Below are 60,948 nucleotides of genomic sequence, written 5' to 3' on the forward strand. Positions count from 1 at the left end.
TATTACGATGCTGTTCTCCGAGTGTAGCTTTGCTCATTACATTGTACAAACATGGGATGACTGTTTGCTGTGAGATCATGGGACAACTGCAAAATTACACCAACATTCTGGCCTGTTCCACCCAAACTTGGTGGCAGGAGATACTCAAAAACAGCTAGCAAGGTGACAGACATGAGAATACAGACAACAGGCATAAAGTACGGGTGTGAAGGAATAGGAATTTCTGCCATTTCCGAATTGTTTTTGGGTGAAATTGTATATTGTGGGTTGCAAAACAATTGTTTCTTGGGGTTAATGGTTTTCTTGCTCAGGAAGATCAAAAGTTCACTGGAGGTTGTTTTGCACAGCAGGGTCAAAGGTTCAGCCTTTAGCCTACAACATTGCAGAACTGATGTGAAGCAGTTACAAATATTTATCAATGAGAAAAAAGGGCCATGCTGCCCCCCCTCTTCTCCCTGTGCACCTGTTGCACACACACACACACACACACACACACACACACCAGTTCTGCTCTGGAGGTTTGGAGGAATGCCCAGAACAGATTTGGGGGTGTGGGGACACTCAGGGAGAGGATAGGGAAAGGAGGTCCCATGACACAGGTCAAAGTCCTTGCACTAACAGGCCAATTTGGCTGGATACAACCTGATGCCTGAAAGACTAAGGATGAACCAAGGATGCACTGCATCCACTTTCCTCTTGCCATTTGCCTCTGAAATAGGCTATGAAAGCTGTAGGCCGATAGGTAAAGCCTAGGCAGAAAAGCTGGGGAGGGAGAGAGCAAGCAACTTCTACAGTAACAACTGGCAATGACTCCTTTTGTCATTTAACTACCCAGGTGCCCTGTGCCTTTTCCTTCTTGACCTGCAAATTATTTCTGTTCATGACCCTAAATACTACCTCTTCTTCCCTTGACAGAGATGACCTACCAAGGGCTTCTTTTTCTAAAATAATAGGGTATCCTGACCTCCTTCACCCACTGGCACTTCCAAAGGCTGCGTCTCATTCCCCAGTTCTCCTTAAACCTCATGCAATGCAACATCAAAGTTCCTCCCCAGCTGTGCCAGCTATTGCTTTTCTGCCTTCAGATCCAAATCTACCCCCAGCTGCTTCCCCAACTTTTAAAAACTTTTTTTTTTTGAAGTGTAGCTACTTCTGTGTTCCTTTCCATAACCGGCTTTCCAAAATTATTTGGGACTTAAGAGTCCGTTTGTACTAAATTCTCAAAGGCGTCCTCCATCTTTTAATCCTTTGAGACTCCTCTGTCCCTCTACCTCAATGCGTTTTATGTCACACTTAGAACGTAAATGATTATGCTTCAAAGTTCTTGTAACACCCCCCCCAAAAAAGTTCAACCATTATAAGTATCAATAAATGTTTGAATTGTCGGTTTGTTGACAGCCCCTCTCTACGGTGCCTTCTGATCATGGTTTTCCTATCAGATAGCAGTTGTGGTGTGTGTATTGCATTTATGGAAGTTTGCCGGTGGTGCAATGGACCCATCTTACGGATAGGTAAAACTGAGTGGCTGCTACACAGAAATGACACCGCAGAGCTCAAAGTATGAAAGAGGGAGAGACAAAAACTATCAAGAACCTTCTGCAACTGAGCTATCGCCTCTCTTTCCCACTGGGCCACTGTCAGGATGCTGTCAGTGGCTCCCAGATGGTTACCCAGGGCGGTATAAAGACAAAGAAAAGTTTTTTACAGCCCTTTTTTATTTCAATATTACAGAGAGATGCTGTAGAACCCAGCCTCTTGGATAATGGCGTTGTCCTGAGTAAATCTCCACCCCACCCCCATCTCTCCCATGTCCTCATTCGTCATTCTCATCATCTCCTCTATGGGTGCTGCTACATGTCCTGTCTTTGAGCTCTTTGCTCTCCTACTTTTAAGGCTCGCCAGGTTCTGGGAGATGGAGGGTCTGGAATGCTTTCTAATGACAATGTGTCAGCCAGCTGCTCTGGCTCTCCCATGATTTCCCAACTTTCCCCCTCATCTGCCTCTGAGCTGCGACCTCCCTCAAACCCCTGTTGTAAATCTATAGTGTCTTCCTCTTCCTCCTCATTGAAAGGGTGAGGGCTTGGGAAGTGGTCTCCACCATTCCTCTTCTGCCCAGTCCCTGACAGTCACCTACCACCAACCAGTGGGAAGAATTCTAGAAGAGCAAAGCAGGCAGGCAGGCAAGGCATTAGATACCTGCTTCTCTTACAGTCCACTGCCCTATACCGCTACTGGGCTACCTGCCACCAGCTGCCCCATGGGAAGGATTTTGATGCCTATTTAGATGTCAATATTGGCTTCGAAGTCTATTTTAGTGCAAGCTACACTGGAAGGATTTAGATCTTGAAAGGTGGAGAATAACTATTTGTTGTAGGGGGTAGATGTAGATACGAAATGTATATTATTGAAGCTCCATTGGTAGAGCAGGAGACACTTAATCTGAGGGTGATGAGTTTGAGTCCCATGTTGGGCAAAGATTCCTGCATTGCAAGAGGTTGAACTAAATGACTCTTGTGGTCCCTTCCAACTCTACAATTCTGTGATTCTGTTATCAATCCTTGCCGCCACAGCCACATGCCCCAAGAAATGTCCAAACATGTCCAAACCAAGGCTTAGTTGAAACTTTGGCTCAGCCTTGGAACCTGATTCTGAATGTCAGGGTTGACCAACCTGAAGTAATATTAAAAAAGAGAGAACACCTGAACATAGTCTCGTAATCTAGGGAACCAGGTTCGCGTCTCCGCTCCTCCACATGCAGCTGCTGGGTGACCTTGGGCCAGTCACACTTCTTTGAAGTCTCTAAGCCCCACTCACCTCACAGAGTGTTTGTTGTGGGGGAGGAAGGGAAAGGAGATTGTTAGCCGCTTTGAGACTCCTGAAGGGGAGTGAAAGGCAGGATATCAAATCCAAACATGTGCAAAGTGAATTTTCCTCATAAATGGGTAACGGCGAGTGCTTATTACAGTGGTATCTCGGGTTACATACGCTTCAGGCTACATACGCGTCAGGTTACATACTCCGCTAACCCAGAAATATTGCTTCAGGTTAAGAACTTTGCTTCAGGATGAAAACACAAATTGTGCTCTGGCGGCGCGGCAGCAGCAGGAGGCCCCATTAGCTAAAGTGGTGCTTCGGGTTAAGAACAGTTTCAGGTTAAGAACAGACCTCCGGAATGAATTAAGTACTTAACCTGAGGTACCACTGTACGTATTTGAGACAGAGCTGGCAGGGAGATTGTCCTTAAAATAAATTATTACACATCAGGAGGCTTGGGAAAGTGAAAACTGAGGGATTTGCCATTGGTTCAAACCAAGTAAAATGTAAAAGAAGAGAGTGGGATCCTTGAAAGGTGCGACTGCAGTCTCTGAAATTCACTTTCCTACCCAGAATTTAGTGGTTGCGTATTTCTCTGTAGTCTATGAACATTCGCCAGTTATTTTCCATTTCTATTCAACGATGTTTCATTTCTGTATTTTTACCTTGCCTGAGATTTCACTGTTGGATATACGGCAATATCTGATAAGCAACAAGCAATGGCATCATTATGCTGCAGTATTTGATAGATGACACAAGATAGTCTCATAGCATCTTAAAGACTAATAGATATATATTTTTGCATAAGATTTCACAGACTAAAGCCCATGTCATCAGATCAGTAATACTCTGTGTGACAGGTACATGTGTATAAAGGGGGAAAGCTTGGTGTTAAATGGCAATGAAACGTGAAAAGTACAGCCTGTGACAATTCAATTAGAATTTAAATGCATGCAAACTCAGCATAGTGAGTCTTCACAAGAACAGTAAATTGTGATAATGCAATCACGCCTTTGCATTGCTGAGCAACTTAACTCCGGTAGTTATTTCAAATTCTAGTATCTAATATTGAAATAAAGTTGACAGCTGAAGGTATTTCATAATTATGAAGATAAAATGCTTCATTTGCAATCTGAACGAACCTGGATTTTCAGCAGTGGTGTAAAAAACGTTCAACAATTTCGGTGGTTTCCTAAAGAAACTCAGCAATTTTGGGCTCTTCCTAAAAAAACACTCAACAACTTTTGGGGTGATGTATCAAATGCAGAACACATGGAGATGATCATGTGATTAGAAAGCTGACACTCTAAAAAGTCCTGCAAGCTGCCAAATTCAGGCTGATACAAGCTACGATCTTTGTGTGTGAAAGCACCCGGGGCGTTTTGGTTTGGGCTTTTTTGCAAGCCCCGGGGGAAAGAAGAGAGAAAAAGACTGAAGTGTCAGGGAAACAAATTAAGTTATAGCCTGGAAGGCATAGATGTTTCTCCAAGATTTGTTTGTGGAAACTACTGCCATCTTGTGGAAAATGTCCATCATTACAGGCACCCCCTTTGTCTCTTGAGAAATGATGGAAGAATTCATTTAATTCCTGCCGAGTACATTGCGTTCAGCTTTGAAAGGTGAGCAGTGAGGCTGATGTAATTCCTGGCAGGGTTGTACTGAGGGGCAAGGCTCAACAAACTCTTCCCAGCAGAGCAATGATCTGAGAAAGAGCTACCCGTTTTGCCTTCTGCTCCCTTGGATCTGAAGGTGGTGTTGCACAAAACACTTGAAAAGCATGTAGGACAGGAGATTGTTATTCGTTTGGGAAAGAGTGCAAAAGATAAAGCATTCATTATATATCATAGAATCATAGAATTGTGGAGTTGGAAGGGGCCACAAGGGTCATCTAGTCCAACCCCCTGCAATGGGGGAATCTTTTGCCCAACGTGGGGATCCAACCCACCACCCTGATATTAAGAGCCTCGTGCTCTACCGACTGAGCTATATTAGGCAATAAAGGTTTCAGAAAACGGCAGCACAAAACAGCTCTTTCCCCTTAAGCAGAGGGATGTAAGAAGGAATCGTTTCCCATCCCACCCGGTATGCCTCATCTATGGCCCTGTTTCCATTTCGATGCAGTTCACCTTCCACCAAAAATGACATTATTTGCTCACCGTCCACTGCGGTGAAATTACACGACTTACATAGCATGCATAATTAATTTTCAAAAATGATGTAAGCTACATACCTCTCCTGGTATGCCCCACGGAGGACCTTAAGGTCCATATATAGCAACACCCTAGAGGTCCCGGGCCCTAAGGAAGTTAGATTAGCCTCAGCCAGAGCCAGGGCCTTCTCAACACTGGCTCCGGCCTGGTGGAATGCTCTGTCTCATGAGACCAGGGCCCTGTGGGATCTGATTTCTTTCCGCAGGGCCTGTAAGACAGAGTTGTTCCACCTGGCCTTTGGCTTAGAATCAGTTTGATTCCCTCCCCCCCTTTCTTTTTCCCTTTCTCCTCCTGTGAAGAGGCTGCACCCTAATGTTTTAATGTTGTATCTCAATCTTTTAAATTGTATTTTAATCAACTTGTTTTTATTATTGGTTGTTAGCCGCCCTGAGCCCGGTCTTGACTGGGGAGGGCGGGGTATAAATAAAAATTTATTATTATTATTATTGCCATTGCGTTGTTTCATCCCTTTCATTTCAACGCAAATAGGGGGCGAAGAAGGTCATCCATTGCGTAGCGTTTGTGGACTGAAAGCAACAACAACAACAACAGTGAATACCAATCGTATTTGCTGGATTGGATTATTTTCTGGATGTGAGAAACACTGGCCGTTCCTGCTCCTGCTTCTTGACCTATCCCTTTAAATTCCACCGCCTGAAGCAGCCTGCTTCTCCAGCTACACAGTACTATGCAAACCTACTGGAAAATCCATTTGTCTTCACATGTTCTCTTTCAACAAGAGAATTGGTGCTGTGGCGGTTTACTGCCCACAGAGATCTTTTCCCGCTCCAAACAACCAAAGCAGGGGCAGACCTGAAGGCAAGACTCAGAATCTGTTGAGACATATGGTTTGTACTTTCCAAGAAAACATAAGCCCTTGCCATCACCCACGCAAACAAGGAACGTCGCATAGCACTGCCAATTGTTCACACCAAGTACCCTCCTTAGTATGAGCATATGAGCAGAGCTTCTAAATTACGATTTTTAGAACAATAAGGATTTACGAGCTATACTTGCATATGGGAACCAGCAGGTAATAAAGGTGGATCAGTCCACCGGGACCTTATCTGGTCTTTTCTTTGGCCTATCTTGTGTCACTCATATAAAATATACCTGTGGCTCTATGGGTTGTATCCAAATGAGTTCTCAGAAAGGTTTTTAATCCATGAGAGGCCTCCGCTAATGGAAAGTGGGAGGTGATTTCTGCCGGTTCTTGTGGCAGCTGAAAATCTGCACTGGAGGATGGGAAGTTCAATAGAAAACAAGTGAGGTCCCAGCCAAAGAAGAATGGCAGCTTAAAATGATGGAATACGCACAGCTTGCAGATTTAACATATAGAATAAGAGCACAAGAAGGATATACGTTTAAAGAAGACTGGAAAATGTTTACTGATTATATGGGTGAAAATTGTGTACGTTTAAAAACGCTGGTAGCATTAAGATAAATTCAAGAGTGTAAACAAGTTTTGATAGTGCAATAATGGATTCCTGAATGGTTTAGTTCATGTAAAATATGCAAAGATGTATGGTATGCAAAATGAGAAAAAGAGAAGAAGTGAAGTCATTGATTTAAGGTTGCCTAATTGAATATTTTGAAATGTAAAGTTATATATATATATATATATATATATATATATATATATATATATGAGAAGTTCCTCCCAAGTAGTGTGAGATACAGCCATTAGAAGCAACAATTATTAGATTTATACAAGTGGGAGTGTTCCTTTTTGAGGGTTCTAGACCAGGCATAGGCAAACTCGGCCCTCCAGATGTTTTGGGACTACAAATCCCATCATCCCTAGCTAACAGGACCAGTGGTCAGGGACGATGGGCCTATGCCTCTTCTGGACACTCCGTTCCATTCACCCCTCCAGTTTTCTTTTCCACCTCACACAATAGCCAGGCAGAATTCTGTGGCCACTGAGCATGCTCAGGCCTCACAGACTCCTGGTGTTGAAAAGGTCACTGAGTCCAACCCTTGTTCCAGCATCCCTGATGGGTGGCCATTCAGCCTCTGCTTAAAAACCACTAGTGAAAGAACAGCCCACCACTTTCCAAGGCAAACTGCTCCATTGTAAAAAAAAAAAAAAAAAAAAAAAGCTCATGCCATCTGGGAGTTCTCACGTTCAGTCTTAATCCTTTTTCTTGCCGTTTGAAGCCACTGGGTGGTATCTGATTAACTCATTGTGCAAGGATGTATGCTCATGTATACATTCCCTCCACCTCCTCCATGCACTCTTGCTCCCGCCATCTGTTCTGGGATGTTCTCCCCAACCCTGCAGAACAGATTTAGGAAGGGTATGGAGGGGCACACACAGGAAGAGGATAGCGGGAAGTTCTACTGTACAAGGGTAAATATTTCTGCAGACTGAACAACTTACGTATCTCTACATTGGATACAGCCTCTGAAACAACCAGAAACAAATTTGCTCCATTATCCGCATGACAACCTTTCAAGACAATTCAGAAAATTCACACGTATAGTTTTTAAAACCAATGGAACATGCATGCAGAAACAACAGCTGCTGTTCTTCTGTACAGGCACTTTTGATCTTTAACTCACAGATACATTCCCAAGAGTCGCTTTATGATTTGTCCTGCAACTGGCCTTGGAGATGGCTCTCTGTAGGTGTTCACAGGGTTAGGTTTGTGCTGAGGGAAGAAATAATAAGAATCGGCAGATAGCTCAGGGTGACGTAAGAATTAGGAAATGAAGAATTAGGAAGTTAAGTTTATTTGGGAAACATCCCAGGGACCGCTGTACTTTACTGCTTTTAAAAGCCAAAGCAAGAAAGGTCACTTAATTCCTTTTGCTTCTCTCTTGGAGGCAGCTGGGTTGAACCACCCACCTTTAGCAAATTATAAAGCCACTCCAGAGAACTTCTGCCTGGGTCTTATTTCATACCTTCCAACTTTTAAATGAAAATAGGGATGTCGTCTTCTTCTTCTTCTTCTTCTTCTTCTTCTTCTTCTTCTTCTTCTTCTTCACCACCCATCTGACTGGGTTTCCCCAGCGACTCTGGGCGGCTTCCAGCATATATAAAAACCATAGCATTAAACATTTAAAAACTTTGCTATACAGGGTCTATTCAGGTGTCTTCTCAAGGTTGTATAGTTACTTATTTCCTTGGCTCAGCAGTTGCATAAGTCCATACCCTCCAACATTTCTCCGATGAAAACAGTGACATCCTAAAGAAAAACAGGATATTCCAGGGTCAAATAAAAAACTGGGATGGCTTCTGTAAATCTGGGATTGTCCTTGGAAAATATGGACACTTGGAGGGTCTGGTACGCTTCTCACAACTTATAAGGAAATCTCACCCAAAGGCTTGCAATATAATCAAGTTGTGTTGGACGTAGGTCTGAAAGCTTCATTGCTCATGAATATTAGAAAAGGGATTGAGTTTCACTGACTGCAGGAACCTTCTGAACAGCCAATAAATAATCAAGTCCATATAAAAATAACAGAGGGAGGGGGAGAGATTGAGTGAGACCAAGGAAGATGTGATTTCCTTAGGATGTAGCACCATCTATTGGACATGCTGACATGGCCATGATACAGGCCTCGTTTCTCAGAAAGACATTTTGAGTAAAACGTGGAGAGCATTTCCCCATTATTACAAAATCTGTACAAGTTAGCAAACTCACCCTAATTTCAGACTTGAAGATTTTTTAAGAAAGTGAGTATATGAGCCATTCATACAATACAAGGTGGAGGAATTGTCAAACGCAGCAGAAGAAAACGTGTTTTTTTTTAAAAAAAATCATTGGTAGGAAGCAGAATAGGAGGCCGCAGAAGGCAAGTTCCCCTGACTCCTCCAGACAGCCTTGGCCAAAAAAAGATGGCGGTTCCCATTGGCCAATATGGCCAAATTACAAAGGCAGGGCCACCAAGCTGCTGAGGGGAGCCAAGCCACTAACTGAAAACCCTCAACAATCTCACGTTTAAATGTAAGGCAACCTACCCAAAATTTCTTAGACCCCCCACGTTGCCCCAACTGTGATTCTGGAACAAAAGTCTGGGCGTTATTCAGCTCAATACTAGGAAGCAAATTTGTTAGGATGCCCTCCGAAGTGTCAGCCTGCTGGGTATTTTATTCCATCAGTATATTCCCCACCCCCCAGAATTTTTTGTACATTTATGCCAGTAGCAGAAACAGAAGGTTTATTGAGAACTTGGTGGATTGCTGTACTTGGTTTGTATGCAGGATTAGGCATGTTAGCTCACCAGTAATGCAGGCTTTGGGGTGGCATGGCATGCAGGAAGTCATGTGTAAAATTGCCACTGACTCTGGAAGATACAGGGTGCGTTTATACGTTTCTGATATTTTTACAGCAAATCTTTCTCCAATCACCAATTGCTGTGGTCAGGCAGATGGAGGCTACCAAATGTAGCTGTTCAGGAGACTAACATTCCAAGAGTGACATTATTTGGCTTGGATGTAATGAATGGACATAGACATACTTAGAGCTGCAGTCTTGCACTGTAGTCCTATACAAGTTCAATGGAAGTTGCTGCCTGGTAAGTGTGTATAGGACTGCAGCCTCTGGAGCAGAGGACCCCATATTTACTTACTACTTCCACTACCCTACTAATGATCTGTCTTGTAACTATCATTATCATGTAGCACCACAAGTTTCTAAATGACTCATTGGTGTGGGAGAGAAGGCAACACATCTATTAAGTAAACATTACTTCATTTCCATGGCGTCTGAGCTTCTATCAATGTTTTATTGACATTTTAATTACCAGCATAAGCATAATGCACACCCTATGTTTTTACAGCTTTCTAATTCGCACCATTAGCAGTGTCCCAATGCATTCATAATTTTACAAAAATAGAGTGGTGGCAGGCGGGGGGAGAGAGAGAACAGACAGGGAGGGCAATGTCTGCACCTCTGCTCTCAGAGCTAGAAAATCTCTAGGGTCTTTAGACTCCTTCTCCCATCAGCCCCCCCCCCCAGCCTGGCCAATGGAGAGTGGGCTACAGGTTCCCTGCCCTTGACCTAAAGGCTGTTTCACACATACATCCCCTATGGACTTGCAGTGTCTGCTGAAGGTCTTGCCTCTAGATCAAATACCCGAAACAGAACCTTCAAATCAAATCAAACACAATGCTTTTGATGCATTTATGATTACGCCAACCTTGCACAGCTTGTTAAGGAGAAACAGAGCTAAGTGTCATAAACTTGCTGAAGGCACCTTGCCCCCAAAATCCTAATGACCACTCCCAGGAGCTTCGTTTGGGTATTAAATAGAATTGGGGACAAAATAGTGTAGCACCCCCAACTGCCAGGGGACAGAAAAACACTCCCCCAATGCTACCTTCTGGACTCAGTCCCAGATCCAGATCAGGACCAGATCCACTATAGCACAGTGCCCCCCCCCCAATTCCCATTCCAGGAAGACACCATAGTTGATGGGATCAAACGACTCAGAGAGATCAAGAAGCACCAAGACATGCATTTATTTTGCTGGCAAGTCAGCATCAATTGCCTAATAATTCTTCAGAGAAACACACATTCTCTCTCTCTGCGCCTGGTTGAGGATTTGTTGTTGTTTAGTCGTTTAGTCATGTCTGACTCTTTGTGACCCCATGGACCAGAGCACGCCAGGCACTCCTGTCTTCCACTGCCTCCCGCAGCTTGGTCAAACTCATGCTGGTAGCTTCGAGAACACTGTCCAACCATCTCGTCCTCTGTCGTCCCCTTCTCCTTGTCCCCTCCATCTTTTCCCAACATCAGGGTCTTTTCCAGGGAGTCTTCTCTTCTCATGAGGTGGCCAAAGTATTGGAGCCTCAGCTTCAGGATCTGTCCTTCCAGTGAGCACTCAGGGCTGATTTCCTTCAGAATGGATAGGCTTGATCTTCTTGCAGTCCATGGGACTCTCAAGACTCTCCTCCAGCACCATATTTGAAAAGCATCAATTCTTCGGCAATCAGCCTTCTTTATGGTCCAGCTCTCACTTCCATACATGAGGATGGAGGTTGAGGATAGGGAGTATTTAAAGTACTTATTATATCATCCCATTCCTAGTGAAGCACACAAGGGCAGCATTTCTCCCCCCCCAAAAAAAAACCTCCAACATTTTTCTAAATCTTCTCTCACATCTGCTCTTATGCAGAAGATAAAATACAAAACCATGGTGTCAGTCAAGACCACTGGAAAGACTAGACAAAAAGAGGAGGTGGGCTAGACAGAGAGCAACTATTTTATCAGCATTGATTTGAATTCATTGTTTTGGTTGCAGACCTTTGCAATTTGGCTGTGTTATTAAAAGGATGTAATTATGTAGCAAAAAACCCCAATCCAAAATCCACCTTTATAATCTATAGTTTTTAAAATGACACCTGTTAACCTAGTAACTTGAAACTTGGCATACACAATGTACCTGATGAAATCTATACTGTAAATATAACAGACTGATCCCAGTAAAATTGCAAAAGATACCGCCTATTAATTTTTTTTGAAAACTAACACATTTCCCATTTTCCCCCTCCAGTTTTTGAACAAGTATATCATACATTTCTTTCCAATTTTGGCAAAAACTGCTGATGTACTTTATTCCAGTTTACCAAGGAAGACAATCTTTCATTGGTTTGGTGAGCCTTTGAGCGGTGGTTATTATGGTTTTCCTGCCTCCATTAAAGCCTATGTGGCAGTAGCTACTGGTAAAATAAGATTGCATGGAATTTAAATTTTGAAGCAAGAATTCTGCCAGTACTACAATGCTTGAAGAGAGAGCCACCTATCCGATGCTACGTGCAGTGCCTACCCTACCAGTTACTGATATAAGAAATGAACATATGTGGGTTCTAAAAAGTACCAAATCTACTTCCACCTCTGTAGCTGGTTCGGTATGCCGCTTGGAGCTCCTTTTTAGAAAGGGCATATGCTAAATGTAGCAAATCAATATTTTCTATAGAGGTAGAAAGTACAGAGTACAGAGGCATTGGAGTAGTATAGAGGCATTTCCATCAAGCAGAAAACTTGCTTTTGCCTGAGGGTTGAGCCAAAGATAATGTACACACCTTCAAAATGTTCTACATAAAAAAAGAAACAAATGTAAGAGCCCAGATCTTGTTTTGCTTCTAACATTACACAGCATAAACTCTTTATTTTTTTTTATATAAATGTTTATTAAGGTTTTACAAATCAAAAGATTCATCATTTCAAATGTATCATTACCATAAATGAGGTTCACATAGAAAACAGAAACAACAAAAAAAAAACAAAAATATATAGCAAAAAACAAGAAAAATAGGGGAAAAAAAGAAAAATCCACTTTCTTAGATTTATAAAATTCCATACCCCTCTGTCTTGACCTCCTCACATCCCCCTTTTTTGTGTTCCTCTTTATTCCAATCAAATTCAGCAAGTTCAAAACCTTATTTAAACCATGCTTAATTTTATATTCTTCTGAATATTATGTCCCAATTTTTCATTATTTTAGCCCATACCTCATCTTATATACAATGACATAATAATGTTCTGTTCATAACCCCTTGTCCTTTTTAACATTCTTCTTTTCATTCACATTTAACCAAATCACACAAACCCTGTAACCTTCACTTCCCACATCATATTAACACTCAAACATTTTGCAGTATTTTTGTAAATAGTCCTTAAACTTTTTCCAGTCCTGTTCGATCAGTTCTTCTCCCTGATCACGAATTCTGCCAGTCATTTCAGCCATCTCCATGTAGTCGATCACTTGCATCTGCCATTCCTCCACGGTGGGTAGATCTTGTGTCTTCCAGTATTTGGCAAGAAGTATTCTTGCTGCTGTTGTTGCATACATAAAAAATGTTCTATCTTTCTTTGGCACCCGTTGGCCACAGCATAAACTCTTTAAGGGGTTCTTGATCTAAGACTGAGCCCTTATATGAACCTTCTGCCTTGGCATTATTTTCCTTTCCTTTCCTTTTTTCAGGCCTTTTGTTAATCACAGAAACGAGCTGCCCTTGTCTCAACCTAGTTTTATCGGCTGAATCATCATTTCACCCTGAAAGCTCCACCGAGACATCAGACACAAAGCCGATTTATTTCTAACCCGATCTTAATTTTGTTCAGAAATGTTGCCAAAGGCTTACTTGAAAATTATCTTTAATCTGCATGGGGACTAAAAAGGAAGAAATTTTGTACTTTTCGCAGAGACAGTAAAAGCTATGCTCATGCTATTAAAATGCACTGCAAAATGTATGGTATGGAGCTAAAACTGGAAAGAATGAGTTCTGAAAAAGCAAACATGGCTTTGTGAACAATGCAATAATTGAAAACCCAGTAACTTAAGCACGCCAAAAATTCAAGTAGATAAATAGGTACCGCTCTGGCAGGAAGGTAAATGGCGTTTCCATGCACTGCTCTGGTTTCGCCAGAAGCGGCTCAGTCATGCTGGCCACGTGACCCGGAAAAACTGTCTGTGGACAAACATTGGCTCCCTCGGCCAGTAAAGTGAGATGAGCACTGCAACCCCAGAGTCGTCTGCGACTGGACTTAACTATCAGAGGTCCTTTACCTTTTTAACTTTTGACAAGATTTCTTTGTGAGAGTTATTTTTAGTATCTGGATATTTTATTCAGTTTGCCAAAGCATGTGCAGGGAGATTTGTTTTCCGTTATGCACAGCATTAATTGCACGCAGTACTGTTTCTATTCCGCTGCAGTCCAACTTCCACCAAAAACTACATTATTCATCTTGCTGTCCACTGCTGCAAAATTACATAAATTATGTTGTCATTAACTTATTCAAGTCCATCAACCCCATTCATTTCAGTGTAAAGGAAACTCAATGAAAATAGGTGGCGGGGCATAATTACATATCATTTGTAGGCTGAAAGCAACAACAGCAAAGACAAATCATATTTACTGGATTGATCTTTGGAACAAATAAGAGAACATCTTCTCTTTCTCACTCTCTCGGAATTGGAAGAGGCTGTGTGGGTGTTGGACTGGTGTGCAGGCAAGTAATTGAAGGAGAACCATGGCTCAGTAGTACAGCATAGAAAGAGATTCCTGGTTCACTGTCTAGCATCTTAGATAGGGCTGGGAGGGACCCCTGCCCAATATCTTGGAAACCCATGGCCAGACAGTGTCAGCAATACTTGGTTAAATGGACCAAAGATCTTCTTCAGTATACGGCATCTTCCTGTGTCCTAGAAACACTTCAAGACAGAAAGCTTGTTAAGTCACAAGATTTAGGCCAAATTAAACACTCAGGCCCCACATGGCCATTAAAATTGCTTTTGCATAGCAACAGTCTAGCAAGGAGGGAGAGGAATGTTATTTGCAAGTTTTACCAACAGCCTGGAGAGTCTCCTTTCCAATGCCAACACACACTGTCATGCATAAAGGGTTTTCATCATCAGCTTCCGTTGAAAGTGGTAACATATCGAAGAGCCTTGAGTAACACATCAATCAACCAGCCAAGAAAAAGCGATCCATTTGGCCATCTCCCTGTTTCTTACTAGCAGATCAAAACATTTCAATTTAGGAAGGCCTTTGCAAAGGTGTTAAATACTGCTGCTGGTTTTGGATTACATATTGGATGCTGCTAATTTGTCCTTTTTATAAAGTAACTTTTATAGCTTTATTTATCTATTTGGTTTTGGGAATGGGGGTTTTGTAGGGTTTTTTGTAATTTAGGATTTTTAACGCTACCTCGAGCACTTTGGAGCAGAAAGAGTAATGGCATGGAGTGCCATTCTAGTCATATTTACTCATAAGTAATCTAACTGTTGGACGCGGGTGGTGCTGTGGGTTAAACCACAGAGCCTAGGACTTGCCAGTCAGAAGGTCGGCGGTTCGAATCCTCACGACGTGGTGAGCTCCCATTGCTCGGTCCCTGCTCCTGCCAACCTAGCAGTTCAAAAGCATGTCAAAGTGCAAGTAGATAAATAGGTACCACTCTGGCGGGGAGGTAAACGGCGTTTCCGTGCGCTGCTCTGGTTCTCCAGAAGCAGCTTAGTCATGCTGGCCACATGACCCGGAAGCTGTACGCCGGCTCCTTCAGCCAATAAAGCGAGATGAGCGCCGCAACCCCAGGGTCGGCCACGACTGGACCTAATGGTCAGGGGTACCTTTACCTTTACTTTACGTAATCTAACTGTATTTGATTGGACCCAGCTAAGAGTTGATAGGATCACGTAATAGAGTCACTTCAATTCTTGTTGTTAGATATAACCCCCTCCCCAAATTCCTAACCTTTATTAAGCTATTCTTTCCAAGAAGGGAGTAATATAACTTTCCAGTTTCAATCCATTAAAAATATTGCAGCTGCAGATAGGATGTTTTCTTTATGATAGGTGGCATATAGTTCAGCAGCATCAGTACTGGATTCTAAGGGAACTTAATATTTCAATATTTTTGTTATTATTCTAATAATCATCTTCTGGTATTTGGGGAACTGGGCCCAAACTAACAAAATAAATTTCAACAGGAAAAATGTAAGCTTCTACACTTAGACAGGAAGAACCAGCTGCACAAATATAAGATGGGGGGGATGCCTGACTTGCCAGTAGTACATATCAAAAGCATCTAGAGTTCTTAGTAGACCACAAGCTTAACATGAGTCAACAGTGTGATGCAGCAGCAAAAAATGCTAACGCTCTACTAGGCTGCATCAACAGAAGTATAGTGCCCATATCAAGGAAAGTCAGTCCTGCTCTGTTCTGCTTTGGTCAGGCCACACCCAGAGTACTGTGTCCAGTTCTGGGCACCAAAATTTAAGAAGGATATTGACATGCTGGAATGTGTGCAGAGGGTTACTCCAAGATAATCAAGGGTCTGGAAAACAAGCCTTATGAGGAATGGTTGAGGGAGTTGGGTATGTTTAGCCTGGTAAGGAGGAGACTGAGAGATGTAATAGCCATCATCAAATATCTCAAGGGCTGTCACATGGATGATGGAGCAAGGTTGTTTTCTCCTGATCTGAAGGCTAGGACCCAAACCAATGGATTCAACTTACAAGGAAGGAGAGTCTGACTAAACATCAGGAAGAAGTTTCTGATGTCAAGAGCTGTTCGACAGTGCAACAGTCTCCCTCGGGAGCTTGTGAGTTCTCCTTCCTTGGAGGTTTTTAGCAGAGGGTGGATGGACATCTGTCATAGGTGCTTCAGCTGAGAGTGCAGGGGGTTGAATTAGATGGCCCTTAGGGTCCCTTCTTGCTCTGCAATTCTATGATACTATGTAGACCTCGTGGCAATATGTTCTGTTTTTTGCATATTTTTTGAATATAATTAACTTAATACACCAATAATTACAGGAGTCAGATGCCACTGTATCACTGAAACAACGTTCTCTTACATTTGTGTTCAGCAACGATTTGTGGTCCTTTCCCTATCATTTCTCCTGCACGTCCATGTTTTGTGTTGTTCCCTATGCCCTGAGCCCTCCTTATCATGTATTATTTTACTTGTTCCTGTTCACTATCATACTTTAGCAAGAGGTAATATATCCTAGATAATTGATGTTTGCCTTTCTTTATGATTGTATTTTCAATCTCCCTTATAAATCTTAATACTATATTTCAGATTTGGAAATATCCGTACCAACGTATCTTATCATTCTGTATTGCTTCTTTGACCACTGAAAATTGAATCCTTGTTGAATTGTTGTGTGCAGGCACAGAAACAGTGCACCAGGTCAAGCATGATCTATTTTTTCCATGCGGCTGCGTCCCTAGAGTTGCTCATGTTACTCTGTATAAAGGAACTGACAAACATCCAATCTATCCTGGGTGCTTGCATATGTGTCTGTAAGGAAGCTTGAAATGATATTTCATCTTCTTAAGCAATTTAGGAAGAATTTTCAGGATTTGGATGTCAAACAAATTTTTGGGTGATATCGTTCCTAGGCAATGAAAAGCAATACCAGAACTCATTACATAAAGATAGAAAATATCTATGGGTTACCCTTTTGTACATATATTGTTTACTCTTTAAAGGTTTTATGATGGGGGGGGGAGAGACAGAGATTACTTTTAATCACCTTTTAAACCTCATTTGAAAGAGTACTCTTTTAAAACATTCTCGCTAAACTTACAAGAATCCGTGGTGGGATTTGTTGTTTGCATTTTTCCATGTTCTGTGCAATTTCTTTGCAAGGGCAGATGAAAAGCATAATCTATAATGTCTCTGAAGTAGTGGGGAAATTGCTTGCGCTTCAGTGGCAATCAGGATGCAGAATCAAATAAATTATAGGCACTGATTGGAGACATGGCAAACCACTTTAGAAATCTGCACTTTGCAGTGAATTTTAATGGTCCTGTTCGACTCCCTGCTGCATCAAACCAAAGACCCATCTAGTCCAGCATTCTGTTCCCACAATGGCCAACCACAATGCCATATAGTGACATAAGATGCTGATTTCTAATGAGTCAAACCATTGGCCCATCTAGCTCAGTACTGTCTACACTGACCAGCAGCACCTCCTCTGAGCTTCAGGCAGGGTTCTTTAATCTGGGGATTCCAGGAATTGAAGCTGAGACCTTCTACAAGCAATAGAGATTATCTACCAATATGCTGTCCAGCTTGTGTTCCACTGCAACTGTCATTCAGAGGCAATACATATGCCATCAATGACTGGTAGCCACTGATAGCCTTATCCTCTGTAGCTTTGCTTTCAGACTGTACAGCAGGGTCTTTTGGAAGTGAATGAATATACAGACAGGGAACAGACATGACACAGCTGAGACTGCTTTGCAGACATCTGATTTGTGGGGAGCAGGTCTGGTGGCCACCTTTGTCAGGGTTGTAGGTTTGAGCCCCACGTTGGGCGAAATATTCCTGTACAGCAGGGGATTGAACTAGATGGCCCTCATGGTTCCTTTTCAACTCTACAATTCTTTGAATCCTGGCAGGACAGAATGAGCAGAAAGCCAGCAGGTAAAGTTTTCCCCATTCTACATGCCCTTTCCAGATGAAAATACAGCTATTTCAAATCTAGTTGGTAGAACCTTAAGTGCAACTTTCACCGTCCTGACATGATTTGGGCTCAAACTATCAGCTTGGATTTCTCTTGAACTGAGGCAAGCTCATTCAAATCTGAAAACAGCTGTGTTGCGTCAAAAACATTGCTTCCTCCACCCTCATTGATCATGTAATATTTCAGCTGTCAAAACATTTAACTCCAAGCCACCAAGTGAATCATCAAAACAGACAGAACATTAACTAGACCGTCATGTGAGGTTAGAGACCAAAAATGGTTAACTGCTTTTACCTGAATCTTCATGCTCATCCCCATAGTGCAATGCTCCCCAGTTTAAAGGCAGCAAATGCAGATAATGTTTAGAGTTCTCCAAAATTGCTCTGCAAGAAATATTCCTTTTTCTTGCCCCATGCTGCGAACAGGTGTCCACAGATATAGGGCCATATGGCCATCAGTGAAGCAATTTCATTTCCCAATAAGGATTTCCTGCTTGGTGTGTGGGTGAGAGAGAAACATACAGTGTTACCAAGCTGTCCAATCCAACGTCAGAGAAAAAAGGAACAAACAATCTCATGAAAAAACCGTAAGGACATAACAGTAGCCCAGGATGGCATGTTGTGACTGATTGTGAATCTTCCTTTCAAGAACTGATCATAGTTTATATGGGGTTTTCAATCCAGCCACTGATGAGGTTAGTCAATGGGAAGGAAGCATAAGTAGCTATAATTAGCTTTACCATGAGTTATCTAGAAAGAAAAATAAATTATCATTTGCAAGTAGGTCACCAAGCACCAGCTATAACCATGATTTTTACGTGACAACATTGTTCATCCTCCAAGTTCCTAAATTCTCAGGGATGCAGGACCCACCAAACTGCACTGGCTCTACTCAAATACAGTATCTTGAGGCTGCCTCATGCAAATCTGGCTCACTGAACACCCTAAAAGCTGGACAGTCAGTATTCATCCCAAAGGTGCAGCGCTAAACTGGTACAGACAAACCTGTATTGTTCTAATGCTTCTTAAGTTGCTGCTGCATAGGGGTCCATGCTGCCCTCACCAAAGCAGAACAAGCTCCTTACATAAGAACCAGTACAATACAACCATTTCTCCTGCAGCATTGTCATGATCACAATACTTGGTAGAGACTGACCAGTAGTCTTCTTACACTATCACATGAGACCTTTATGCCTCATCACGGCTTGCTCATAAGCTCCCATTTAATTCAACAAAACTGAACCCATTATGCAGAAATATTCATATTTGTTTATTCATTTGCAGTCTTTATCGCATTCCCTGTCACTGCCCTCTGGCATATGCGACTTCCCATTTCACAGATGCAGAGCTGTAACTTCCCTGCTAGAATAGAAGGTTGTTATTCAGCCAGCCAATGCTATTTTAAAATTGCATAGAAGCACTCTCTTCCTTTTAAAAATGCACAAGTCAATTCTGCCTTCAATTACATCAGCATAAATCAGGGGTGAGGGCATTATCCTGATAAGTCAGAACTACTCTGGTATAAAATCAGCAGAAAGGTCAGAAACATTGGGATTAAATGACACAAAGGGTTGAAGATAAAATGGGAACCTGTTTTAATTCCAGGGCACCATTTCAAAAGTAAGCTATTAACCATCTAACTGCATCTCCACCAGCCTGTGGGAGTGACCTGATGTTTCATTAAGGACGAGCAAAGTCATTTTGTTTCATTTCAAATTTACTTTAAGTAAACTTACTTAAAGCATCACAGTTAAAAACCAAGACACAAACTAGCAGAATGGTACATTTTATGTTACAGAATGGTGTTTGCTTTTCAATCTGTTCCGAAAACATCTGGCTCTGAGTAAAATTATGTCCTTCTGTCAGAATATTTGATTTGACGTGACACAGTACCAGGTGGTAGGGCCAAACTCATGTTAATACAACATGATTTAAATAGGTTAACATGGCAAATTCTATATTAATGCATTTCTGTTATCCCCTGAAGAAGCATGTATCATACATCAGAGCACACTGTTTTCATATCAAATAAGCGCAGCACTGGACTTCGCAACGTTGTAGAAAATCCAAGAAGCAGCAAGTGTGTTGAGCTTCCTATTCCTCTGGATCTTTATTTTGTCTGAAACAGAATTATCACATGTTCCCCATACCTGGAATATGGTCATTTCCTATGACAATTCTATATAAATCAAGATGGAGGTGCAGAGGAACAGGAAGCCCAATACACTTGCACTTCCTGTTCCTTCTGAAACACCATCTCACTGAAAACGACTGAAGCTCAAGGCCAACTGTACCACACAGAGAGCTCCAGTTTCCCTGGTTGCCTTGCGTGCTAAGGTCACCTAGGTAAGTGGAATTGTAAATAATGTGGTAACAGAAGAGTTTAAGATTGAAAAAGGGACACGACAGGGGTGCCCTATCTCCCCATTACTTTTTATATCGGTCCTGGAGGTTTTGCTTAATATTATCAGGAGGGACCAGTTGGTTAAAGGGATTCAGGTCGGAGCTAAACAATACAAACTGAGAGCATTTGCAGATGACCTAGTACTTACATTGCAAGAGCCAGAAGCTAGCACGAAAAGAGTTTTGGAAATAATTCAAGAGTTTGGTCAATTGGCAGGATTTAAATTGAATAAGTTAAAGACTAAGGTATTGGAGAAAAATTTAACACAGATTGAAAAAGAAAGGTTTCAGAATGAGACGGGGTTGACTGTGGTTAAAAAAGTGAAATATCTGGGTGTGAACATGACAGCTAAGAATGTGAACCTATTCAAAGATAATTATGAAAAAACTTGGATAGAAGTGAAAAAAGATCTGGAGATTTGGTCAAATCTGAAGCTTTCCTTGTTAGGTCGAATTGCAGTTATAAAAATGAATGTATTGCCAAGAATGTTGTTTCTGTTTCAAGCATTACAAATTATGGACAAAATGGATTGTTTCAAGAAGTGGCAGAAAGATATATCTAAATTTGTCTGGCAGGGCAAGAAGCCCAGAATAAAATTCAAGATATTAACGGATTCAAAGGAAAGAGGGGGGTTTGCCCTGCCAGACTTTAAATTGTACTATGAAGCGGCAGCTTTCTGCTGGCTAAAAGAATGGCTGCTTCTTGAAAACACAGACATTTTGGATTTGGAAGGATTTAACAATATTTTTGGGTGGCATGCATATTTGTGGTATGACAAGGTTAAAGCGCATAAAAGTTTCAAAAATCATATTGTCAGGAAAGCACTATTAAATGTCTGGGTTAGATATAAGGACTTGTTGGAAAATAAGACTCCAAGATGGCTATCACCAATGGAAGCTAAGGCAGTTAAAAAGCTAAATATGGAGTCGAAATGGCCAAGATATTGGGAAATCTTGGAAAAGGAAGGGGACAAATTGAGATTGCAGAGTTTTGAAAAACTAAAAGGGAAGGTGAGAGATTGGTTACATTATCATCAAATAAATGAAGTGTTTAAATTAGACAGTAAAATAGGCTTCCAGGTGGAAAAATCAAAATTAGAGACTGAACTGTTAGAATCCAGTACTAAGAATTTGTCAAAAATGTATGATCTGCTGCTGAAATGGAATACACAAGATGAAATGGTAAAATCAAGTATGATTAAATGGGCTCAGGACATTGGTCATAACATCATGTTTGCTGATTGGGAAAAGTTGTGGACCACCGGGTTGAAGTTTACGGCGTGTAACGCCTTAAGAGAAAATATAATGAAAATGATTTATAGGTGGTACATAACCCCAGTCAAGCTTGCAAAGATCTACCATTTGCCTGATAATAAATGTTGGAAATGTAAAGAAAAGGAAGGTACATTCTTTCACCTCTGGTGGACGTGCCCGAAGATTAAGGCATTCTGGGAAATGATTTACAATGAACTGAAAAAGGTATTTAAATATACTTTCCCCAAGAAACCAGAGGCCTTTCTCTTGGGTATTGTCGGCCAGGGGGTGTTAAAGACAGATACAATTTTTTTTATGTATGCTACAACAGCAGCTAGAATACTTATTGCAAAGTACTGGAAGACACAGGATCTACCCACACTGGAAGAATGGCAGATGAAGGTGATGGACTACATGGGTTTGGCAGAAATGACGAGCAGAATCCGAAACCAGGGAAGAGAAGCGGCGGAAGAGGAATGGAAGAAGTTTAAGGACTATTTAAAGAAATACTATAAAATTAATGACAGTTAGAATGATGTTGGGCTTAAAATAAATGGTTACTATTAGTAATGGTTAAGACAAAGAGAATAAGGATGATTAACATAAATTTATAGTAAAATAAGGGAAGATTCGCTGAATAATTGTAAGAACTTGGAATACAGAAACGGGAAGCAAGAGGAAGTCGAGGAAGTAAGGTTTAAGAAACTAGGACATGAAATGGTACTTGTTTTTTGTTCTGTTATTGTTTGTTGCTTGTTTATGTATGTTTTGTTTGTGTTAATATAAAAATTGTTTAATAAAAAAAATATTATAAAAAAAAAAAGGTCACCTAGGTAAGTGGAAGGCAAATGCTCTCATCTGGATACTAGATAATGGAGCTGTCAACATGACTAGTTAAATGAGCAGCACTGAGTTTTTTAATACTGCAAGCCATTTTAAAGGTCTTCAAGTGGAACAGTAGACTATAAATAAAGAATATTAGTATAAAGAATATACTCTGTCCACAGGAATTCAGGAGCAGGTACCAACTTCATAAAGAATAAAACATGTCAGAAAAAAATGTAAATTTAGTTATGAATAACTACAAGGTTATACAGTTGACTGGAACATACAACATGCAGATGGCCATCCCCATACTAAGAAGCTGATTTATTAATTTACATTATATCCCACCTTTTCCCTCAAACTGAGATTCAAGACAAATACACCTTGTCTCTATCGCACAAACATCTAAATCAGAGATGGGGAGCTTGTGGTTCTCCAGACATTGTTGGACTCCCATAATCCATGACCACTTGATGTGTTGCTTGTAGCTTATGGTCACAGGTTCCCCATCCCTGATCTCAGAGTGTGCATCTGACTAATATGGCACCATACGGTGCACATCTTGCAATTTCTCACAATGCAGGTGCTGAGATATATTTTTTAATTATCCATAGCATATTGTGGAATAATTAGGTTTTATACAAAGCAGAACTAAGTAGACCTTGCATTGTGCAAGCAGAAAGATTTCTGTTTGCATAATGGAGTATTTACCTGCTCTCTTCATGCCACATCACCCTAAATCTGTCCTGGGGATTCCCCCAACCCTCTGGAGCAGATTTGGGGATGTGGGGGACACATCATTCTGCTCACACAAATATTTTGCTGAATATCACCCACTATATTATTCTAGTATATTTTTCAGCCTGAAGAAGAAACACCCGTTTGATTTTTAAAATCAACGGAGGTAAGGTTTTTACATAGGAAAAGAATACAAAATACAGCAGAAATAATAGGACCTTTGGCAAATAGCAAAAGTGGAGAAGGTGGCTTTTGGCTTTCATCCTTGGTTTGTCCTTGAAAGATCAGTCGCTATGGCTGAGCAGAATTTTTGTGTAGGTTTTAGAAAAACAAATCCAGAGCTTATTAAAATATGTGGATAAGCAAAACTTGTACATTTCTAGGTGCTGGGAAATGTTTTGCCACTGCTGACTTCAGTAAAGTGAACTGGGCTTGTAATGGTAAATATGAGGTCAGAGAAATAGAACTAAAGGACAGGCACATTTATGCATTCTGCTGTCACAAAATAATTTTGCAAATGAATCTTTCTCCTCTCTAAGTCAGATTTCTATAGACAGTTTCTACAGATGCTTTCTGTATATACCCACAGCACATTTGGTCTCGCCTTTCAGAAAGAAACTGCAAAGGGTAGCATTCTTGTAGTGAAAGAGCCTGCTGCTTCATCAGCAAAACGGGTTATAGCTATAGCATCTAAGCAGACGGTTGTTATATTTCCTCCTATGAGATAGGTGTTAAAACAGCGCTTCTGCCAGACTGTTGAATTGGGGCAATTTCATCAACAACTCACTGTGTTTAAATAAAAATGCTAATTAGCAACCCCAGCATATTCACCACAAACGAGTTGTTTGAAAAGCAGCTCATTGAAAGGATAATTATCATTATTTTATTATCATTCTTGTTATTATCTGCATTTCAGATTAGACGTGGCGCTTTTTGAGCTACAGGTCCTCCCCCTCCCGTCGAGTCTGGTTGCAAAATGTTAAGATGGCAACTTTTTTTTTTTACTTTAAAATATGAAATATAAATGGACCAAAAATAAAGTCTTAACACTGACTAACATTCTTTTGAAGCCTAGCGCTTTGCCATGTTTACCATTATCTCTGTGAGGCAAAGTCACAGGCTGCTAACCTAAGAATTATGCTTAAATGGGAATTGACGCATAAATGGGAATAAGCCCTGTTGAACATATCATGGGTCTTAAGTCTGGGGTTGCCACACCTGTGGGCACAATGGCACCCTCGAGAATTCGTACAACTTGACAGGTGCAACTCCCCAAGGAATGCTGGGAAACGTGGCCGCCGGCGGCGGCAAAGGATGCCGGGAACTGTAGCTTCATTAAGAGCTGCTCGAGAAGATCCACCCTCGCTGTTAACAGCCGACTTGGTGACGTCAGCGCCCGCCTCCTCCCCCTCCCCCAAGGTTCCCGCGCGGGGCCGGAATATCTCCTCATAAAACGGGTACCGCTCTAACTAAACGTTCATAGATAGCTAAATAGATAGCTAGATATAGATATCCCAAGAGGAGGAGAAAGAAGCCCAACTGCTCTTCCCCGCCTCACCCGCGCGCCCGGAAGTCTCACTCGGGCCAGGCCCGCGAGGCAGCGGAAGTGACGTCGTGGCCATATATGGGCGCATGTTATGGCGGAGCCCGTGAGGCAGAGGTAAGTTTTAAGGAAGGGGAGCGGAGCGGGAGGGAGGATAGACTTCTCTCACACACACCCTTTAGAATCTTCGGTTCTGCTCCGTTCCATTCCCCTCCCTCCGATTTATCGCGGGAACGGGGGGGGGGAGGGGAGGATGGCGCGTTCCTCTCGACCGCCGCTCTTCCTGGCCTTCAATTGGGTAAGGGCGGAAGGCCCGGCTACTTCGCTTCTCCTCCGACTCCTGGCGGGGCGGCTCTTCTACGACACGCGTGTGGGCCCGCGTTCACACGTGAACGTGACCAACGAGGCCGGGTCCTGGCGCCTTGTGGAGATTGCCAGCTGGCTGCCTTGTCACCCTGCCACAATGCCCTGTGGGGTTGTGTCAGCCGGCTTCTCTCCCTTCAAGGGCAAAAACCAGCTGCCAACTCGTGCTCCCCTTACTGGCGGGCTCGCACCCCCCATCTCCCCTTTTGGGGACAGTGGGGTTTGGTGGCCTGCCAGCATCTGGAGGGTTATGGGTCCCCCCACTTGAGGTACACACCTTTGTATTTCCACATATGTCACCACCAGCCCCACCTCAGGAAGCCTAGAGTTCTCTCTCACACGTATATAATATATATAATATGTTATATATAATATATATAATATAATATAATATAATATAATATAATATATACATATATATATAATATAATACTATATATATATATATAATAATATAACACTTTACTGATTTTACTGGAAGCTTTTGCAGCTGCTTATTCTCTTGCAGGATCTATATGCAACTTGATCAACAAAATTAATGTTTTATTGCACTTGTTATTTCAGGCTGTATGTTGCCCTAGGCTGCTGCTTCTTGCTTCTTCTTTTCACAGAAGGGCAGCTTGTAAATGGACCAAAGAAGTACAGCTTTAGTTCTAGTCAGGATGTTAATAACTGCCCTGTTTTAGAGATACCTGTAGCATATGGCGATGGTGGCTGACAAGTGGTGTAATCTGCATCTTCGTTGTCTTACTTTCATGTAGGTTAATTACACCATATAATTTTTCAGATACTTAACTTGCAAAACTCTGCGAAGTGATGGTACTGTACTAGCTTCAAAAAGACACTAACCAAATTCATTTGTTGTACAAACCAGGTGATTTAATTTTTGTTAATAGAAATATTAGCTTGTTCAGGTCTGCTTTATTTTCAAAGTGCTCTTTTTAAGAAAGAGCAATTTCAGAAAGTCTCGTCTTTTTTTTCCTTTCTAGATGAGCTATTTTTGCTGGAAGAATAACAGGATTTCCCCATATTGATTTTTGTACATTGACATTAGTAATTCAGAGCTTGAAGTGGATTGACAGAAAAAATGAAGAGTGGAGTAGCACAGATTAATGTAAGTATTTTAAAGAGTATGCTCTATGCTGGCTCCAGGATTTGGGGGCGTTCTCAGTCAAGACACTTTTCAGTGAGTCCACATCACCTAGTCTGCATGGTGGTGCTGTGGTCTAAACTACTAAGCCTCTTGGACTTGCTGATCACGGTGGTGGTTTGAATCCACGTGACAAGGTGAGCTCCCGTTGCTCTGTCCCAGCTTTTGCCAACCTAGCACTTCAAAAGCACACCAGTGCAAGTAGATAAATAGGTACTGCTGTGGCAGGAAGGTAAACGGCATTTCTGTGCGCTCTGGCTTCCGTCATGGAGTTCCATTGCACCAGAAGCAGTTTAGTCATGCTAGCCACATGATCCGGAAAGCTGTCTGTGGACACACGCCAGCTCCCTCTGCCTAAAGCGAGATGCGCACCGCACCTCATAGTCGAATTCAACTGGGCTTAACTGTCCAGGGGTCCTTTACCTTTACCTCTTTACCTGGTGATGGTAACTCCTGCTTTCCAGAGATAGATGGCAGAGGACCCGTTGTAGTAGTAGTATATATTGGTTGTTAGCTTCCATGTAAAATAGGGGAAGCTGTTCTGTACAGTGGTACCTCGGGTTAAGTACTTAATTCGTTCCAGAGGTCTGTACTTAACCTGAAACTGTTCTTAACCTGAAGCACCACTTTAGCTAATGGGGCCTCCCGCTGCTGCCGCCCCGCCGGAGCCCGATTTCTGTTCTTAACCTGAAGCAAAGTTCTTAACCTGAAGCACTATTTCTGGCTTAGTGGAGTGTGTAACCTGAAGCGTGTGTAACCTGAAGCGTATGTAACCAGAGGTACCACTGTACCAGGTCAGAACATGCAGAAAAGAATTGTTCATGTTGATTAGCAGCTTTCTCAACCAAACATGGATACCAGAATTCAACCTGGGGGGCCTTTTGCACCCAAAGCATGTGCTCTGCGAATGAGCTGTGACTTTTTCCTCATATAAGAGCTACATGCATATGTGGTCAATACACATTCTACTTTCACACATAGTGGTGTGAATATTTTCCCCAACACTCTGTAGGTAAGCAGGCATAAGTGAAACAGTTTGAGCCTATGAAAGAATGTATCATATGAACAAAAGCTAGCCATTAAGTGTCTTGTCTCTTTGTCGCTCTTTGTGTAATATAAAAATGGCATTTTGCATGTCTAATATGGATATAGCATTTTGTGGATGGTATACAGATACAGGGATAAGAGGGTTTCACAAATAATGGCCTTTCTCCCCTGTTCTGTTAAAGGACTCATTTTCTCAATTGGATGCCACCTTTTCTGTTTGGGACTTAGTGAATTGTGAGAATTGAGTTGATATCAAATACTGACAAATACCAGGGTGTGAAGGGGAATAGGGCAGTACTCAGTGAAGTAGTTCTGTTCCTTCAAGGACTTCTGACTGCAACAGAATCTCTCTTCCCTCTCCACTCCCTGTGCATCCCCTAAATCTGTTCTGAGAAACTACTTGGTTGGATGCTGTCCTTTGGTGATATACAAAAACAGCTTGCATAAAATGCTGGTGGCAGCACAGCTGGAGTTGCTGTGTCCTGCATTGCACCACTTTTTAAGAAAATACAGTGGCTAGAATCCAAGAAGCCTTCTATCTGAGTGCAAAGGGCTTTGGCTTATAATGGAAGGAGTTGCCTTTTTAAATTTTCAAACTGAAACCCTTTGTCTGGCAGCAAATCCCCCTTCAGAGCATTCACCAGTTGTCTGGAGCAGCTTTATTGGGGTGTTCAAGGAGCTGCAGTTGGAAAAGTTTTGTTAAGTGACTGGAAGTTGCATACACATTCATTTAGTTTCTATGTAAACTAAGGCTTTTACTTTAATGGGACCAGTACTTTGGAGTGCTCTCCCATGAACATAAGTTGTGCACCTATAATTTGATATTTCATCTAATGAATGAAATGGTTTTGTTTCTCCAAGCATCTTTAAGAGAAGAGGGTTTGAAAATACTGTTACAAATAAATGAAATACTGTTTTTAGCGTCCTGACTGGTACTTTGCATCCTTGAAATATCTAATTTATTTTGTATTTAAAGTCCGGTTCTAGTTATGAAAGGAAGGAAGATTACAGTCTTCGCCAGAGAAGTTCCTCTCCAGAAGACAGGTATAAACATTTTTTTATGATTAGTTATGTAGTTAACATTTGATAGAAACAGCAACATGGGTGCGGGGAGAAGTATTTTCCTGTTATTATAAAAGCTCTGAAGCTAATTAAAACAATAGCAGTATTTGGGTTTCAGACTTTTGAGGAATACCGTATTTTTCGCTCCATTGGACGCACCCAACCATAGGGCGCATCTAGTTTTTAGAGGAGGAAAACAAGAAAAAAATATTCTGAATCAAATGTTGTATAAACTACTGTATTTAATAAACAACCGGTATATCAGAATCATATTACAGCCATGTAAAGTGAACAGCAGTCAACAATGGCATTAAGAACCATCATCACTGTCATTAACAAATGAAGAGAGACTTTAAGGTTTGAGTACTCTTCTAGTCTTCTGTGAACCCCAAGAACTCATCACTGCTAAAGTCAGAATTTATGAAGCTCAGTTGCTCACAATCACTGACATCACTTTCTTCGCTATCTTCATGTAAAATACCATCTTCGTTTCCATCCAAAGCATTGCTAATGCCACATTTTTTCCTCTCAATCATCTTCCTCCCCTCAGCGAACAGCCTGCCAGCTGCTCGCAAACATTCCCTTTACTTGAATTATAGTCATGAAACAGCCAAGCAGAGCCTCTCAGCGGCAGGCTTGGGAGGCTTTCCTTTTCCCCACTCCCCCCCCCCAAGCAGAACAGTCCCCTTTTCCAGCCTCCTCCTCTCCATCCCTTTCACCCAAACTCCTCAGGTGACGTCTGCAATTTCTCCCCTTCACTGCTCCCTCTCCTTTGCCCTCTACCATGACTCTCCACTCACACCTCTCCCTTCACCCAGCTTCTTAGTCCCCCTCCTCTCCATCCTCTTCCTCCCCTCTCTCAGTGAACAGCTTGCCCGCTGCTCCAAACCTTGAGGGGAAGGGCAGGCTGCTGGCAGAGCAGCACCCCCACCCCCATCCAGCAGCCCAGGAGTGTGGGGCAGGCTGCCCGCTGCTCCAAACCTTGAGGGGAAGGGCAGGCTGCTGGCAGAGCAGCACCCCCACCCCCATCCAGCAGCCCAGGAGTGTGGGGCAGGCTGCCTGCTGCTCCAAACCTTGAGGGGAAGGGCAGGCTGCTGGCAGAGCAGCACCCCCCACCCCCATTCAGCAGCCCAGGAGTGTGGGGCATGGGCGCACAGTCCTCCCGCTGCTCCAAAGCTTCCCGGGGCTGCAGAGGGAAGCCGAGGCTGCCGGCAGGAGAGCGCGGCTCCACCACCAAAGAGCAGTCCAAGAGTGTGCCGCACTCCGGCAATTTGGCTCCAGGGACCACACATTCGCTCCATAGGATGCACAGACATTTCCCCTTACTTTTTAAGAGTAAAAAAGTGCGTCCAATGGTGCGAAAAATACAGTAAGTATCACGTGCGCTCTGTTTTAAGCAATGAAAACAAAGATCAGTATCGCAACAGGAAAATAATTTTTGGAGAGAAAGTAAGTTTGAATCAGTTTGAAGATGGCGTGCAGAGGAGAAGAATGGCTGGGAAACCCTTTGTACTAGCAGGAGTCCTTGTGCTGGCTCCAGCCCCTAGCTTCGAAAGCTGTGTGGTGTCCACAGATACAACAATGTGTGTTTGTGTGTAGGGGGGAGACTTAGTTTATAAATAGCTGCTAACTTTTGCTCTCAATCTCTGCACAGACACGTGGAGCGTCAAAGGTCTCAGTCACCGCAAGGCAGAAGTCATTCAGATTACAGGAGATCTGACCAAAAACATTCCGAAAGGGGACGTCATGGAGACAAATACACCGAGTCAAGGTGAATGTCTGGAGCTGCTAAAAACAAACACTAAAATGTTCAGGTTGCAGTTGGTTGCTTCTGTTCTCTAACGTGATTTATAAACAAAATCAAAGCTACAGCATGTTACATGCTAATGTATAATAATAAATAATAATAATTTATTATTTATACCCCACCCATCTGGCTGGGCTTCCCCAGCCACTCTGGGCGGCTTCCAAAAAAAATATTAAAATACTGTAATACATCAAACATTAAAAGCTTCCCTAAAGAGGGCTGTCTTCAGATGTCTTCTAAAAGTCTGGTAGTTGTTGTTCTCTTTGACATCTGGTGGGAGGGCATTCCACAGGGAGGGCGCCACTACCGAGAAGGCCCTCTGCCTGGTTCACTGTAACTCAGCTTCTCGCAGTGAGGGAACTGCCAGAAGGCCCTCAGTGCTGGACCTCAGTGTCTGGGTAGAACGATGGGGGTGGAGACGCTCCTTCAACTGTTTCTGTGCTTCATAAATCTTCGGAATTTTCTGTCTATTAGTGGGAGAGAGAGGCATGAACGAGAGAGGGAGTCGGACTGGAGAAAGTACCGAAGATCCCCTTCGCCCGACAGAAGAAATGCGGCTGAGAGAGCAACACCACAGAGCTCTCTTTCTCATGAGGAACCCCCTCCAAAGAAGAAGAAAGAGGATTTGGATCCAATTCTCACCCGCACTGGGGGTGCCTACATTCCTCCAGCCAAGCTTCGGATGATGCAAGCACAAATCACTGATAAAAATAGGTGGGTCAAACAAACACATTTCACATTTGTGCTTAACTGATGAATAGTATTGGGCAATATATTATTTAAAGGTGGGGGGGGAAACAAAACAGTATAAGATTTAGTACTTCCTCCTTGTCTCTCTGACACACATATACGCACGTACCCCTTTGGTACAACATGCCCACTGAAAAGTTCAGAATTAAAAAGTTTGCCACAATTTTGTGACATTCTGGTTGGTCCTAATAAAGATACAGCTCAGCTGTCGACTGGGGAATTTTTAACCGGCCCTGCCCAAAAAACTTGTAGAAATTGGCTATCCAGGAGCTCCCATCTTAGAGGGAAGAGACAGAACTGAGATGGCAAGGTTGGCTGCAGGCTTGCTGAGCAGATCCATTGAAATGAGTAATGACCAGTCACTTCAGTGAGTCTACTCTGACGCGGGTGGTGCTGTGGTCTAAACCACTGAGACTCTTGGGCTTGTCAATTAGAAGGTCTGGTTTGAATCCCTGCGACTTGGGATCCAGCCCTCAAGAAGGTGCAGAGAGAGCAGGGTAGTAGCCTGAGTGGTGGCAGAGACGTTTGTTGTGTGCTGAGAGGGACCTTTTTGGCCTCTGAAGTGTGAAATATTAAGACAGTTTAACTTGGGAGTTTCAGATAACCCCAAAACAAACCTGTGCGTCTCCTTTTTTTAAAACAATTTTTTAATTCAAAATTAAAACAAAACATATTGTGGTTCGAGGACCCGATCCCCGCGCAGTGAAATGAAGACACAAGGACAAGTAATATAAGGTTAATGGGCAAGAAAAGGCCACAACTTTATTGATTACAGCAAGTGAAAAGGTATTGGCTTAGGCATTGGATCACGTGGCTTGACTCCACCCACTCGGAGAGGGGTGAGTCTGAAAGGGGGGGGGTTATTCACCAGTAGGTGGAGCCTGTTGATGCTAATCCAACTATAAGCTCTCCCCTGATGTCACCGAGGGTTGTGCCATGGCCCCCCGCCACACAGGCATCGGACAGGATCCACGACCGCCGGATTCCTTTAACGGAATACCTAACGCCCCCTGTGAGAGGCTGGGGATCAGATCCCGCCCACAACTACTCCCCTCTTGAAGGCGGAGAGTCTTTATCCAAAAACATACCATCCTTACCCCCCCCATTTTCCTCCCTCCCCCCCCAAAACCCACCCCCCCACCCCCTGGCTTCCCTCAGTTCCAGTCTTTGGTTTCTCTGAGAATGCTGTTTTCTGCATTTTACAAAGTTGTATAGATCCTCAAACTATTTAGCTGATTATTATCAATAAAAAGTTTGTGAATGTTTATTCAAAGCCAGCCAAGGAGTCCAGTTCGCTTTGTTCCGTCTTCAAATACTTTGTAAAGGGTTCCCATTCATCTTTAAAGTCACAGTTATCCTCTGTGTATCTCAAAATTGGTCATTCTTTGGAACTTTTGACTTCACTTTTTGGTACCTGCTAAAACTATTTCTGTTTAGTCAAGCCTATCCAGACATATAGAAGCTGTTACGTGTTTTAATCTTGTTTTTAGCATATTGTTGATACAAATTGAATGTTTTAAATGTTTGTCAGAAATTATTTTTTGCTGATATGTTATTATTTTTGTAAATGGCTTTGAGGTTTAATTGCAATCAAGCGGTGTGGAAATGTTACGAAATAAATGACAAATGCTTTAGGTTCTATACAATTCTGGCGTTCGTCACATGAGAATAAAACCAAAGGTTTAAATAGAGATCATAGATTCATAGAATGTTGACTTGGAAGGGACCAACCCCCTGGATCTTAGGAATCTTTTGCCCCTTATGGGGCTCGAACCCACAATCCTGAGGTTAAGAGTCTCATTCTCTACCGACTGAGATAGCCTAGCTGCTGGGAGCCCTGATTTGTTCTGGACATGCCAACCATATGTGTGAGGCACACTGGAGTGAGATGTAAATGGGAAAAGTTGCCCTTCCTGATTGTCTCTTGTCATGGTTTTCTTATTCTGATTATTGCAAAAGACAGATCACTATTCGGTGGTGTAACTATTCTGAAAATCATTTACCCTGGTAAAATTGATGTGAAAGGAGGCAGGTAGATATTTATTTTTGCACACCGTTCTTGCAATATGCTAACTGAAAAGTACTATTGCATATTTGGTATTCTAGCTGAATAAGCAGATACATTCCTTTCTTGTTCTCTTGATTTTTATCAATGATTTGTTTTGAAAACAGTTTAGCATATCAAAGGATGAGTTGGGAAGCACTGAAGAAATCCATCAATGGTCTCGTCAACAAGGTGAACGTTTCAAATATTGAGAATATTATCCATGAGCTTCTTCAGGAAAACATTGTCAGAGGGAGGTAAGCATCAAGTTCTTGATATGCAGTCTTCTGCTCATCTGAGAGATATTGATTAAGTCTCAAGTCGCTTGTTAGAAGTAGTCTGATATTCTCTTCGTCAGCTGCTGTTTGAGTCATGTTAGGATTTTCATTTTAAATATGAATGACTTGTTGAGTGTTTGCAGAATGATCAAAGTATAATCCTGTGCAGACTTACCTGGGAGTAAGTGCCTTTGAACGTAGAAGGTTTTGATCATATTTGTTTTTAGAGTCTTTTTCACTCATGAAAAATTTGATGTATGGTTGAAACCAGGCTTTCCAAAGCAAACGTACCAAGTGATTTCTATTTGTGTATTACATAAGTATTTTTTTTAAAAATTCCTTTTTTTCTAATCGAGAATTTTGCTGCAAAACTTTAGGAAATAAGTTTTCATCTTGTTAGTTATAGGTTTTTTTTAAAGAAAACTAAGTTATTAAATATTTTCTTGGTTTACAAAAGTGCATGCCTTGTCTCTTTTTCAGGTTGTAGAATCTTTTACATTTTAAGTGAGACGTTAATGTTGTATACAGAATAAAGTTGGGGGGAGAGAGAGGGGTGGGGTGGTAATGCTTGGTGTATATGTAGGGTTTTTAATTTCAGCTTCACTTAGGTAGGTTCTCTCTCTATTCATTATATTTCCCTGGTAGTGAGAGAGGTTGAGGGAGTTTTCTTATCCATGCTAATGAGCAGGGTTTGTGGTCACTAGAGCTCCTAGGGCAGGAACCGTTAATGTTTTGGCTACATTATATTTTACAAAAAGAAAGAAACGTGAAGATGTCAAGAATGAACTGGGGCTTTCTGCGTGCAAAGCATTACCATTTAAGTGTGCCATGCATTGCAAAGTTTACTGTGTTAAACTGTTTGGGTTTTCCTTCGCTATAAGCCAGCGGTGCTGGCCTGCTGACTGCTCCTGGCTGCTGGATCACTGTAGATTGAGGGACCAGTTGGTGTGAACTATAAATTTTATAGATCTAGTGTAGTGGCTTGAGTGTTGACCAGTGACCAAAGAGAATTCTCTACTCAGCCGTGAAACTCCTTGGGTAACCTTAGTCTAACCACTCTCAGCCTGACCTGTTTGTTGCCCTGGGTTCATTGGAGGAAGAGTGGAGTACAAACCAATACTTTGCAGAGTTCAGTCTTCTGAAAAGTAGGACTTATGATTAAATCGGTCGCCTCTGGTTCTCAAGAGCCCTTCCACTGATTTTTCCAGGAAATGGCAATCAAATGGAAATAAGACCCATGTTCCGTATAACGTTTGCTCCTGTAGTGGAGCATTTGGCCGTTTGGGCTCCCACTCTCTTTTCAAGTCATGATTAGAGGCACGGGGAAGTGACTGTTCAGTCGCACTTACTCCTTCTGTAGATGAGTAAACAGTGGCATCAAATGAACTCCTAATCCAGGAAGATCCTCTCCTGACAGATTCCCTAAGTACGGTGATTAAAACATAGATTGTCAGCAAACATTTTTCTGCAGGATGTCAGTGGCTTGGTAAATATCTACCATCATGAAAATAACTATGTGCTTTAATTGGGGAACAAATTATATCTGCTGTAATTAATTGACTCTTGCATCTTTAACATTTCACACACCACTGGTTTTCAGATACCATGTTTCTTTGAGAAGACATTTTGTGTGTGTGCTGTAGCTGTGCCGTTTTTCTAATGGATCCATACAGCAGGATTATGTTATTGTTTCCTTAAAGGCCCACGGGTAATAATTTGGGCTCTTTCTTGCCTATATTTTTTAACAAAATATTTTATAGCAATTTTCTCCAGTAGAGCAATGATGATGTTTTTACAATAATAGTGTTGCAGCTGGTTTTTCCTAGGTCTGTATTCTTTGGAAAAAAAGCAGTAGATTGTGAAACGAAACTTAATCTGTTAAATGGAAACATTAATGCACACTTGAATAATGAGAGTGTAGTTCTCAAGTGATTTGGGAATATTTCCAATAATATTTACTTGTCACTGATTAGGATTTGTGTATGAGAGGGTGGTTTTTTGTTTTTGTTTTTTTGCTTTTTAGCAGTGATTTTTTTCATCAACTGTTGCTTCTTGAAACATGATTGTAGATTAATCTGGCCTATTCACAGAATAACATATGAGCTTTTGAAAGGCTAATTTTAATACAGACATGTATTGGGGGATAGTGGAGCAGGAAAGAAGATGGAAACCCAAAAGCATATGGTCTGGGAGACTTGCTCCCTGCCTTGTAGGCCTTTTTCCACCTAGCCTGGGAGGGTGGGGCACGGACTGACTCCAGCTACAAAAGCTGTGGCTGCTAAACAGACTCTCAGGTTGGAGTGTTGTTTGAAGGTGTTGTCTTGGGGGCAGGGTTGTTGTTGTTGTTGTTGGGTTTTTGTATCTTTATTTTAGATCTTGTTGTGATTTATATTGAAATAGTTCTGTTTGTGTATTTTTTATGTTTTAGTCTTTATTTATAACCCCTTTCATTATGTTGTTATGTATTTTTCCTATCATGTTGCAAGCTGCCGTGAGCGTGGTTTGAACTGTGGAAAGGTGGCAAGCAAATAAAATTATGTTTATATGTATAAGTGAGCATGATCTAGCTGTGGATGGCGGTTCCATGTTGGTGGAATTGAGTTCCAGAATAATGCAATCTAGAAAAGTCACCGGCCATCCCCCAAGCTGCTGGGATAAATGCTACTGTACAAATCACATAGTTTTTGTTTTTTAATTTTTGGTAAAGCTGCTTCAGCACGTCTGTATTTTTGTTCATAGGGGATTGCTATCAAGATCTATTTTGCAAGCTCAGAGTGCTTCACCTATCTTCACTCATGTTTATGCAGCAGTTGTAGCAATCATCAATTCAAAGTTTCCAAATATCGGAGAACTGATTCTCAAGAGGCTCATTTTAAATTTTCGCAAAGGATACAGAAGAAATGATAAGGTATGTATTATTACCACACAGGTGATAGGGTAAGATTTATTGTGCTTCTCTCTTGCTTATAGCCTGAGTACTGTTTTGGGGAAGTGTCATTGTGTTCACTGAGATTTATTTCTGCATTAGTGTATTTAGGATTTGAGTACAAATTATGTGGGTGTCAGGAGAGCTGAAAGTCAGAAAATGTCTGAAAATTTTGAGGCCATGGGGAGAAAGCGGGTACTGGGAGTGGGGGAGAGAATAAATAGAAAAAAAATTGGGGAAATGTGATATAAGTAGTACTTATTTTCTTATTAATTCTGAGTTAACTTTACTGCTTTAAGAACATAATATTTAATGGCTTGGATCGAAAGATTTCTTGTGCTAACAGAAAGGCAGTAACACTTGCACAAAATAGACTCTTGGGGGGTGTTTAGTGAGAGAGCCAGGGTCTGTTATGGGGAGAGTAACTATGAACAGAGTTATTTCCTGCATTCAACCCATTCAATATAACTTAGCACAATTTCCCCCCTCTTTTCTATATTTATTACATTTTAAATTATAAATTCCTTAAATTTAACATTCAGAGTAAGTCCAAATACGTTCAGTGTAGAGATGGAGTAGGATGCTGTTGAACCCTAAGGTGCTGAGTATTTATTGGAACTTGTTGGTTTGAAAAAGAAAGAATTTAAAATGGAAAAATAGTAAGCAGAACAGTGTTCTTATTACGATGGGCTTCGAAACAGCCCCTCCAATCAGCATTTTCCAGAAGAAGTTATGCAGAAAGTTCTGTAATTCCGTGAGGTAACAGTGGGGTGGCTATTGGTATCAAAAGCTATAATCCCTCTTTCAAACTGTTTCCACATCTCTTACAATAAGTAGTTTCTGTCTACAACAGGTTTGCATTTGAATTGTACGTATCTGCAATATACAGTGTTTGTAACTTCCTCCTGCTGTAGATTATCTTACATAGTTGTTCTAGAAAACATTTTGAGGGAGTAAATGACAACTAAAAACAATATTTTAACCATAGCTTTCCCTTATATGCCCATCTAGTAAAAATGGTTTGTGAGAACACCCCTACAAAATGAGACTGCAGTTGACTTCACCCTGATAGCCGGTCCCCCCCCCCCCAAAGCAGTTTTCTGAAATAGGGCTAGATTGAGTTAAAATGATTCCACCTTAACAACGTTATTGTGTGACTAGGGAAGTGCTCTGTGTAGCATCATTTCTACATCAAAAAATGATATTGGACTTGATCTCCTAAGTAATGAGAATCCAATAGTGCCAGATCATCTAAAAGTTTCCTGAGCTCTCATCTGCAGCAAGATACATTATTTGCAGCTTCCGCAAAGCTTGTTGTCTGAGCTCACTGCATGGCAAATATCCTGAAACGACCTACTTCCATTTAATCTTCGTCACCTGTTCACTCCAAAGTAATCCTATGTTTGGAAGAAGACAAATAGTCATCAGATGCATGTTTCTGGCAAAAGTTGTAGCCTTCCTGAGGAAAAAGAGGGGCTGCTGGCACATCTCCTTTCTCATCTGCCCAAAATAATAGTAATAAGAATAATGCCAGCAAGAGAAAGCCCTTTAAATGATTTGTGCAAGTCACATAGAACCTCTGGGGCAGTTTGGGATTCAAAGCCATGCTAATAGACATATCACTTGCAGTAATACCTATGAAATCGACTTATCACTTGCAGAAATACGTATCTTTGCATTTTGTTTTGCAGCAACTTTGCCTGACAGCTTCCAAGTTTGTGGCACATCTTATGAATCAGAATGTGGTAAGATGTTCTGTACTACTAATATATTTGCAGGGATTTTGGCTTTTAACATTGCAAGGGTTTGTGATGGAAATGTGTCATCAAATATGTTTATAGCATTTGCTTTCCTCCCCCATAGTGTGATGCTATCTGGGCAGCTTTCAGTAAATAAATAAGAAAGCACTTTAAATAGAAAATAGAACTACAAAAGTAAAATATAAAAAATTAACAACCCCCAACTCATTGCACTGTGGCTCTTGCTAAATATTACTTGCAAACCTTTGCTCTAGGGTAGACTTTCCCAGCTCACATCAGCCGTGGCCAGCATGACTAGTGGTCAGGGATTACAAGCTGCTTATGCATGTTCAATATGTGAGTGACTGCAACATAATGATGTCACTAAAAGGGCGGAACCAGGTGTTTGCAGGCTTTTAAACTGGCTTTTCAATTATATGTTATTTCACCGACACGCACGTGTCCCAGAACGTAACCCCCACATAAACATGGGGGGGTGCCTATATTATGTTATTCGTTAATTTATATGCCATCCAATTGCTAAGATGGCTTCTGAGTGGTTGATCCACCATCATCTTGGTGAACGATGACGGTCATATTCCCAACAACACCTAGAAATTTTGGGTTTTTCTCTGTTTGGTTTTATGTTGGTTCTAATGTACATGTTATTTAATTATTGTTGTACATCGTTTTGAGTTACGTTTATAAAAAAACAAGTGACCAATAAGTGTTAATAATTATAAGCAGAATAATAATGATGATGATGATGACGGGGCACCAGGTTGAAGAAGGCTTATATTGAGAGCTAGTTCAGGCACACCCATATACTAAATGGGGCATTGATTTTGAGCAGTAAGTTCTTTAGCCTAAACTTCTCTTGTAACTCACATGAGCAGCAACGTTGGTTGGAGGGCTGCCCTTTAAGAAGCACATCCAAAGCTCCTTTTGGGACGCTGAACTTGTAGTGCCTTTCTCTGAAATGGTGCTACGCTTGTTTTGTTGACTACATATGTCAGATACATGCAGTCAATGAATTTATTTTGTCAAAACAAAAAAGTTATTTGTGTTGTTACCTTCTTCCTGCTAAGGCTCACGAGGTTTTATGCTTGGAAATGCTCACATTGCTTTTGGAGAGACCGACAGATGACAGCATTGAAGTAGCAATTGGCTTTCTAAAGGAATGCGGCCTCAAATTGACGGAAGTGTCTCCTAGGGGTGTTAATGGTATGTATTTATTGCTGCTGTATTTCCTTCCTGACCATTAGTTTTGTAGGAATTAGATTCACCTCAGTTTTTTTCTCCCCCCAACCACAGCCATCTTTGACCGCCTTCGTCATGTCCTGCATGAATCTGAAACCGACAAGCGAGTTCAGTACATGATTGAAGTCATGTTTGCTGTGCGTAAAGACGGGTTCAAAGATCACCCGATAATTCCAGATGGACTGGATCTTGTGGAAGAAGAGGATCAGTTCACCCATATGCTGCCTTTGGAAGATGACTATAATCCAGAAGATGTTCTTAGTAAGTATGAATAAGGAATGTTGGAATGAACTTTTCAGTCTGAATTTTTTGTTGTTTTGTTTTTTTAAAAAATGGCTCTGCTATAATTTTGGTAACTTATTTTTCTGTTTCTGTGAAGATGTGTTCAAGATGGATCCAGATTTTATGGAGAATGAAGAGAAGTACCAAACTCTGAAGAAAGGTATGTACGCCTAGTCAAATTTACTGTAATGTATGATGTTGGTCTTTTGTTTTTGTTTTGCTTTGGTTCTTGTCTGTTTTTTGTAAGTTTTGGCGGTTTTAAATTTGGAGGTTTAAGTATATTATGTTGGTATGGGAAACTGTCGTGTGATGGGCCAATGGACGTAATAAAGTTCAATACAATATACAATATGTACGCCTAGCTAATTTGAGTTTGCACAGCTGTTCTAACGCAGGGATGGAGAGCTGTCAGCTGTTAGGCGGGGAGGCCAAGCAGCCTCAACAAAGCCTATGGCTCGCAAGTAAACCCTCCCCGGAGCCCAAAGAGGATGTCCTCTTTGGGCTCTGGTGAGTCTCCTCACAAGCCACAAGGACTTTGCAGCTCTCTTCCCTGCCTCCGGGTTCCTACATGTGCGGTCACCCACAAGTGGGGAGTTGCTGCTTCCCACACCCCTCAGCGAACCCTTATTATCATGTCCTAGCACTCCAGTCTTTTTTATCTAAAATTCTAATTCCTGTGGTTTTCTGGGAAACCTGCTATGCAATCCTGTGCATGTCTGCTCAGTTGTAGCTCCATTGAGTTCAGTGGGACTTACTCTCAGGCAACTGAGCAAGACTGCAATGTTTCCTGTTTTGATGTTGAAGCATCTTCTTCCATATACACGAGTTTCTGATACAGACTAGCCCCTCTAACCAACCCAGCCTGGTATTGGTGTTCACTTAAACATGTTTTTTCTCTTTTGTAGAAATTCTTGACGAAGGTGACAGTGACTCAGAAAGTGGTCAGGATGCTGCAAGCAGTGAAGAGGAGGAGGAAGAGGATGATGATAAGGAGGAGGAGGAGGACGAAGAAGGTAAAGGTGCAATTTAAAGAAACAGTTTTATGCACTCCTCACTACTGTGGAAGTTAGTGTGACAAAACAGTAAACTGATTTTAGTTAATATTAAAATGTTGCTTCTATTTACTCCATTGCAACTTCATTGTCCATTATACAAATAGCGCATGTCCCATAGCCTCTGCCAGACACTATTTGCATTTTGGGTTGGTAGCAATAGCAAGGCTGAATTTAGAGGACTGTATTCATAGTACATTATTTAGTTACCCTTACCCTTCTAAATGACAACCCAGCCAGATGAGTGGGGTATAAATAATAACATTATTATTACTATTATTATTTAATCAGGACATTTCCAATATTTTATCTTTGTGAAATCTTTCAATCCAGTTGTTGTTTGCTTAAATTTGGACCTAGAAAGTCCAGTGGGAGGTATTTTTTTTAACTTAGCCAACAGATTCCTGTTCCATGTCACAATCTGCATTTTGAAAGTCCTCTCATCTTCAAAAGTGGTTTGCTATTTGATGTGAGGCACTGGTGTTTGAATAAGCCCAAATCCAATGCTTCCCTGGGTATTCAGAGCTACCTGTGTGGGTTTTTGTTCCAGCCTTTGATGTCCTTCAAATATCAGTGGTTGGGTTTTTTGTTTTTTACCATTTGTCTGTGTTGTCATAATGAAATTATACACATTTTGTGGGGTTTTTGTCTTGAATTGTAGCAGAGTTTCCTGTCCCCCCTCCTGTTTCCCAGTGCAGGTTAATTCTTTGTATAATTCTTAACACTATTTCTACGAGGTGTTTTTATTTTTTTGTGTGTGTCTTTGTCTTTTTCCTTTCCTCCCAAGCGTGGATGTATTTCATGCCTCCTTGGGATTCCTCTGAGTCTCTTCCTGGTTTCCTTAAACGCTCAGTCTTTGTTACTCTGGAAATGTGAGAAGCAGCATATAGCATGTTAGCCAACAAGCTGATAAACTGAAGTTGTTGCATGCAGAGAGAGGCTGGATTGAGTTTACAAACAAACTTTGAGACAGGTCTTTAGCATTTTCAGACTCTTCCTGAGTGCGCTGTCTCTTCAGTAGGACTGTTGGGAAAGGAAAATAAACTTTTGCTTTCAAATGAAAAGATGGCAATTACAGCACTCTGCCATTACTTGCATTGCACATATGGAAAATCTGAAATCCACCCCATAAACAGTAGGGCATTAATTCATTTAAGAGCAGCTAGTTTAGGTCTTGGTTCCTGCATGACCATCCAGATATACCGCTCTGTTTGTAGGCCTAAACCGTGGAATTATTACCAGTACAGGAGAATTATCTCTTCTCTCTCTCTCTTTCTCTCTCCCTCTTCCTCACGCCCCCGTCCTCCCAAACTGTCAAGGGTTTTAACCATTAATCTCAATATGAAACCAGATTTACATTCCTAAATCACAGCTCCTTTTTGAAATTAATGAAGCAAGGCTCATTAAGGAGTATTAGGTTGGTTTCCATGCACGAGGACACTGATAGGTTTGATATGCCTTTGTTGTGCTGTGAGCAGGGCTGGGTGATACCTGGTTTTCAACATCATCAGCTAAACATTGTGATATACTGATATATCACGATGTCTGAAATAAGGATGTAACTACGTAGAGGCGAACGGGATAATGTTCTGGCAACTGCTACTGCTTAAGGGGTCTAAAACTGATAACTTACTTTATGGTACAGAGCGACAGGGGCAAAAGGAATCATGAGAAGCGATGACTGGCTTCACAGTTTTTCCCATCTTGCAATTTTTTTTACATAGCACGCACACACATCGTGATTTGTGACATATTGCCGTGTCAAATATTACGAAACAGTTATCAAACCGATTTTGGGTGGTGTATCAGTACATTGCCCAGCTGTGGCTGTGAGGGGACACTAAGTCAGGTTGCCTATTGTGCTGGAATTTCATTGCTATCTTTTAACTTGAAATTAAATAAATACTGCCATTTATTGCTTCACAAATAGTTCATTTGCATTTGCATATTCAGTAGTATATTAGCAGTCCTTGAAGTAAACAACCATTCCTGATTTTTTAAAACCATGAAACCTATGTCTCTCTCCCTCTCTCTCTCTCTCTCTCTCTCTCTCTCTCTCTCTCTCCCTCCCTCCCCCTGCTCTGAATCTTCAAGGGCAAAAAGTGACTATCCATGATAAAACGGAAATCAACTTGGTCTCCTTCCGACGAACCATTTACCTAGCAATTCAGTCAAGGTAAAATGAAACATAATTTTTGTTTGAAATGTGACTCCCTTGCACTATGGTTGCAAATACTTTTTGGAAGCTAGCAAGTTTTAGATCAGAGCGGCCCAACTTTTCATACCAAGGGGGCCGCAAGAGTCCTTTGAAATGAAACCCATGGGCTACATGTGGCTTTGTCCCGTCCAGGAATGGGGCGAGGCCAAAATTTGGCAGGCCCCCTCCCAGCCTTTGTGCTACCTTCCCAAAGCCCTGTAAGTGAGGCACTGGGATTTGTGAAGGAGACACGAGGCTCTGGCAGAGCTCTAGTGCTCTCCCACCTCCTTCCCAAGGCTGAGAAAGAGCTAACTAGGCTTTGGGAAGGAGGAGGGAGAACTCTAGAACCCTGTCAAAGCCCTTGGGCCACACATTAGACCGCCCTGTTATAGATGCTCATGTGAGGCAGAATTCTTAGAGCTAAATCTTTAGAATAACGTATTTCTCATTGCTATGGATGCTGCTATAATGAATCTCTAGGTGAAAACTGAGATGGTCTGGTTTAAATGGCATGGCTTTGTTCACACATAAAGCAGAACCATGGCTTAGCGCTATGCTGAGGACCCCAAACAAGCCTGTTTAAACATCTCCTTCTCCCACCCAGCTGAGAAGAGAAACTTGTCAGAATTTAGTTTCCCTTTTTAAAGAAGTGTGACTTGGCTTGCAGTCAAACCCTGCTTTAGAACTAGCACTAGTCATTATCCAATTTCAGATCTTGGGTCATGAAGCTGGCTTTTTAAAGTAGCCAGAGTTTGTTTCAAACCAGGCATCCCCTTGTTTGAACTTAATGCTCAGGATTCCTTTAAAAATGAAACTAACTCTGGCAAAGTTCTCTTTCTAGTCCCATGGGATTTGGGGGTGCAGATGTGGAGAGAAAAATATAAATGGGGTGCTTTGCTCAAGCCCTTTCAGGCTCCTCCACCTCGTACTAAACGATGATTTAGTGTTATCTCTGTCTTTCTGTCTGTCTGTGTGTAAGAGGGAGAGAAGGAACACTGAAGAGGTTTGCTTAGTGTAAGGAAACATTGTTAATTGACAGGTTGTTTATAGTGTCCCCCTTTCATCAAATATTAATACTTTCTGTGGGAGGACATTCTGAAACAACATTTTAAGATTTTTCAAAGAAGGACATCATGTTCTCATTTGTTTAATTGCTAGACTTTCTGCTTTCTGTTTAACATGATGTTATAGCAACCGTGACTCACGAATGGGAGTCACCTTGTTTTTAAACTGTCTGAAAATTATTGATTTTGGACATAGTTCATATAAAAATGTGAAATGGCTAAAATACATTTTTTTCAACACTGAAAAAGATTAAAAGTCTGCTGCATTCTTTATACTTTTTTAAATAAAATAACAGATTTTAATTTTTTTATGCTGTGGTGGACTTTCAGTTGCCATCTGTAACAGTACAGATCAGTACAGTTTTCTTTTTAATGAACTTCTTGCAACTGTGCACATGTTAGCATCCATTAGATCTAACGTCCATGGAGCAATGATGATTGTTGGGATTATGTCTGATGAGTGAAATGGAGGGAGATTTTGGATTCTCACACCCCAAAACACTGAAGGACAGCCGATTTAATTCTCAGCCTGGAAGACTAGCTGAACCCAGTATTGCTTGGGTATTTCAACAAAGCCTGTTTCAGGCACAAAATATTTAGGCTTTCTAATGCAGAAAATACTGTTGTCAGCATAGAAATGTTTTAAGCTGCTGTGGTTCTGGAGACAAATTCCCCCCTCCCTTTTACAGTTTAGACTTTGAAGAATGTGCTCATAAATTGCTGAAGATGGATTTTCCTGAAAGCCAGACAGTAAGTCTTCCTAATTCCTTTTTTTTTTCTTTCCCATTTCTAGAATAAGCATCTTTCCCCACCCCCCTCATTCAGATATTGACGTAACTAATCATAGAGTATACTGGATAATGCATAGCAGATCAGCTAAAATGCAAATAAAGTGGTACCTCTGGTTACATACTTAATTCGTTCTGGAGGGCCGTTCTTAACCTGAAACTGTTCTTAACCTGAAGCACCACTTTAGCTAATGGGGCCTCCTGCTGCTGCCGCGCCGCCGGAGCCCGATTTCTGTTCTCATCCCGAAGCAAAGTTCTTAACCCAAGGTAATATTTCTGGGTAAGCGGAGTCTGTAACCTGAAGCGTATGTAACCCGAGGTACCATTGTAAAGCCGTTTCTTCCAGAGGATGATGGTGATGATTCTAGTATTTATAGTACAGTCATACCTTGGTTTTCGAACAGCTTAGTTCTTGAATGTTTTGGCTCCCGAATGCCACAAACCCAGAAGGGACTGTTCCGATTTGCAAACTGTTTTTTGAAGCTGAACGTCCGACGCGGCTTCCATGGCTCCTGCAGCCAATCTGAAGCTGTGCCTTTGTTTTCGAAAGCCGAACGGACTTCCAGAACGGATTCCATTTGAGAACCAAGGTACAAATGTAAAGCAAATTTTGGTCGCTAACATTGTTGGTTTTCCTTCATACTCCTAACATCCTCTCAGAATGGAATAAATAAGGTTCTGTGCTTTAAAATGTTTGCTGTGCTGAAATGCAGTTGAACGAGAAACACTGCAGCTGAGCAGTTCTGAGTGCAAAAGAAAATAGTCCGACAAAGTTGAACTGTGTGTGTTGTTTTGCTGAAACAAGTATTAAATGGTCCTATGGAGGTTTTCACCTTCATGGATCACTGCCTTGCTGTGGCGAAGGGGCTTAAATAATTCAGAGAAGCTATGAGCTGTGCTGTGCAGGGCCACCCAAGATGGACAGGTCATAGTGGAGAGTTTTGACCAAACGTGATCCACCTGGAACAGGAACTGGCAAGCCACTCCAGTATCCCTGCCAAGAAAACTCCATGGGCAAAGACAGGAGTGCCTGGTGTGCTCTGGTCCATTAGGTCACGAAGAGTCGGACATGACTAAACAACTAAACAACAACAACAACATGGAGGAAAGAGAGAAAGGGAAGAAAACCGGAGTTGTGAAAGTTCCCCCTTTGGAACATGTGCATACTTTCTTTGTGCCCTCCTGGTGGGTCAGGAGATGCACACATATACCGGAACATAAATTGAGCCAGTGGCCCATCTAGTCTATTATCCTGTTCTCACAATGGCCAACCAGATGCCTGTAGGAAGCCTGGAGATTTCATGGCGCTTGACAGACCGTCTCCACACTCATCATGGGGGAAGAGAGGTGCCCGGTTCTTCCTTGGCCTTTTCCCCCTTTATGAACGAGTAGCCCATTTCATAGTTCTTCCACATGAGAGCAAAACCTCAGGGTGAAACTCGCCTATCATCTGGTATCAGCCATGAGGAAGGCACTGGAAGCACCTACTTTCCATTTTCCTTATTAACTGCAGTTTATTGTTGCACACCTGAAGCATAATAAACCATGGTCTATTAGAACAAAGCAGGAGCCTGCCGTTTCTTATCATCATGACATGTTAGTAAATCGTTACTTTAAATCATCCGCAGTTTGCCCATTTGGGCTGCAGCGATAAACCGCTGTTGGTGGAAAACGGAACGTGGATGCTTCCATTCTCTTTACGGCTTTGCTAGATGGGAGAGGGACCACACAACTTCAAGTCTCATGCCTGCTCATTTACATAGCATTAAACCAAGACTTTATGCTGTGTCCAAATCAGGCTGGATTTTAGGACTGCACACTGCAAAATCTGTACCCTTTTCTATCCCCATGTCTTGCCACTTCCCACTTATTTTTGTAAGCATCCTTCTAAATTCATTTCTGACGGCATAACCATTACTCTCTTTTGCAGTAGAACTTTCTGCCATTGAAAGCGCAACGTGTTTCTAGTTGATCAGGGACATGTTAGGCACTTCCCTATAAGTGGTGGCAGGACCACCTCAAACATCTTGAAAAGTGGTGGAGGAGAAAAAGAGTCATGTATGGGAGTTTGCCTTATGTGAACTAGCTACAGAGAAATTAAATACTTTCCAAACTACGTGGCAAGCCTACCCTGAACTCTGTAAATGAACAAAACCTATGAATGTCTCCCCCTAACAGTTGCACTCTGCCCCAATTCCGGTTTTATTTTAGCTTCCTTTTTTTTTTCTCGCTGTACTGATAGAACCTAAACTATTCAATACAACATTAATATTAAAAATGGAGTTTATTTTAAAGATGAGGGACTATGATCACTCTTCCACAATTGAAAGGGCCATCTGTGCATTAGAGCTATTCTGGTAGCCCCAGGCCATGGCAGCACAAAGAAAACAGGTCTTTTAATCTAGAGTCAAGTCTGATCAATCCAACTTAAATCATTCCAGCCTTTTGTTTTGCAAATATACGTGACTAGGCATACTGTGATATAAGATTGTGCCATGATGATTCTGCCTAAGCTTTAATTTTATACATTTTACTTTTTTGCATAAAATACTCTTACGCAACCGCGTCTCATCACTGCTGACCCTACAAATTCAATAGATTAAAAATAGTTCCTTCTCAGTGAATTGCTAAAAATGTTAAGTCTGATTAGCAAGTGCAGGGAAGGGGGTGGCAGCCTGGTTCTGTTTTGCACCAATTAGTCTCAAATGGAGAATCAGGTTGCTTTTAAATAAATATATATATATATATACTGTAAGAAAATGGTCAGCAGAACTAAGCAGATGAGAGGGAGCCAACACGGTTGCCTGCAAACTTTGCCAAGGAACCAGATGCTGTTAGAAGATTGCCTTTGACAATTTTGTCTGCTTTCATCTGAGGAGCATCCTTGATGCCTAGAGAGAGAGAAGCGATCTGGTGGTAAAAAGCCTTCAGGGTAAATAGAAGCAGGTGGTGGTGACTTTGGATTAAAACTTGAGAGGCAGAATTTAGAAATGGTGGAAGATCTGCAGTTGTAAAACCCTCTGCATCTTCTGCCCACGCTCTTCGGAATTTGCAACTCCGTTACCTGTTTCTGCGTCAGCTGCCTTGAGATGTGTTGATCTTCTGCAGAAAAACTGGCAACGATGAAAGAATCTTGTTGCACCTAAAGAAATCAAGACATTTATAGTACTTATAATTAACTTATGTTTTAAGGTGCCACAAGACTGTTCTTTTGTTGATAATTCTTTTTTAGTTGTCCAGCTGGGATAAACACAGTGCTCAGCCTTTAACCAGAGGTTGGATGGCCATCTGTCATGGATGCTTTAGTTGAGATTCCTGCATTGCAGGGGGTTGAACTAGATGACCTTTGGAGGGTCTCTGTGATTCTAATTTTTTTTTGGGGGGGGGATATAGCCGGCTAAGTTATACTCAAGAGTAGATCCATTTTAATTAATAGATTACTAGTCAGTTATTAATATTAGAAACAGCAGGAGAGAACCCCGTAATTTGTTTATAGGCAGCTTTGGGTATCTTCACCATAAGGCTCGTTTCACAGAACTATTCCGTTTCCTCAGAAGGAAATAGAAAAATCATAAACTTTAAATGACCAAAATTCAAAAAAAGGGTAGAACCCCCCAAAATTCTGAAGTATTATAATCCTAGCTCGACCTAGGTAAAGCAAAGTGCAGTAATAAAGGATAGAGAACTCAAAAGTACAGTTACTAATACTGAATTTACAAAAATGGTTTGAAAACCTAAATGGCAAGTTTTAAACAAAGCCCAACTTGAAGAAAGCAAAGCACAGTAATAAAGGGTTGAGGACTCAACTGTGAAAATTCTAGTGCTGCTTTTGCAAAAAGGTTTAAAAACCTAAATGGCTATTCAGCTTTGAAGCTGCCACTGAATCCCTGCCTTCCATCATATACAGTAATTAAAAACATGTTAACGTTTAATCTTGAAGACGGGCACTTTGGTCCCAGCCTCTCCTCCTTTTGGAAGGTGGAGAAGGAGTGTCTTTATAGGCAAATTTGTTTTCCTGCACGTGGCTACTCGAGATATTCTGCTAGGAATCATTGTAATATTTAATTAAAATGTTAAAATATTTAATTACTTTAACCCACAGGGGATATTAAAATGTTGTAACTGCAGTTAAGGGAGCAGAAAGTAATTTGTTCTACAAGTCATGCTGACTCCACCAGTAACAACATCAGCACTTTGCCCTGTTTTATTGTATGGAAACTGATTGACTGCAACATTACTATAATAAAACAATGTAAGAAAGTTAATATGCGCCCTGATATATTAAACTAATGACATATATTAGAAAAGAAAGCTTTTAAGAGACGGATTAGTTTGCCCTCTCCACCACCACCACAAAGTAACAGTCTCTTTCTGAATATATTTTTGGTTTTGGTCTTGTTTGATATAGAGTAACTGTAAAACCGGCTTGTGTTCTGTCAACACAGTGTGTTGAAGAGAAATGTTTCAGTACGCCATATTGTAGCAAAAAGAATAAAAAGGCTAGGTCGTAATCCTTTACTAGTGGAAGATTAGATTTTTAAAAAAATCCCTTTTAAGAGTGATTTTCTGTTCTGAAAGTAAGTCAGGGTAGGTTGATATACGTAGAATTGCTATTATTGAATCCTGCAGCGTTGTCATTTAACCTATAATTTATTTCTAATGTGTTGTGTTTCTAATGTATTTCACACTTTTATTAGGTGTGCAAATAAATCTCTGGCTTCCTATTTTCAGTATGTGTTGCTGCAATATTATTATTTTAAAAAAATAGAAGATAAGTACTGTAATTAATTTCAGTTGATACATAGGATTTTATGAGTTTTTCCTCCTCCTCCCAATAGAAAGAATTGTGCAACATGATCCTTGACTGTTGCGCTCAGCAGAGGACATACGAGAAATTCTTTGGTTTACTGGCTGGGGTGAGTTGCTTGTTCCGTAGATGGCACACATAATGCACAAACATCCCATTCAGCACCCTGCAAAAAGGGCTGGTTTACAAATGCAGTTTCAGCGTTTGCAGAATGCAAGGTTGAGCCGTCGTAGATCAAATATCACAGGCAGAAGAACATGGATACTGCTGAATTTCACCTCGGCTCAGGCTAGCATCCGCTCATGCATCGAGCACTGAATCAAGAGTGTGCATCTCAGTCCTTAAATAAGCATGTTCATCCCATAGAACAGACTGCATAAATCTGGTAGATTGGCGCACCATTCATGTGCAACCTTTTATTGAAATCTAGCAGGACGAGGTTAGTTAAGCAGAAGTGTTTTTGTTACGCCAGATATTCAAGGGACACATTTCTTTTCAGGATTAGTTGGGAAATCACATGATAGAAAAGCTAGCCAAGATGTGTTGCATTTTTTCCTTTTTGTTTCCAAGTCGGGCCGGCTAGCTGACATTGGCTTCCAGGGAGCTGAACTAGATCAGGGCAGCCCAGCTTTTCCTACCAAGTGGCGGCAAGAGCTCTTCAACACAGAACCCATGGGCCACACACTGCTTTGTTGTGCTGGGAGTAGGGAGGGAGCCCAAAATTTGATGCCCCACCCCTTATGCTGTGTTCCCGTAGTCAACTAAGCAAGGCACTGGCTTCGGCAGGAGGCCTGAGGGCTCCACAGGATCCTCCCACTGCCTTTCCAAAGCTGGGAAAGTGCTAACTAGGCTTTGGGAAGGGGTTGGGAGGGCTGGGGCAGGTGTCCAACGTTGCCGAGGGCTGCAAAAAAAGACCTAGAGACCACCCTGAACTAGATTACTGTTAAGGTTTTCTCCATTGTTTTCAAGCCTTCCCTTAGCAACCGTGAACTTTAAAGCATTTAAAAACTCAAAACCTGATTTTTATTTGGGGGAGTCTACAAAACTATAAAAGGAACGCAGGTGGCGCTGTGGGTTAAACCACAGAGCCTAGGACTTGTCAATCAGAAGGTCGGCGGTTCGAATCCCCACGACGGGGTGAGCTCCCGTTGCTCGGTCCCTGCTCCTGCCAACCTAGCAGTTCAAAGTGCAAGTAGATAAAGAGGTACCGCTCCGGCGGGAAGGTAAATGGCGTTTCCGTGTGCTGCTCTGGTTCACCAGAAGCGGCTTAGTCATGCTGGCCACATGACCCGGAAGCTGTACGCCGGCTCCCTCGGCCAATAAAGTGAGATGAGCGGCACAACCCCAGAGTCAGCCACGACTGGACGTAATGGTCAGGGGTCCCTTTACCTAACCTACAAAACTATAAGAAGCTCATCTTTAACTAGTGTGGAATTCTGTGCCATCCATCGAAAGGAAATTAGGATCCAAGCCATTTTTTTCAGCACTATTTCTATAGGAGTTTGAAGTGTTTTCTCTGAATAGAGAAGCATGGAGGACAGCAATGCATTAGGTCTTAGGCCTGAGGCTCCCCACTTGCTGCTTGAAAGGAAGGCACTGCTGTCCACCTGCAATTTACTGACTTTCCCATTCATTCGTGTTCCCCATAACCTTGCAAAGCCCCACCCCAGACATGGGGCAGAAGTGTCTTTGCTTTGCCCCCAAGGAGCTTTAGGACCCAAGCCAATATTTGAAAATTAAGATTTATACAGTCTCTTCATTGTTTTCCTGTTTTGGTCCGCCATACTTCTATATTCAGTTTCTAAACTCTTTCTTTCCCCTTCTTAACTGTGTCCTGCATTTTCAGCGCTTCTGTATGTTGAAAAAAGAATACATGGAAGCATTTGAAGCCATTTTCAAAGAGCAGTATGACACGATACACCGGCTGGAAACAAACAAGTTGAGGAACGTTGCAAAGATGTTTGCCCATCTTTTATATACGGATTCGCTTCCGTGGAGTGTGAGTAGAAAATGCTTCTAGGCATGGGTTGTCCATTTGCTTTCTGAAAAGGCAAAATTGATCTGTCTTGCAACACTTAAAAATGTAGGTGGGATCTGCCAGAAGTCATACCCTGAGCTGAGCGCCAGGTTTGTTTTGGCACTGACAGGTGAGAGCTTTGAAGCCTCATTTCAGCAAAAAGTTCAGATAAACTGTTTGGAATTGAGACCGGATGTTAAATGAACGGAAAGTGTCAAAGCTATGTGATGGCAGCTGCGAAGTCATCTGAAGTTTGTATGAATTTGTTATTTAAAAGAAAGACCACGCATGTGTGCCAGATCCAGGCATCGCCGTCTCTAGGCAGAAAGATGCCTCTTGTCCAGATAAGGCTTTTAATCTGGAGGAATCCCACTAGGCAATTTCCCAACTCCCCCTGCCTCTTCCCTCAGTCCCCCAGCATTCCAGAACCATGTAGGGGCTGGTACTGTGAGGTCACAAGTGGAGGGAAGAATAGGCCAAAGTTGTCTCTGTCAGCTGGCGCCAAGTCTAGAACTTACTATTTGGGGAACAAATAATAAACTAGATTGTTTTAAAGTGGGGGAGAGGATGTTTAGCATTAACCCACTATTACTTTGACTTGTAGGTTCTTGAATGCATAACGCTAAGCGAAGAAACTACAACGTCCTCCAGTAGGATTTTTGTTAAAATCTTCTTCCAGGGACTCAGTGAATATATGGGACTTCCTAATCTTAATGCAAGATTGAAAGATGAGTAAGTAGAAGCTTCACACTGCAAGCTAGTTTTACAGTGTCTTGATGTGAGCAAGCCCTGTTCACTGTAATCCTTTGGAGCCGATTGATGCATTGGTGACCTGAAGACTTGATTCCTGCAAAGCACTCTAGGTGGAGCTACCCTTGGGACTGATTGGGAAACTCTGGTTGGCACAAAATGCTGTGGCTGTAGTGTTGACAAAGGTCAGGCTGCTGCCACCACATAACACTGGTGTTTAACAGCTTGCACGGGCAGCCCTTTCACCACCATGCCTGCTTAAGGGTCTCAAATTTATTTGTAAAGCCCTAAAGCAGTGGTTCCCAATTAGGGGTCTGGGGATCCCTGGGGGGTCTGCAGAACGCACCCAGGGGGTCTGTGGTCCCATCTCTTGCCTCTCCCCCAAAACTAAATCTTTCCATGGTGATAACACAAATTTATGGTCTTATGTGCTGTTTAGTATACAGTCATACCTCGGGTTAAAGTCGCTTCAGGTTGAGCATTTTCAGATTACGCTCCGCGGCGACCCAGAAGTAACGGAGCACATTACTTCCAGGTCTCGCCGCTCGCACATGCGCAGACGCTCAAGATGATGTCACATGCATGCGCAGAAGTGGCAAATCGCGGCATGCGCAGACGCAGGTAGCGTTCGCTTCAGGATACGAACGGGGCTCCAGAACGGATCCCGTTCGCATCCAGAGGTACCCCTGTACCTAAAATCCTTTGCTTATTAGGGGCTACCCCACATTTTGTTCAAAAGATTGCTTTGCAGCGGTAACTACCATAGAGTTATCAAAGTTTTCAAAAGTAGGAGATCCGTGGCTGGCTTTGTTTTTGAGACTCATAATATACTTGTGTTCATCAGAAAATGGGCAGGATGTGATATTCTTTAGTATGACATAAGACAGACATAGAGAAGTAGAGTGAAATATGGAAAACACCCCCTTAAAAATAAGACAGGTGAAAAACCTAATACATGCTAAAAATTTCCTAACAGCCTCCCCAAACCAGATGGAACCCAGACTCCAAATACTACCTCAAGAGAGAACCACACATCCTCCAAGCCATCATTATTTCAGTGGAATCTAGATTCTGGCTCACCCATATTTATGACCAGACCGCAATTACTAGACTAGCCTCATCTTTAATTAACTCACAAATGCCTGGCATTTACCACTGATCTTGTGTCAAAAAACAGCACATCAACACATCAACATTCTGGAGAAGCACAATAGCCATCACTTCATCTACCTCATTTTTTCCCCTCCCACTGCCAGACCATCTACTTTTAGTTGGCCTCTTGTTTTTATTTTTTCCCCATCTGCACCCTTCACTTCATACGTTCATGGTAACCCATGTTCCAAACCTTTCATTAAATTCCTGGCAAAACTCTTTTTTTTATGGAAGCATCTTTTTAAAAGGTTGTAAATTATGATGAATCTAACCGTCTTGTTCCTGTGTTGGTCCCAAAGAATGAGATGCAAAATGATATGAAGAGCCAACATTTGTTAGTGTAGAAATTTGGACAGTTGAAAAATGCAGAGGAGTTTTGATTGAGCAAAATGGGTAGATACTAACAGTTCTTGCATTATTGACCAGTACTGTCTTAAGACTGGTAGATGAATATCATTCTTAATTTCAGAATGTTTAAATGCATGTTTTGTTTCAGCGCTCAATGCTTTGGGGGGAAACATGGGCAACTTCCCCGAGCCCAAGCACATCAATATATATAGATATATATATCTTTATAGCAATTCTCAAATTAGAGCAACTGTCAAAGATTTTAAGACTTGTTTAGGTACATGGTAAATTAGAGATAGCCTTGCTGTGCAATATTGATTTTGAAATGTTTAATCACAAAACACCTGTTTCTTTTGGACAGAGCTGATCTATTGGCTAGCTTGACATTACTTATTGTAGTAAAGAGAAATATATTGATCCAGGCCCATTATTTTTGGACTTACAGAATTAACTTTTATTATCCCTAATTGTTTTAAGTTTGATATGAGAGACAGTTAGTTGTCTAGGGACCTAGTTGCCTTAAATCTCTGGCACTTTAATATATGTTTACATTTTAAAAGGGCCATAGATTCTATCTGTATGTGTACTGCTGCATAAATAGAACCATCCTGTTTTTGCTTCTTTCAGAATTAAAGTAGCTCAGAATATTTTTTTTAATGACATTTCTAAATCGCCTCTGGATCAAAATTGAATGTATATTTTTAGTTTACAGCTATCCAGCATTTTAAAGTATTGTTGCCATGTTTCATCTTTAACAGAACTCTGCAGCCGTTCTTTGAAGGTTTGCTACCTCGGGATAACCCAAGAAATACTAGATTCGCCATCAATTTCTTCACTTCGATTGGTCTTGGAGGACTGACGTAAGGAAATCCATTTTGTTACACAATAAAAGCAGTCAGGGTTAACAGCGAGATGTTAACAGTTCCATGAACTGGCCCATATACATGCTAGGTAGATTACAGACTTCTTCTCTGCCTTCCCTGCCTTTGATGTCTGCACAGAGGCACATTGTTCAGCTATGGCCTGCATGTGTAAAATCCAATGTGCATAACCCAGATTGTGCGATTGATATCACAGGGACTCCCCCAGAGTGTGGAAATGGCCAGTGTAACCGGCACTACCTGCCCAGGTCCTTTTCAAACACACGTAGACATGTAGGCGTATTGAATGGGGGGGGGGAGTTCTCAGTCCATGTCTGCAGACCACATCGTACGCCATGTCTGCAGGACAAATCAGTGGCAGGTGTCATATAATCCAGTCCACACCCCGGTACCATATTTCGTCATCTCAAAAAGAAACAGATGGTGGGATGGGGCTTCACAGAGCAGAGGGTGGGGCTTTGCAGATAGGGACTGGCTCAGTGGTACCTGGGTCAGTTTTGTGAAGCAAAAACAAACAAGTTCACATTTGGGACACACAGCTGAGAGAAGTAACGCTTTGCCTTTGCACCAGCCAATTAAATTATAACGTGCTAAATGTGTTTTAACTAGCGATGAGTTACGTGAACACCTGAAGAATGCACCAAAAATTATCATGACGCAGAAGCAAGATGTGGAGTCCTCAGATTCGTCTTCATCTTCGGAATCTGATTCGTCCGGTTCAGAGGATGACAGTAGCGACAGCAGCAGCAGCAGCAGTTCAGAGTCCTCCAGTGAAAGTGAATCATCATCTGACAGTGAGCGCAGCAGTGACTCTGGTACTCAGTTCCACCTTTTTTTCCTTTTCTTTTTACTCTGCTTGCCCTGGTGCACATTACCTGAGGAAAAAAATAGCAGCGTCTATTTACTCATTTATTAGTTCCTGTGTGCTGTTGATTTTAGCTATTTGAAACTTGCAGGAGTCTTTTCAACAATGCATTGTCAGCCTGAAAACGGCACGTATAACTCTTTCCCTAATCTGGATAATGTTAGGTATTTTATTGCAAAACAACGCCCACGTTTTAAATCTAGGCAAATACAAATGTTTGCATTTCAACCACAGCCCCGTGTGGTTTCAGCAAGTCAGATCACCTTGTTGGGAGAGTGATTTATGATGCATTATTTTCATAATTATTTACACATGGAGTTGTTAGCTTGAAAATGAAATGGATACATGGTAAAAAGAAAGAAAGAAATATTGATAACTAGCCCTTTCCTTGTTTGGAAAAAAAGTGTTATCCCAGGGTAAGCCCTGCTGTGTTTAAATGGGTCATAGTCCCTAGTAGGTGTGTTTGGAATTGCAGCTTGAGCGTACTTGTGAGTGGCTAGTCTGCAGAAAAACCGGATCTGACTCATTTGCACAATTGAAGGTTTCAAAATGTGAGCACCTGGATAATTAGAATGGCTCATGTCGTGTCTTGTAATAGGCAGCCAAACAAGCCTATTGCATGGCCATCGTATCATAGTGACGCAGAAGAACTCACTTCAAGCTGTATAGCAGTGAGATACTGAACTACCAATGTGGACCATAGTGTGTTTGGAGCTAAAGGGTCACCTTTAAATCCTCTCTCCCCGCCTTAGGCAGTGCCGGTGTGTAAACAAGTTATTTTCTCCGCCTGTTTTGTCAGTTTAACAAACAATAAGCAGCTCTTTCTCTGTTGCTGTGTATGTGTGTGTCAGATATGTGTATCCAAAGCAGAAAATATTTATGGTAGCATTCTACCATTATTATGATTGAACGTAAAACAGCTTGTATTGTGTTTTTCTTTCTGGGTCCAAGGTACTTTTGCTGACAGCAGCACAGTATATCTAGTAACTTCCATTCTATAATTAGTATTTTTGAGCGAGTGTTTCTACTGACTTTTCATTCCAACTAGTTGATATGAATTATATAGTTGAACCTTATTAAGTCCAATAATGCCTGCTAGCCCAGTCTGGATCACGCACGCAGTTAGCTGTGAGAGCAGATGATCGCCCAGCATGAGCTTATGCAGGCAAGAAGCATGCTGACTTAAAATAAATTAGATTTATCGGTGGGTTTTAAAAGCAGAAGTCTTCTGATTCACAAAAACCCAGTGTAGGTTATGAATGCATGAAAAGCAGCCCTCTGTAATTTGCGGCGTTTGCTTTTTATTGCTATTACCAGGCAACTCATCAGTAACACCAGAGCAGTAAAGGAAGGCAGAATGGAAGCGGGGTCAGGGAAGTGGCATTTCAGCAGAGAGCCAGATGGCTTCTGCATAGACAGCTGCAGCAAGATGGGAACCAGGGAGGTCCTTGGTGAGAAATTAACGGATTCTGCTAGAGTGCACAGGGCTTTCTTTCTTTCTTTTTGCTGTTCGGTTTTAATTTAATACGTTCTCTTCTAATGTTTTATCCTTTCTCCCATTGGAGGGGAAAAAAAGATACCCTAATGAAATGATTTGATAGTCTCAGCGGTACGCTCTGAATTGTTACGATTTCTTTCATTTTTTGTACACCACAAGCAGAAATATTGCCAAAATGATGAAAAGCCAGGGGTACTTAGACTGTTTGATGCAAGAGTCAGCTTCTATTTTACTTGCAAAGTTTTGTGAAGAGAACTTCAGGCTAGTAGTTTGCTGCTGTTCAAATTGTACTTTTTATCTTCGTGTAATTCTGCAACAATGAAGATGTTGCATTATTTTAGAGGAGTGCTTCCAGAATGTCTGGCAGAGGATATCTAGAATGTCTATCTAGCAGTAGTAGTGGGAGTCAAAACTTTGTTTTCAGCAACATTCAGACCTCAGGGTTGTACCAGAAAACTCAAGAAGATACTACTATAAAACTTGACTATTGTGCTAAAGCTTCATTGGTCTTACCCTACTGTATCTTTTTGTAAAGGGGAATGCAGGTCTTTATATTTTAACAGATACTTAAGTTTGCTATATGCCTCTATACAAATGCCACTGGGCTTTCCTTAATGTATCTCCTTTAAAATCCCAGTGTCTCCAAACCACATTGAATTACTTCTCAAAATGCCCAGCATGTTAAATTTGTACTCCAGCATAAGGTTGGGTGGGCAGGGACAAAACTGCACTAAAATTAACTTACAGTCCTACAATCAAGGGAAAATCGAAGACTTAAATTTGAGAGGTCAAACGACTGAAAATAAATACAGTGGTACCTCTGGTTATGTACTTAATTGGTTCCGAAGGTCCGTTCTTAACCTGAAACTGTTCTTAACCTGAGGTACCACTTTAGTTAATGGGGCCTGCCGCTGCTGCTGCGCCATTGCGCGATTTCTGTTCTCATCCTGAAGCAAAGTTCTTAACCTGAAGTACTATTTCTGGGTTAGCGGAGTCTAACCTGAAGTGTTTGTAACCTGAAGCGTATGTAACCCGAGGTACCACTGTAATTTGAAGGATCATCACCCTTTTGAAACTCCATTGTAACTTTCAGTTAAAAGTCAGACCATGGGACAGTTACTGACAACTTAATTCATCATATCACAACACAGCATTAAAGCTGCTGTGTTGAGAGCATTATGGTCAGGAACTGCTCATTTTATTGGTATAGTATAGAAGTTAAGAACATGCATAGGAAGCCCAGCACATCTTACTTTATCACTGGACGATTCTAGGCAAGTTATGTCTGTGATAGGGGGATAACAATACCTTACTGCTTCGTTGCAAGGACCATAGAGGCAATGTATATGAGGTATGGTGATTTTGATCCAAAGTATTGTGAGACTCTTTCTGCTCATATAAGGAGAAATTTCTGCTCCCCCTTTCCCCCACTCCAGATCCTCCAAAGGCAGGTGGCTTAACATTTTGGCATAACTGTCCACTTCAAGGAGGGCTTTTTTGCCACTGAAGACAGATCAGCCAATTCCTTGTTATCTAAAGACAGGAAGACGAATCTGGTCAGCATGTTGTACAATACATGCAGTAGGAAGAAGTACGGTCAGTTTTCAGTGATGTGCTGTGTAGTCATCTTTTCGTCCCAACAGCGAGTCTGTTTAGCATATTATTGCTGATGGTGAATATACCTTGGCAGCTCATATTTTAAGTCCCAATTTCTAGTTGCAAATTCTTAAAATAGTACAAAGAAAGAACTGCATGCACATCCATTAGTCTAGGGCACATGCAAGGGCTCATGTTGCAGCACAGAAGTTACCTTGAGTACTAAGAACTTGAGTAAAGGTAAAGAATATGTGTCTCCTAAGATACTTTTTACATGGTCTAGAATTCCAGTTCCCATGATAAATATCCCCCCCCCTTCCCTACCCGTTTACTGATCTAAATGTATAAATGAAGCCAGTACACAGATGGGGAATAACATTATTTTTAAGTAGTCCAAATAATTTGGCCCTCTGGATTTTGAGAGGAAAGTAAAATGGAGCTGAATTGAACTGTCTTTCCTGACTTTTAAAATCTAATAAAGTCTGTAGAAAATAGTAGTATGAGCAATGTTGACATTACATAGATTTCTCTCTCTTTTTCTCTGAGTGGTTGTCCAAATAACAGAGCAAGCTAAATATCTCCCACAAGTTTTGGAAAAAAACTTCAGCAAAGAGAAGGAAATGAACACATCCACGGTTACTAACTCAGGCTCAGTACCCAGAGCACAACTTGATAATATGATTGTCAAAGTATCTGTAAAATTTTCTGTAGCTTGGATCGAAAGGTCTCACTGCATGAGAAGAAAATATTCCTTGTTGTCTATTTAGGTTTATTTCTGTCTGCAGCTCAGTTTGCTCCAGAGAGTTGAGAGACCCCTCAGAATGGCTTAAATGTCTTTGTTGCAGTGGGGTGGTCCTTCCCCTTACTGTAGGTCAGGCTTCCTCAACCTCGGCCCTCCAGATGTTTTTGGCCTACAACTCCCATGATCCATAGCTAGAAGGAGCAGTGGTTGGGGAAGATGGGAATTGTAGTCTCAACATCTGGAGGGCCACGGTTGAGGAAGCCTGCTGTAGGTTCTTTAAATGAAGCCAATATATTTTGACGTGCGAATAAAGGAATGTGAATATATTAAAAGGGTAAATTCTGTTTATGATCCTTTCAGATGCGAGAAAGCGGAAATCACAGAAGAAGAAAGCATTGGACAGAGACGCCAAGAGAAAGCAAGGAAGTCGAAAGAAACAGCTTGACAGGAAAAAAGAGAAGAGGCAGCCTGAGAGGGAAAACGGTGCTGAGAGGAATGCTGACAGGAATTCAAGAGACTTAAGTCGGAGAGATGATGCATCACAGAAACTCTCCCATGATAGAGATTATTCCGCTGACAGGAACACCTACTGTGGTGGAAAGGACAGGGATCAGGAAAGAAATACGCCTTCCGAAAGCAAAAGTAGCCAATCTAAGAAGAAGAGGGCCGAAAGGCAGAATTCTTTTTCTGATAACGAAGGGAGGGACAGTCGCCGTGATAAGGATGGTGAACTCCACAGACGGAGGAAAGACAGATCAAAGTCTAGAGAGAGACCCCGTAACTATCCCAATCCCAGGCTGGATGAGCCCAGGCAATATCCGGACCAATTTAAAGAGTCGAGGAGAGATGAGGGCAGGCGAAAGCACAGGGGCGATTCCCCACATAGGCGCAAATGACTCTAGTAGACTGCTTTTGAAATGCAAATGCTTCTGCCTTGTGGTGAAAGCTGTATTTTTTGCAACATACGGAACATCTTTAAAGGACTTTTTGTACAAAGTACTTGTAAACATCATTGGAATTTTGAATGTTTCCAGTAACCCATCTTTTTATGATCGCTGCTTACAGGTTTTTGACTCCAGGAGCAATCAAATGTAGTTTATTTTGATAATAAAACAGTCAAGCAGTTTGTTTTACTGAAATATTAGTGCTTTACAAACTTGTTTGTAAATTTTATTTATGTTCTTTAAAAGTGCTACACATTCCTTAGTTTTCGTTCTTTAGGTGATTTTCCAATTATGATACAGACGTTAAAAGGTTTCACGTCAGAAATAACAAATCCCCTGTATGTGTTTGTACTGCAGAACAACATTGATAGTGGTTTTTTATTTGTTTTGATGAGAAAACTGCAACCTGCTGCTTAGAATTTAGACATTACAGAACTCAGTTGTGTATGCTTACACCTGATAATCCCACATTGTTCACATTCAGAGCTTCAAAAAAGTTCAGAAAACTAATGTGAGACTTTGGTTTCATCAAATCTGAAGGAAATAAGCATAAACTATGTTAAAAATCTGTTAATGGATCAAGTTCTGCTCTTGGGAATGCAGTTGAGAATAGATGACAATTTTTTAAAGCTGGCCTACACAGCAGATAACATTTTATTTTTCTTTAGATCTTAAAAACCTGTAGTTCAGCGAGGGCCAATACCAGAGTTCTCTTCTAGTTGAAACAGAACAGTGTCTTAGATGTTTTCAGCATATTTGGGGCAAGATTGGATATGTCATTTGAATTAGGACTAAAATAACCAAAGATTGCTGGATGTTTATTAGTTT

General features: G+C 41.5%; 1 protein-coding gene across 2 annotated transcripts; it reads left to right on the plus strand.

Annotated features, from left to right (window-relative positions):
• The first annotated feature begins 24,679 nt into the window (after positions 1 to 24,679).
• Positions 24,680 to 60,315, plus strand: CWC22 (CWC22 spliceosome associated protein homolog). Of its 2 annotated transcripts, none has more exons than XM_053409658.1 (20): positions 24,680 to 24,828; positions 26,064 to 26,188; positions 28,248 to 28,315; positions 29,988 to 30,104; positions 30,615 to 30,854; positions 33,063 to 33,191; positions 35,952 to 36,120; positions 37,830 to 37,883; positions 38,966 to 39,101; positions 39,192 to 39,398; positions 39,517 to 39,579; positions 40,325 to 40,432; positions 42,566 to 42,647; positions 44,422 to 44,482; positions 49,359 to 49,436; positions 51,174 to 51,326; positions 51,949 to 52,076; positions 54,353 to 54,454; positions 55,085 to 55,290; positions 59,537 to 60,315. In XM_053409658.1, exons 2-20 carry the CDS (start codon positions 26,162 to 26,164, stop codon positions 60,070 to 60,072), a joined length of 2,664 nt encoding a protein of 887 aa, XP_053265633.1. In that variant the 5' UTR covers positions 24,680 to 24,828; positions 26,064 to 26,161; the 3' UTR covers positions 60,073 to 60,315. The 2 variants fall into 2 exon arrangements, with proteins under 2 accessions (XP_053265633.1, XP_053265643.1); XM_053409668.1 differs by lacking the exon at positions 24,680 to 24,828 and adding an exon at positions 24,989 to 25,009.
• The last annotated feature ends 633 nt before the right edge of the window (positions 60,316 to 60,948 follow it).

The sequence above is a fragment of the Podarcis raffonei genome, chromosome 1 (genome assembly GCF_027172205.1).
Source record: "Podarcis raffonei isolate rPodRaf1 chromosome 1, rPodRaf1.pri, whole genome shotgun sequence".
In the NCBI taxonomy this organism is placed as follows: domain Eukaryota; kingdom Metazoa; phylum Chordata; class Lepidosauria; order Squamata; family Lacertidae; genus Podarcis; species Podarcis raffonei.

What these genes read in the sequence shown, in the direction of transcription:
- CWC22 (XM_053409658.1), top strand. Translation starts at nt 26,162, where the DNA reads ATGAAGAGTGGAGTAGCACAGATTAAT. An exon ending in TACCTAGCAATTCAGTCAAG is followed by an intron (nt 42,648 to 44,421) that starts GTAAAATGAAAC and finishes TCCCTTTTACAG; the next exon opens with TTTAGACTTTGAAGAATGTG. An exon ending in TCTTTGGTTTACTGGCTGGG is followed by an intron (nt 49,437 to 51,173) that starts GTGAGTTGCTTG and finishes CTGCATTTTCAG; the next exon opens with CGCTTCTGTATGTTGAAAAA.